Source organism: Ranitomeya variabilis, chromosome 2 (genome assembly GCF_051348905.1).
Source record: "Ranitomeya variabilis isolate aRanVar5 chromosome 2, aRanVar5.hap1, whole genome shotgun sequence".
Lineage (NCBI taxonomy): Eukaryota > Metazoa > Chordata > Amphibia > Anura > Dendrobatidae > Ranitomeya > Ranitomeya variabilis.
In genome coordinates, this window is record NC_135233.1 from 947796629 (window position 1) to 947857576 (window position 60948).

A 60948-nucleotide genomic window follows, 5' to 3' on the forward strand; every position below is an offset into this window, starting at 1 on the left:
ATGTCAGCTGTATGCAGGGTCGACAATAGCGGCAGGCAGCTGCCTAGGGCCCCCGCTCCCCCAGCCAGTGGCGTGCCGCTAATAGCACACACAGCCGCTATAGGGCCCGTGAGTTAGGGGTGCCCACCTGCCGCCAGCGCTGACCCCCCCACTGCTGATTTCAACTATGCTGTTACAGTTCAAGGGAATGAATGACGCTCCCTCTCCCACCATTCCCCTCTGCTTCTGACACTGCACGCACGCGATGACGTCGCTTCATCAAGCACCCACTGTGTGCCGCTGCTGAGACTGGAGCCAAGCCTGGAGCAGCTCAGGGCATCAGGAGAAGTGAGGTTTGTGTTTGTTTTTTTAAATACACTGCACAAAAAAATAAAGGGAACACTTTAACAACAGAATATAACTTCAAGTAAATCAAACTTCTGTGAAATCAAACTGTCTACTTAGGAAGCAACACTGCTTGACATTCAATTTCACATGCTGTTGTGCAAACGGAATAGACAACAGATGAAAATTATTGGCAATTATCAAGACACCCTCAATAAAGGAGTGGTTCTGCAGGTGGGGACCACAGACCACATCACAGTACCAATGCCTTCTGGCTGATGTTTTGGTCACTTTTGAATGTTGGTTGTGCTTTCACACTTGTGGTAGCATGAGACTGACTCTACAACCCACACAAGTGGCTCAGGTAGCGCAGCTCATTCAGGATGGCACATCAATGAGAGCTGTGGCAAGAAGGTTTGCTGTGTCTGTCAGCGTAGTGTCCAGAGGCTGAGGCGCTATCAGGAGACAGGCCAGTACACCAGGAGACGTGGAGGGGGCCGTAGGAGGGCAACAACACAGCAGCAGGACCGCTACCTCAGCCTTTGTGCAAGGAGGAACAGGAGGAGCACTGCCAGAGCCCTGCAAAATAATAATAATAATAATTTTTATTTATATAGCTCCAACATATTCCGCAGCGCTTTACAAATTATAGAGGGGACTTGTACAGACAATAGACATTACAGCATAACAGAAATCACAGTTCAAAACAGATACCAATAGGAATGAGGGTCCTGCTCGCAAGCTTACAAACTATGAGGAAAAGGGGAGACACGAGAGGTGCGTGGTAACAATTGCTTTAGTTATTTGGACCAGCCATAGTGTAAGGCTCGGGTGTTCATGTAAAGCTGCATGAACCAGTTAACTGCCTAAGTATGTAGCAGTACAGACACAGAGTGCTATTAACTGCATAAAGTGTATGAGAACATGATGCGAGGAACCTGATTATGTTTTTTTTTTTTTTTTTTTTTTTTAATGGGCCACACAGGGATGGTTAGGTTAATGCATTGAGGCGGTAGGCCAGTCTGAACAAATGAGTTTTTAGGGCACGCTTAAAACTGGGGATTGGGGATTAATCGTATTAACCTAGGTAATGCATTCCAAAGAATCGGCGCAGCACGTGTAAAGTCTTGGAGACGGGAGTGGGAGGTTCTGATTATTGAGGATGCTAACCTGAGGTCATTAGCAGAGCGGAGGGCACGGGTAGGGTGGTAGACTGAGACCAGAGAGGAGATGTAGGGTGGTGCTGAGCCATGGAGTGCTTTGTGGATGAGGGTAGTAGTTTTGTACTGGATTCTGGAGTGGATGGTGTAAGAGTCATATCGGTCTGGTAGTCGGGGGCAGATATATCTCGCCCAGGTACTTGTCCTACGTGAGTTAGGCCGCTCAGTATCTTCAGGACTGTGCTTAAGGACTGTGTGTTGTTAGCTGGGTGGGAGATGTAGGGTGGTGCTGAGCCATGGAGTGCTTTGTGGATGAGGGTAGTAGTTTTGTACTGGATTCTGGAGTGGATGGTGTAAGAGTCATGTCGGTCTGGTAGTCGGGGGCAGATATATCTCGCCCAGGTACTTGTCCTATGTGAGTTAGGCCGCTCAGTATCTTCAGGATACTGAGGGGTTAATGAGTGCAGGAATAAAGGATGACCAGCTGGGGGTTTCCGTCGTCAGCCTGGGGCACACAGATTGCCTGTCTGTGTGAGACAAATGTGAGTGAGAGCTGTGCTTAAGGACTGTGTGTTGTTAGCTGGGTGGGAGAAGCCCCCCCAGTTGTTAAGATAGCAACGTATTGGTTTAGTTAGTGCCGGACAGGCTAGGATTTATTTTTATGTTTTGTTTTTTCTATGTTACTTTCACTTTAATAAACCTGACCTGAGGTCAGCCAACTCGGAAACCTACTGTCGCCTCAGAATTCAATGCACAAACCACGTGACCTTTGACCCCAGCAAAGGCGATCCCGGAGTGTTTTGTTACATTGTGATGGAGAACGCGGGCAATAACGTGGCACAGGCGACAGTATGGAAGACGTGGTGAAAGCCCTAGTACAGTCCACTGCCGTACAGCAGCAGGCCACTGCCGCACAGCATGAAGCTAATCGCTTGATGGCCGCACAGCTGAAGGAGTTAGTGGACATGACGGGTGCAGACCGCCAGCTTCTCCAACAGGTGGCGCAGCGCTTGGTGAGCATGCCTGAGGTGGACCCGGAAGCAGAGTCCAGAAGGATCCATGTGAGTCGTTACTGGCAAAAGCTGACTGCAGAAGATGACGTCGAGGCATACCTGACAACGTTTGAGCGGACGGCCTTGAGGGAGAAGTGGCCGAAGGCACGTTGGGCCGATTTGATTGCTCTGTTTCTCTCCGGCGAGGCCCAAAAAGCTTACCATGACTTGGACCCGGAAGACGCTCAGGACTTTGAGAAGCTGAAAGCTGAGGTCCTGGCCCAGCTGGTGGTGATGACGGCTGTCCGTGCACAGAGGGTACACCAGTGGACATACCAGCCAGATAAACCGCCGCGGTCTCAGATGTTCGACCTGATCTACTTAACAAAGAAATGGTTGCAACCCGAGGTACTGACAACACCAGAAATAATCCAGCGGATTGTCCTGGACAAATACCTGAGGGTACTACCACCATCGCTGAGAAGGTGGGTAAGCCAAGGAAATCCCACGACCGCGGATCAACTTGTGGAGTTGGTCGAGCGTTATTCCGTGGCAGAAGGACTTCCCGACGAAACCGCTAGCACCCGGTCCGTGCCTCCTCCTCGTGGAACCGGTAAGTCTGTTCCAGGGACTACGGGTGAAGGAAAATCGCCTAAAACTGTGGGGGAGGAACACGGGACTGCTCGCACTCCGAGACCGAGAGTGTTGGACAGTGGACTCAGTAGGGGGCCTGTTAGGTGTTTCCGCTGCCATGAGAAGGGCCATGTTTCTGCGAACTGTCCTGTTACCACTGAACCCATGCAGTGCGACGTTACAGACTCTAAAAAACGCATGTCTTTGGTTACAGGGCTAGTGAATGTGAATGCGGGTCAAAATGATACAGCGAAGGACCTATGTGAATTATCTGTTGACGGGAAGAATGTTGTGGCATTACTAGATTCTGGAAGTGTGGTGACTCTGGTGAGAGCCAGTCTGGTGGCACTTCCATCTGGTCCGTCTGACAAGTTTTCTGTAACGTGTGTGCATGGGGACACTTGCTCGTACCTAACAGCAGTCATATGGATTTCCACTCCCTATGGGTCTGTGCAACACAAAGTGGGACTCGTTCCCGCACTGTTACAGGATATAATCCTGGGCAGGGATTTTCCCCATTTCTGGCAGTTGTGGGAGAATCAGTTGCTCCTTCACGGTAGCTGTGCCCGTGAATCTTCTCCCATGCCCTCGGGAGGTCCCGAGCCCCTAGAGGAGGCCCCACAGGAAGACGTTGCTGGGGAGGTTATTAAATCTAACTTTCAGTTCCCCTTCTCAGTTATGGCGGGGGAAACTGAGGAAACTCAGCGAGAGGCGGAGGCAGACAGCCATCCAGCACCCTGCCTGCCAGATTTGGAAGTCCAGTCGGATGACTTCCACAGCGAGCAAATGAAAGATCCTACCCTGTCTCCGGCTAGGAAAAATGTAAAAATGATAGATGGGGTACCCGTAGAACCTGACACTAGGCTGGCATACCCGTACATGGTACTTGAGAATGATTTGCTCTACCAGGTAGAAAAAAAAGGGGAAGACACTGTACAACGGTTAGTGGTACCAAAACCTTATCAGCGGAAGGTACTCGACCTGGCCCACGGGCATATAATGGGGGGACATCTGGGGGTACAGAAAACCATAGAAAGGATATCACATTGTTTTGTGTGGCCCGGTATACATAATGATGTGCGTAACTATTGTGAGTCCTGTCCAGAGTGCCAAATCTCTGCGCCTAAACCTCGGTTCTGTAGCCCTTTGGTACCCCTCCCTATCATAGAAGTCCCATTTGAGAGGATTGGGATGGATTTGGTTGGGCCCCTTCCCCGGTCCGCACGTGGGCACCAACATATTCTCGTCATTGTGGACTATGCCACTCGTTACCCGGAAGCCATCCCTTTGCGTAACACAGCTACCAAGACGATTGCCAAGGAATTGGTACAAGTGTTTAGTCGGGTGGGAATTCCAAAACAGATACTCACCGACCAGGGGACTCCCTTTATGTCGAGGGTAATGAAGGAGCTCTGCCGACTCTTACAAATAGATCCGTTGCGTACATCTGTCTATCACCCCCAAACAGATGGCCTGGTTGAGCGGTTCAACAAAACCTTAAAAGAGATGCTCCGGAAGGCGATAGACAAAGATGGGAAGAACTGGGATTACTTGTTACCCTATTTGCTGTTTGCCATTAGGGAAGTTCCCCAGTTTTCCACAGGCTTTTCGCCTTTCGAGCTGTTGTACGCCCGTCATCCCCGTGGACTGTTGGACGTCGCAAAAGAGACCTGGAAAGGACAAGTCACTCCCTTTAAAACGGTGATCGACCATGTAACACAAATGCAGGACCGTATTGCCGCTGTGATGCCCATTGTTAAGGACCATATGCTACAGGCCCAGGGAGCCCAGAGGCAAAGTTATGATAGAGGCGCTAAGGTCCGTACATTTGCGTCTGGGGATAGGGTGTTGATCCTGATCCCTACGGTGGATAGTAAATTTCTGGCAAAATGGCAGGGTCCCTTTGAGATCGTAGGTAGAGTTGGTGAAGTGAACTATAAAGTGTACCAGCCTGGTAAGAGAAAACCAGAACAGATTTATCATGTGAATCTGATAAAGCCCTGGAAAGACCGCTCTGTCCTAACGGCGGATCTGCCCCATCCGGTTTGCTCACCTACCGTACCGGAGGTGCAGATTGCCGAGACTCTCTCGGAACGACAAAAATCTGAGGTTAAGCAGATTTTGTTACAGAACCGACAGTTTTTCTCGGAAAAACCTGGCCGGACTAAGCTGGTGAAACATGAGATTGTCACAGAACCTGGAGTCACAGTTCATGCGAAGCCATACCGGATCCCGGAAGTGCGCCGTGAAGCCGTCTCCCGGGAAGTAATGGCAATGGTGGACTTAGGAGTCATTGAGGAGTCGCACAGCGCCTGGTCCAGTCCAATCGTGTTGGTACCTAAGCCGAATGGCTCCATCCCGTTTTGTAATGACTTTAGGAAACTGAATGCGGTTTCTAAATTTGATGCGTACCCTATGCCCCGGGTAGATGAGTTAATCGACCGGCTTGGTAAAGCCCGATACATTACGACCCTGGATCTAACAAAGGGGTACTGGCAGATCCCTCTGGCGGAGGCGGCCAGAGAGAAGACGGCATTTGCTACACCGGAAGGTCTGTTCCAGTATGTCTACATGCCGTTTGGACTTCACGGAGCTCCAGCAACGTTCCAGAGATTGATGGATCGAGTCTTGAGGCCCCACAGGCAGTACGCTTCGGCCTACCTGGATGACATCGTAATTTACAGCATGGACTGGGAAACTCACCTCCGGAAGGTACAGGCAGTGATTGATGACCTACGAGGCGCGGGCTTAACGGCGAACCTCAAGAAATGCCACATCGGACTTGAAGAAGCCCGCTACTTGGGCTACGTGATTGGCAGAGGAGTGGTTAAACCACAGATCGACAAAATACAGGCAATTCAGGGCTGGCTGCAACCAGTGAACAAGAAACAAGTGCAAGCTTTCCTGGGGATTGCCGGCTATTATCATCGGTTCATACCCAATTTTGCAGCCATGGCTACCCCTTTGACGGACCTTACCAAAGGGAAGGGTTCCGTCATGGTAAAATGGACCTCGACTGCTGAAGAGGCCTTCCACAGCCTGAAACGGGCTTTGTGCTCTCAGCCAGTGCTAGTGGCTCCTGATTTCAGCAGCGAGTTTGTGGTGCAAACTGATGCCTCTGATACTGGTGTCGGAGCTGTAGTTTCACAGGTGAGGGACGGAGTGGAACACCCGGTCCTCTACCTCAGCCGGAAACTGAATGTACATGAGCAGAGGTATGCCGTAGTTGAAAAAGAGTGCCTAGCCATTAAATGGGCTCTCGACTCCCTCAAGTATTACCTGGCGGGTAGGAAGTTTAGGCTGGTCACGGACCATGCCCCTCTCAAGTGGATGCACCTCCACAAGGACCGTAATAGTCGGGTAACCCGGTGGTTCCTTGCTCTGCAGGCATACTCTTTTACGGTGGAGCACCGCCCCGGGATGCAGATGGGGAACACTGATGCCCTGTCCCAAGTGCACTGTTTCAGGAGTGCTCTTGCTCGACCCGAGCGGTCTGAGCAAAGGGGGGGGATATGTAAGAGTCATGTCGGTCTGGTAGTCGGGGGCAGATATATCTCGCCCAGGTACTTGTCCTATGTGAGTTAGGCCGCTCAGTATCTTCAGGATACTGAGGGGTTAATAAGTGCAGGAATAAAGGATGACCAGCTGGGGGTTTCCGTCATCAGCCTGGGGCACACAGATTGCCTGTCTGTGTGAGACAAACATGAGTGAGAGCTGTGCTTAAGGACTGTGTGTTGTTAGCTGGGTGGGAGAAGCCCCCCCAGTTGTTAAGATAGCAACGTATTGGTTAAGTTAGTGCCGGACAGGCTAGGATTTATTTTTATGTTTTGTTTTTTCTATGTTACTTTCACTTTAATAAACCTGACCTGAGGTCAGCCAACTCGGAAACCTGCTGTCGCCTCAGAATTCAATGCACAAACCATGTGACCTTTGACCCCAGCAAAGGCGATCCCGGAGTGTTTTGTTACAATGGGTAGCCAGTGTAATGACTGTCACAAGGTAGAGGCATCGGTGTAACGGTTGGTGAGGAATATGATCCTGGCAGCAGCATTCAGGACAGATTCGAGTGGGGAGAGTTTGGTAAGAGGGAGGCCGATTAGTAGAGAGTTACAATAGTCCAGACGAGAATGAATAAGTGAGACAGTAAGAGTTTTTGCAGAGTCGAAAGTAAGAAAAGGGCGAATTCTAGAAATGTTTTTGAGATGCAGATAAGAAGAGCGAGCCAGTGATCGGATGTGGGGGGTGAAAGAAAGCTCAGAATCAAGGATGACCCCAAGGCAGCGGGCATGTTGCTTTGGAGTAATGGTGGAACCACACACGGAGATGGCAATGTCAGGCAAAGGTAGGTTAGTAGAGGGAGAGAACATGAGGAGTTCAGTGTTTGACAGGTTCAGTTTCAGATAGAGGGAGGACATGATGTTAGAGACAGCGGTAAGACAATCACTGGTGTTTTCTAAAAAGGTCGGCGTGATAACAGGAGAAGAGGTGTATAATTGGGTGTCGTCAGCATAGAGATGGTACTGGAAACCAAATCTACTGATTGTTTGTCCAATAGGGGCAGTATACAAAGAGAAGAGGAGGGGGCCTAGGACTGATCCTTGAGGAACCCCAACAGTAAGGGGAAGGTGAGAGGAGGAGGAGGAACCAGCAAAACATACAGTGAAGGATCGGTCAGAGAGATAGGAGGAGAACCAAGAGAGAACGGTATCCTTGAGGCCGATGGAGCGGAGCATAGTAAGGAGGAGCTGATGATCCACAGTGTCGAATGCTGTGGAGAGATCCAAGAGAATTAGCATGGAGTAGATTTAGCTGTTAATAGGTCATTAGAGACTTTAGTGAGGGCAGTTTCTGTAGAGTGTAAAGAGCGGAAGCCAGATTGAAGAGGGTCGAGAAGAGAGTTATCTGAGAGATAGCGGGTAAGACGGGAGTGGACCAGGCGTTCGAGGAGTTTAGAGATGAAGGGAAGATTAGAGACAGGTCTATAATTAGCGGCACAATTTTGGTCGAGGGAGGGTTTTTTAAGTAATGGATGTATGATGGAATGCTTAAATGAGGAGGGAAAAATACCGGAAGTGAGGGAAAGGTTGAATATTTTTGTTAGGTGAGAGGTGACAGCCGGGGAAAGGGACTGGAGGAGATGTGACGGAATGGGGTCACTTGAGCAAGTGGTCGGGCGAGAAGATGCAAGGAGCCTGCTTACTTCTTCTTCTGTAACTGGTTCAAAGTCAGAGAGTAAACTAGATGCAGTGGGGGAGGGAGGACAGTGCATGGTATGAAGAGATTGGGAGATGATTTCCTGTCGAATGTGGTCAATTTTTTCTTTGAAGTAATTGGCCAGATCGTCAGCGCAGAGATCTGTGGTTGGGGCCTGCTCTCTTGGGTTGAGTAGGGACTGGAAAGTGTCAAAGAGACGTTTAGGGTTATTTGACAGCGAGGTGATGAGGGTGTTGAAATAGGTTTGTTTGGAAAGGTGAAGGGCAGAATTGTATGTTTTTAGCATGAACTTATAATGGATGAAATCTTCGTGTAGATTTTCTCCACAGACGTTCGGCGCACCTGGAGCACCGCTGCAGCAAACGTGTTTGCAGCGTGTGCCACGGTTGTCGCCGTCTGTGCCGAGTTGTTCTATGTATAGGAGGTGCCGCTTCATCCAGGGCACTTTGCAGGGTTTCATTGTAATGCTTCAGAGCAGAATCAGGACATGAGATGGAGAAGATTGGGGCCAATGAGGACTGCAAGTTCTTCATAAGTTTCTGGGTGTTAATGGCCTGTATGTTTCTATAAGTGTGGAAAGTGGGGGTGACCTGAGCGGGGTGGCAGTTCTTGATAGAGAATGAAAGAAGGTTGTGGTCAGAGAGCGGGAGAGGGGAGTTTGTGAAATCATCCACTGAGCAAAGCCGGGAGAAGACCAAGTCAAGGGAGTTTCCATCTTCATGTGTTGGAGAGTTAGTATGCTGTGAGAGGCCGAAAGAGGAGGTTAGAGATAAAAGGTGAGAAGCAGATGGGGAGAGGGGAGAAGCAATGGGGATGTTTAAATCACTCATGATAAGGGTGGGGGTGTCACAGGAGAGAAAGTGTGGAAGCCAGGTGGCAAAGTGATCCAGGAACTGATGAGAGGGGCCGGGAGGACGATACACCACCGCCACTCACATGGAGAAGGGGACGTAGAATCTGACAGCATGGACCTCAAAGGAAGGGAATACAAGTGAGGGTACTTGGGGGATAACTTGGAAGGTACATTTGGGTGAAAGGAGCAGACCAACGCCTCCACCTGCTCTGTTGTCTGATCTTGGGGTATGAGAAAAGTGTAGTCCACCATATGAAAGAGCAGCAGCAGTGGTGTCTGACTGCTGGATCCAGGTTTCAGTAAGAGCCAGGAGATTAAGAGAGTTAGAAAGGAAAAAGTCATGAATGAAGGAGAGTTTATTACACACAGAGCGAGAATTCAATTCAATGAATTCAAAAATGACCTTCAACAGGCCACAAATGTGCATGTGTCTGCACAAACGGTTAGAAACCGACTTCATAAGGATGGTCTAAGTGCCCGACGTCTACAGATGGGGGTTGTGCTCACAGCCCAACACCTCGCAAGACGCTTGGCAATTGCCACAGAACACCACGATTGGCAAATTCGCCACTGGCGCCCTGTGCTCTTCACAGATGAAAGCAGGTTCACACTGAGCACTTGACAGATGTGAGAGTCTGGAGACGCCATGGAGAGTGATCTGCTGCCTGCAACATCCTTCAGCATGACCGATTTGGCAGTGGGTCAGTAATGGTGTAGGGTGGCATTTCTTTGGAGGGCCCCACAGCCCTCCATGTGCTCGCCAGAGGTAGCCTGACTGCCATTAGGTACCGAGATGAGATCCTTAGAGCCCTTGTGAGACCATATGCTGGTGCGGTAGGCCCTGGGTTCCTCCTAATGCAGGACAGTGCCAGAACTCATGTGGCTGGAGTGTGTCAGCGGTTCCTGCAAAATGAAGGCTTTGAAGCTATGGACTGGCCCGCCCATTCCCCAGACCTGAATCCGATTGAACACATCTGGGACATTATGTCTCGCACCATCCACCAATGTCACATTGCACCACAGACTGTCCAGAAGTTGGTGAATGCTTTAGTCCAGGTCTGGGAGGAGATCCCTCAGGAGACCATCCGCCACCTCATCAGGAGCATGCCCAGGCATTGTAGGGAGGTGATACAGGCACGTGGAGGCCACACACACTACTGAGCATCATTTCCTTGTCTTGAGGCATTTCCACTGAAGTTGGATCAGCCTGTATCTTCATTTTCCATTTGATTTTGAACATCATTCCAACTCCAGACCTCCGTGGGATATTAGCTGTGATTTACATTGATAGTTTTTAGGTTTTATTGTTCTCAACACATTCCACTATGTAATGAATAAAGATTTACAACTGGAATATTTCATTCAGTGATATCTAGGATGTGGGATTTTAGTGTTCCCTTTATTTTTTTGAGCAGTGTATATCAGTGAGTACTGGACTGTGGGGCCATTCTCGGGGGGACTATATTATATTCTATGAGGGAGGATAGCATCATAATCTTTGATGGGGCTACATTATATTCTATGGGAGGTGGGCTTTATTATATTCTATGGGGAGGTGGGCTGTTATATAGCCTCCCAAAGAATATAATGTAGCCCACCTCCCCATAGAATATAATATACCCCCATAGAATATAATACAGTCCACCTCCCCATAGAAAATAATACAGCCTACCTCCCCATAGAATAGAATATAGCCTCCCACAGAATATAATACAGCCCACCTCCCCATAGAATATAATATAGCCCCCCCTAGAATATATTGCAGGGCACCTCCCCATAGAATATAATATAACCCCCATAGAATATAATACAGCTCACCTCCCCATAAAATACAATGTAGACCCCCATAGAATATAATACAGCCCACCTCCCCATAGAATATAATATGGCCCCCATAGAATATAATATAGCCCACCTCCCCATAGAATATTATGTAGCCCCCCATAGAATATAATACATCCCACCTTCCCATAGAGTATAATATAGCCCCCCATAGACTATATTATATTCTACGGGGAGGTAGGATGTATTATATTCTATGGGGGCTACATTATATTCTATGGGGAAGTGGGCTTTATTACATTCTATGAGGGCTATATTATACTCTATGGGGAGGTGGGCTGTATTATATTCTATGGGGGTCTACATTATATTCTATGGGGAGGTGGGCTGTATTATATTCTATGGGGGCTATATAATATTCTATGGGGAGGTGGGCTGTTATATAGCCTCCCATAGAATATAATGTAGCCCACCTCCCCATAGAATATAATATTTCCCCATAGAATGTAATACAGCCCACCTCCCCATAGAATATAATATAGCCCCCCATAAACTATATTATATTCTACGGGGAGGTAGGATGTATTATGTATGTATTGGAGCAGAACAATATTGTATCATACAATTATTAGGTTCTGTAGAAGGATGTAGATCTGGGGATTTATTATGATGGAATATAGGAATATAGGCTGAACTGGATGGACAAATGTCTTTTTTCGGCCTTACTAACTATGTTACTATGTTACTATGTTTATATTCTATGGGGGCCACATTATATTATATTCTATGGGGAAGTGGGCTGTATTACATTCTATGAGGGCTATATTATACTCTATGGGGAGGTGGGCTGTATTATATTCTATGGGGGTCTACATTATATTCTATGGGGAGGTGGGCTGTATTATATTCTATGGGGGCTATATAATATTCTATGGGGAGGTGGGCTGTTATATAGCCTCCCATAGAATATAATGTAGCCCACCTCCCCATAGAATATAGTATTTCCCCATAGAATGTAATACAGCCTACCTCCCCATAGAAAATAATACAGCTTACCTCCCCATGGAATATAATATAGTCTCCCATAGAATATAATACAGTCCACCTCCCCATAGAATATAATGTAGGCCCCCATAGAATATAATACAGCCCACCTCCCCATAGAGTATAATGTAACTCCCCATAGAATATAATACAGCTCACCTCCCCATAGAATATAATGTAGACTCCATAGAATATAATACAGCCACCTCCCCATAGAATATAATATGGTCCCCCCATAGAATATAATATAGCCCACCTCCCCATAGAATATAATGCAACCCACCTCCCCATAGAATATAATATAGCCCCCCATAGAATATATTATATTCTATGGGGAGGTAGGATGTATTATATTCTATGGGGGGGCTACATTATATTTTATGGGGATATGGGCTGTATTATATTCTATGAGGGCTATATTATACTCTATGGGGAGGTGGGCTGTATTATATTCTATAGGGGTCTACATTATATTCTATGGGGAGGTGGGCTGTATTATATTCTATGGGGGCTATATTATATTTTATGGGGAGGTGGGCTGTATTATATTCTATGGGGGGCTATATTATATTCTATGGGGAGGTGGGCTACATTATATTCTATGGGAAGGTGGGCTGTATTATATTCTATGGGGGATACATTATATTCTATGAGTGAGGATTGCATCGTACTCTATGAGGGAGCTACATTATACTATATGAGAGGGCTACATTGTATTCTATGGGAGGCTTAATTATACTCTATGAGGGGGGCTACATTATATTCTATGGGGGGCTGCATTATACAATATGAGGAGGGCTACATTGTATTCTGTGGAGGGGCTACATTATAATATATAAGGGGTTACATTATATTCTATGGGGGCTGCATTATATTATATGGGAGGCTGCATTATACTCTGGGGGGGCTGAAATTATACTCTATGGGGGGCTGCATTATATTCTATGGGGGTTACATTATATTGTATGATGGGGCTGCATTATACTTTTGAGGGGGCTACATTATACTCTGTGGGGTGGCTGTATTATGCTCTATTGGGTGGCTGCATTATATCGAGGACTATGGAGAATAAATTATACTATATGAAGAACTATGGGGTGCATTATGCTATGGGAAGTGAATTGTACTACATAGATGACTATGGTGGTGCATTATACTATATGGAGCACTATGAGGAGTGTATTATACTATATGGAGGAGTGAGCAGTGTATTTTAATATATGGAGGACTATGAGGAGTGTATTATACTATAGGGAGGGCTATTTGAAGGGTATAATACTATATGGAGGACTGAGGAGTATATTTTAATATATGGAGGACTATGAGGAGTGTACTGTATTATACTATATGGATGACTATGGGAAGTGTATAATACTATATGGAGGACTGAGGAGTGTATTTTAAAATATGGAGGACTATAGGGAGTGTATTATACTATATGGATGACTATGGGCCACATTATATTATATGGTGGACTATGGGGTGTGCATTTTACAATATGAAGGACTGTGGTGCACATTTAATATATGGAGGACTATGTAGTGTGCATTATACAACATGGAGGACTATGATACATAATACAATATGGAGGACTATGGGGTGTGCATTATACCATGTTTATGACTATGTGGTGCATTATACTATGTGGAGGATTATGGGGTGTATTATACTAAAAAAGCAAAATGCTGCCTATTCATCAAGTCATTGGATTGTTTATGTCGGAACAGAAATAATTGTTCTCAGCAGCACATCGCCGGTGTAAACTGTAGATGTGCTGCTGATAACATGATACTGTATGGGGACAGTTTGATTTGATAGTGATTGTTCTGTTCCCCTCATTCCTTCTCAGTTGGTATAAAGAGGCCGGGAAACAAGCAAACAACTTCAATATTGTCGATCACACTCATTTAGTGGCCTGAACTCAGCGCACGTAAATACAACAGAAATGCTTCTGTGTGATGTGCAATATGTTAGCATTTGGGGCCCCATTTTAAACTTTTTCCCAAGGCCCCACTTTGCCTAAAACCGGCCCCGTGAGCAGTTATTGGCATAATGCACTTGACACACTATGTAAACACACAGGCAGCATCTCATCATTCATTTAACAAACTATTTAGTTTATAATATAGATCTGAGGGGAACGTCTCCCCTTGTGGAGAGTGACATGCCAGTGTGAAAAGTCATTTAGGATATGTAATGTTCTTCTGGGATACAAAATATGCCAAATCAAAATCTGAGAAGAAGAGGACTAGCACTCTAGTGCCACCTATTGGTAGTAGGAATCCTAAAAGTCAATATTGACCATTTAACGTCTGGCAGGTAACTCTCACTGAGATCCCCATCAGAGACCCCTCAACCAGCCAAATTATACCTCTTACTTTGCACTTATGAGGGGCATACACCTCCAAACATGGGTCTACAAAGAGAGTATCTCGTTTGGATTTTATCCTGTCATATGGTGAGGCTTGTTAAAGGGTTAATATTGACATTTAGTTTTACTACTTCCAATAGGTGACGATAGAGTTCAAGCCTCTTCCTTTCTGAAGAGACAATTTTGCACTAATATATAGAAGCAGAGGTACATTTCTGAATGAGGGTAATATAATATTTGTATGTAGCGGAACACTGGGCCCCCAGAATCAACGTTACTTTGGCATCCCAATCCAACCAACACTGTATGCTGTAAACATTATTCTTCGGCATTCGGCAACAACAAGAAGAAGAATAACAGAATCCCAAGATAATAATTCAGTGCTGCAGGGTATATGCTTCAGTTGTTTGTGCCCCCTGCTGGCGATAGAAAGATATATAGGAAGAAATAATTTGACATTTATTTCAGTTATTAGCTTTATTATATTCTGCAGCACTTTATATACATCTTTATCACTGTCCATATTGAAGGGCACAATCTAAGTTCCCTATTATTATGTTGGAATGTGGGAGGAAACCCACACAAACACGGGGAGAACATACAAACTCCTTACTGATGTTGTTCTTGGTGGGATTTGAACCAAGGACCCCCCAGCCCTGCTAAGCCACTGAGTGCTAATCACTGAGCCACCATTCTCATAATTCTAATAGATTTCAGAAATATTTTAGTATTGATTATTAAAAGTAGTGTTTAATGTATAAAATAGATATGTTGCAAATTATGACAATCCACGTTTCCTTTAAAATGTTGTGCTTAAGGGTATATATTCACACTTGACCGATTGTTTTGAAGAAGTTTCTGAAAGCCAATTAATTTCAATGGTGCTTGAAGAAATCCATGCACATTGAAAATGGCACAAAATGTCCCAAATTTACTCTTGCCTGTGACAGGCACACATTTATTTTCTGGTTTGAAGGATGAATGCATGAGCTGCCTGATTACCTGATATTACATGCTTTAACCTTGTCTGTTAACGTGGACCAGACTAGAGCATGTTGTGATTTTTTTTACACGTGGATCATTAGGCTACGTTTGCAGCGTCTTACAGTTCCCACAAAGTGGATGGGACTTATAGAGGGTGTCAAAACCACAGCGCACAGCGCGTCAATTTTTCTTGCGGATACACTCATATTTATGTGTGCAATTGCATTAGGTGTTGAAAAAACACACATGCGTTTTAAGTGCATTTCTGCAGCGGAAACGCATCAAAAATGCAACTAAGTATGTAAAAAGTTTTGCCAACGCCAAAACCATTAAGTGCCAAAAACAAAGCAGCTTTATTTAAAGCATGGCAATCCAAAAGGACGCAATAAAAAACACAAGTTACCTAACTTACCCATATATACTCTAGTATAAGCCAACCCGAGTAAAAGCCGAGACCCCTAATTTTGCCACAAAAAAACTGGAAAAACTTATTGACTCGAGTATAAGCCTAGGGTGGCAAATGCAGCAGCTACGGGTAAATTTCAAAAATAAAAATAGATACCAATAAAAGTAGAATTAATTGAGACATTAGTAGGTTGAGTGTTTTTGAATATCCATATTGAATCAGGAGCCCCATATAATGCTCCATACAGTTCATGATGGGCCCCATAAGATGCTCCATACGAAATACGCCCCATATAATGCTCCCTAAAGTTCATGATGGGCCCCATAAGATGCCCCATATAATGCTAATGTGCATAAAAGGTTATGGCCCCATAAGGTGCTCCATAGAATATTATGCCCCATATATTGCTGCACAAAGGATAATGATGGCCCCATAAGATGCCCCATATTAAAATATGCCCCATATAATGCTCCATAAATGTTGATGGCCCCATAAGATGCTAAATAGAATAATATGCCCCATATGCTGCGCCATAAATGTTGATGGCCCCATAAGATGCTCCATAGAATAATATGCAACATATGCTACTGCTATTAAAACAAGCAAACAAAAAGACATACTCACCTCTAGTCGCTGGGGGTCTGGTGCCGGTGTCCTGAGCAGGTAGGGACACCAGCATTCTATGGGGGCCAGATGCGGGAGCCACCGCTAGCTCAGGCCCCCGGCACTTGTGATATTCCCCTGTCCTCGTTCCACCGCAGCACACCGCTGTGTCTTCCGGGTCTCTGCAGTGACTGTTCAGGCAGAGGGCGTGCACTAACCATGTGATCGCACCCTCTGACCTGAACGTTACAGCCAGAGGACGCGAAAGACAAAGGCCGGCGGTGAAACGGGGACAGGTGAATATCGCATGGCTCCCCCATCATTCTCACCCCATCCTGGCGCAGTCCCTGCTTCTCAGATGGTCTCTGGCGCCTGCAGCTCTTCCTGCATTCAGCAGTCACTGGTACCACTCATTAAAGTAATGAATATGCGCTCCACGCCTATGGGAGTTGAGTTGAGCGCAAATTCATTACTTTAATGAGCGGGACCACGTGACCGCTGAACATAGGAAGAGCTGTGGGCGCCGGAGACCACCGGAGAAGCAGGGAAGTGCAGAGACCGTGCTGGGAGGTGAGTATAATGTGACAGCCGCCACTCCTGCCGCTTCTCCTCATCTGCCGACCTTCTGGGACAATGACTCGAGTATAAGCCGAGAGGGGCACTTTTAGCCTAAAAAAATGGGCTGAAAATCTCAGCTTATACTCAAGTATATACGGTAAATAACAGGTGAAGAAATAGTGCCGAAATTCTGCAATATGAAAAATGCACCAAAAGCTCATGGTGGGATGTAACCTCAAGCTAACATAAGGCCACAGTGTTATGGTGTTCATGAAAAATGTTTATTCCAAGGATAAAGGCACATGCATCAGATTTGCTCAAGACTTTTTGCTGCAAATCCGCAACAAAAACTGAATATGGTATATGATGATTTTGCAGCTGATTTTCCCCTATTCATTAACAAGAGTGAAATACACATAAAAATCCACAGAAAGAACTGAGATGCAGCAGATATCAAATTCTGCTTTGTCAATTTTTGCATGGAAAATTTCTGCATCTTGTAGATTAGATTATTAATATTTTCTTTACTTTTATTTTATACTTCAGATTTTCCATCAAAAATCCTTACCGAATATGTACTGTGTGCATTAATCCGTAAAGGAGTTATCCTAGTATGGCACAAAATTCAGCAGTCTATGTGACGACAGACTTGTGCATCCTCACATCGCACACAGCACATCCTGTCAGGGTTCTCTAGTGCAGACTCTGGGAGTGGACAGTCCTCTGACTGCAAGTATGCGATATGCTTACAAGTGGATTGAATAAAGCCACGCACGTCTAGTCGGAATGTGGCAAGGAATATGCATATCACATACTTATGGTCACATTTACTGCCCGATCTCACTGCCGGCACCATAGAATCCTGACAGCTCTCACAGTGCTCGATGTGAGGATTCACAAGTCTGCAGTCACATAGAGTGTCTGCAGATTGCCATGCCAAACCTGAACCATCCCTGTAATGCTTTATTTGATTTTTATTTGATCATTAGGTATTTTGTCAGGGTCAGTCTGTGTGACCAAAACTGACTGTCTTTAACCCTTTATACAAAACCATGTACAGTACAGACCAAAAGTTTGGACACACCTTCTCATTTAAAGATTTTTCTGTATTTTCATGACTATGAGAATTGTACATTCACACTGAAGGCATCAAAACTATGAATTAACACATGTGGAATTATATACTTAACAAAAATGTGTGAAACAAATGAAATTATGTGTTATATTCTAGGTTCTTCAAAATAGCCACCTTTTGCTTTGATGACTGCTTTGCACACTCTTGGCATTCTCTTGATGAGCTTCAAGAGGTAGTCACCGGGAATGGTTTTCACTTCACAGGTGTGCCCTGTCAGGTTTAATAAGTGGGATTTCTTGCCTTATAAATGGGGTTTGGACCATCAGTTGTGTTGTGCAGAAGTCTGGTGGATACACAGCTGATAGTCCTACTGAATAGACTTAGAATTTGTATTATGGCAAGAAAAAAGCAGCTAAGTAAAGAAAAATGAGTGGCCATCATTACTTTAAGAAATGAAGGTCAGTCCGTCCGAAAAATTGGGAAAACATTGAAAGTGTCCCCAAGTGCAGTGGCAAAAACCATCAAGCGCTACAAAGAAACTGGCTCCCATGAGGACCGCCCCAGGAAAGGAAGACCAAGAGTCACCTCTGCTTCTGAGGATAAGTTTATCGGAGTCACCAGCCTCAGAAATCGCAGGTTAACAGCAGCTCAGATTAGAGACCAGGTCAATGCCACACAGAGTTCTAGCAGCAGACACATCTCTACAACAACTGTTAAGAGGAGACTTTGTGCAGCAGGCCTTCATGGTAAAATAGCTGCTAGGAAACCACTGCTAAGGACAGGCAACAAGCAGAAGAGACTTGTTTGGGCTAAAGAACACAAGGAATGGACATTAAACCAGTGGAAATCTGTGCTTTGGTCTGATGAGTCCAAATTTGAGATCTTTTCTTCCAACCACCATGTCTTTGTGCGACGCAGAAAAGGTGAACGGATGGACTCTACATGCCTGGTTCCCACCGTGAAGCATGGAGGAGGTGTGATGGTGTGGGGGTGCTTTACTGGTGACACTGTTGGGGATTTATTCAAAATTGAAGGCATACTGAACCAGCATGGCTACCACAGCATCTTGCAGCAGCATGCTATTCCATCCGGTTTGCGTTTAGTTGGACCATCCTTTATTTTTCAACAGGACAATGACCCCAAACACACCTCCAGGCTGTGTAAGGGCTATTTGACCAAGAAGGAGAGTGATGAGGTGCTACGCCAGATGACCTGGCCCACAGTCACCAGACCTGAACCCAATCGAGATGGTTTGGGGTGAGCTGGACCGCAGAGTGAAGGCAAAAGGGCCAACAAGTGCTAAGCATCTCTGGGAGCTCCTTCAAGATTGTTGGAAGACCATTCCCGGTGACTACCTCTTGAAGCTCATCAAGACAATGCCAAGGGTGTGCAAACCAGTCATCAAAGCAAAAGTTGGCTACTTTGAAGAACCTAGAATATAAGACATACTTTCAGTTGTTTCACACTTTTTTGGTAAGTATATAATTCCACATGTGTTAATTCATAGTTTTGATGCCTTCAGTGTGAATGTACAATTTTCATAGTCATGAAAATACAGAAAAATCTTAAAACGAGAAGGTGTGTCCAAACTTTTGGTCTGTACTGTACATGTAAGTCGGGGGGATACAGTACCTTCTGCATTCCACTGTACATGTACCTGATTTATTTAAACGGTCATTGCACAATTTTGTATGGTGACAGTTTAATTAGGACTACTGTCTCCTACACAGGAGACATTCCCAGTCAGATGTCACAAAGATCGGAGTTGGCTGTCATCTACTACAGGAGGGTGTTAACACTGATCTTGACCTTTAAACCTCCTAGATGCTGCTGTCAATAATAATGTCAGTAGCCAGGTCTGTGGAGTCGGAGTTCATTTTGGTGGAGTCGGAGTTGGAGTCGGTATAAAATGGATCGACTCTGACTCCTAAAATATATAATAAATTGGGTACAGTAGTTCAATGCAGTTTGTGAGAAATATTTTTTCATATGAATTTGGGAAAGTTATGAAATGTCCTATAAATGTCCGTCCTATTCCTGATCTAAGGTCTAGACTTTTAGCTGAAATGAATCTGTGCTGCAGTTTATGTTCATGATAAGTAGTGAGGCTCCTCCTCTACAGATAAGGGGAAAAAAATAAACACACAGGGAAGGAAAGCCTATATTCATCTCAGAATTTCTGGATTGAACAGGAAAGCAAGATTAAAGAAGATAATTACTTCCTAAAGCATATCTAAACTTTCAGCAAACTGTGCATTAATTAATTGTAAGCTCAACGAGATAGTGAAAAAAACCTTTTCTTTATTCACTTGGAAAATATGTTCAGTGGAGGATAAAAACATCAGCAATTACAGAGAATAAAATGCGATATCAACGCGTTTCTGGTGACCAAGCACCCTTATCATGAATAAAGAAAAGGTTTTTTTCACTATCTCGTTGAGCTGGATTCCTCATCATTTTCTTGATTAATCAATAGTCCAGTATATGTTGTCTCTGTATGCTTGATGTTTTAGTGTTTTTCCTCTTCGCTCATGTTTGGAGAAATTAGGTGCCCTGATGACTTATATACACTATACATAGAATATAAGGGGAAAAAATGTTTTATAACATCTCAAATTCAGAAATACAGTAACAGGATCGATGAGGACATATATGTTTGTGTGTGTGTTCTGGAATGTGATTCAGCACAAACATGCTCCCTCCCCTCTTCATAGACTGTGAAGAAATATGATGTGAAGCATTTAGTGAGCTGTACACCGAGACAAGCCTTGACATTGAAAGTTCAGAGTAAAGCTATTTAACAACGCATTTTACAAACTTTATACTTATCATCTGTCCTATTGATGTATGCAAAGATTTTTTTATTTCTATCCCAAATTATACAGTGCATGATTCCCTATTCTTGCAAGAATTACAATATACTTTATTTTTTTCCAGGACAAAATTATTTTGAGAACGAATTTACATAAGTACAAAATGTCTAAGAAGCATCTTATGAAGTCAGCTGTATTTGAGCATTTCACAGTGACTCAAGATAATAAACATTTTGTGTGTCAGTGTATAAGTGACCCAGATGAAAACTAATGCTGTGATGCCAAAATCAGTGCATACTCAGGCAGTGGTAAAAATGCTCCTTCAAGAGCTTCCAATCTAAAAAGACATTTACAACGCTGCCACCCAGAAGTTTACAAAGCTGTGACTGAAAAAGATCTCAGCAGCACCAAGAAACCAGAGACCAGCACTTCCCGCTAGGCAAAGGAGGAGGAAAGAGCGTCTGAAACGTCAGTTACAAGATATTTTGTAAGTGACAAAGTTACTGTAACAATGACAACAGATGTGTTTAAAAGACAGCTCATCGAGCTTGTTGTACCATTATCATTATTTTCACAAACAGCTTTAACAGCTCCTAATGGAGAAATGGATCGCAAACTTGGTGAATCTCTGGAAAGAGAAAGTAATAGAAAATTAGTGATTGAAGAAGCTCTTAACCAAAAGGAAGACTCTCAAGAGACGCTTTGTATTTCTTAAAATGGATGCCTGCACACTTCACAGAGTGAACAATTTTGCTATCAACATTCGATATATTTGTGACAACAAAAAAATTGTTACTAAGACACTGGCAGTAAAAGATACTAAAGCTCATCACAGCAGCTAGTCTCTCCAGACCTTAGTGGAAAAAGTTCTGCAAGATTATGAACTAAAAAAACAGGTTCTTGCTATTGTAACTGATAATGCTTCAAACATAAGTACAATTAATCTGATGAATGAGAATAATGAAGGTGAACAGCAGCTAGAAGAACATTTCACATTCAGTATGTTGGAGATGGAAGGCCACAGTCCTGTTCCCATAACAGAGGAGCAAACAGATATTACTACAGAAGAACAGCAAAATAATTCTTTACAATTAGATGATCTTGTTGAAGCTGCTTCATACTTATTTCCTATTCATCACATGTGCTGTGTTGTGCACACGCTGCAGCTGGCAATAAGAGATAGTCTGCAAGAGGGACATGCTGGAACTTTGATTAGCAAAGTGAAGAAATTGGCTATTGCTGCAAGAACTGCTAAAATGGATTCCATCTTGAAGAGACGTGCTGGAAAAGGGGCAGTTGTGGATCAAGCCACTCAGTGGGGCAGCACCTATTTAATTATTGAGCAAATGCTTGAGCTGAAACCCTTCTTTGTAGATATGGCCAACCCTCAGGTAACACATGAAGGTCAATGGACACAGGTGGCTGAATTGAAGGAATTGCTTCATCACCCATTTACAGTGACTAAAAACTTACAAGCTGAGGATTTAAGTCCTGGCATTTTTATAAATGAGTGGAAGAACTTGTTGTTTTGCCTGTCCCAAAGAGGTTTAATTGCAGATGGCATTGCTGTTTCAATGAAACGGAGAGAGACACTGCTATTAGAAAATAAAATTCTTCTGGCAGCTGTTTTTGTGGACCCGAGTCTTAGTATATTGCTGGATGATCAACAGCTTACTAAAGGAAAAGAAGCTTTGATTGAGGTAGCAGTTAGGATGAGTGGGCTACAGGATGGCCAAGAGAAGAGCATGAAGACTCGGGTCCTGCCAGTGATGCTGCTGCTGTTCCTTCATCCTCATCAGATGAGGAGTTTGATTTCGACAAGTATTTGGACGACATGGAGCAGGCAAAGCCTTACTTCAGGGTAAAAGATTCCACTCCCATAGAAAAGATTGACCATATTTCAGCAACATTTTTCACTAGCTCTCAAAGACGTATAAGACTTCAATCGTTCATCAAAACTGACTGTGCACGAGGCAATTCCTTTATACCCTAAAATTGTTAGAAATGTTGCCCATGTCGTTACTGCTTTGCCACCAACCCAAGTTAGTGTAGAGAGGTTGTTCTTTAGCCTTAAAATAATTAGGTCAGATTTGAGGTCATCTATGAAGGAGCATCTGATGGAGACGATACTATTTCTCAGAACAAATTCATAGACTGCACAAATGCTATTCAGTATGTTTTTGTTGAAAACTGTTTTTTTTTTTCACTTACTGCAGAGTGAATAATACATGGTAAATATGCAAAGTTTGTTTTTGTTCTAAAGTTGTATTCCAATAAATATATTTTATGTTCAATCTAAATGGCTTGATTATTGTATCATAAAAAAGATTAAAAGCCTGATGTTACCATTTTACTACAGTAAATTTGTCACTTAAACATGAGCCATGTATGAGGGAGTCGGAATCGTGGAGTCGGAGTCATGGGAATTTGAAGAGTTGGAGTTGGAGGTTTGGCTTACCGACTCCACAGCCCTGGCAGTGGCATCGAGCTGGTTAACCCCATTGGTATCTTGTGATCGTGGGATCCCAATGGTTACCATGGCAACCCGATGCCACAAAATGGCCTTGGCATCTGCAATTTATGGTGCCCTGTTGAGCCCTGCCACAAGTCACACACAACGTATAAAAAATTGGTCCATCTTTCACGGACGAGAATCGCACAAATGTTTCATGAAGTGATCCGTATGTCATCCGTGTGCAAAGCAAGGATGCAATTTCCTTGCATCAAAGTATCCGTGCGACATCCGTATGTCATCCGTATGGCAAGATTTTCTCACCGGCTTGCAAAATGGACATATAATGGATCTGTGGCCTTAAATATTTGTGAAAACATATACACAGTACATATATATATATATATATATATATATATATATATATATATATATATATATATATATATATATATATATATATACACAGTCATGGCCAAAAGTATTCACACCCCTGCAATTCTGTCAGATAATACTCAGTTTCTTCCTGAAAATGATTGCAAACACAAATTCTTTGGTATTATTATCTTCATTTAATTTGTCTTAAATGAAAAAACACAAAAGAGAATGAAGCAAAAAGCAAAACATTGTTCATTTCACACAAAACTCCAAAAATGGGCCAGACAAAAGTATTGGCACCCTCAGCCTAATACTTGGTTGCACAACCTTTAGCCAAAATAACTGAAACCAACCGTTTCCGGTAACCATCAATGAGTCTCTTACAATGCTCTGCTGGAATTTTAGACCATTCTTCTTTGCCAAATTGCTCCAGGTCCCTGATATTTGAAGGGTGCCTTCTCCAAACTGCCATTTTTAGATCTCTCCACAGGTGTTCTATGGGATTCAGGTCTGGACTCATTGCTGGCCACCTTAGAAGTTTCCAGTGCTTTCTCTCAAACCATTTTGTAGTGCTTTTTGAAGTGTGTTTTGAGTCATTGTCCTGCTGGAAGACCCATGACGTCTGAGGGAGACCCAGCTTTCTCACACTGGGCCCTACATTATGCTGCAAAATTTGTTGGTAGTCTTCAGACTTCATAATGCCATGCACACGGTCAAGCAGTCCAGGGCCTGAGGCAGCAAAGCAACCCCAAAACATCAGGGAACCTCCGCCATGTTTGATTGTAGGGACCGTGTTCTTTTCTTTGAATGCCTCTTTTTTTTCTCCTGTAAACTCTATGTTGATGCCTTTGCCCAAAAAGCTCTACTTTTGTCTCATCTGACCAGAAAACATTCTTCCAAAACGTTTTAGTCTTTTTCAGGTAGGTTTTGGCAAACTCCAGCCTGGCTTTTTTATGTCTCAGGGTAAGAAGTGGGGTCTTCCTGGGTCTCCTACCATACAGTCCCTTTTCATTCAGACGCCGACGGATAGTACGGGTTGACACTGTTGCACCCTCGGACTGCAGGGCAGCTTGAACTTGTTTGGATGTTAGTCGAGGTTCTTTATCCAACATCCGCACAATCTTGTGTTGAAATCTCTTGTCAATTTTTCTTTTCCGTCCACATCTAGGGAGGTTAGCCACGGTGCTATGGGCTTTAAACTTCTTGATGACACTGCGCACGGTAGACACAGGAACATTCAGGTCTTTGGAGATGGACCTGTAGCCTTGAGATTGCTGATGCTTCCTCACAATTTGGTTTCTCAAGTCCTCAGACAGTTCTTTGGTCTTCTTTCTTTTCTACATGCTCAATGTGGTACACACAAGGACACAGGACAGAGGTTGAGTCAACTTTATTCCATGTCAACTGGCTGCAAGTGTGATTTAGTTATTGCCAACACCTGTTAGGTGCCACAGGTAAGTTACAGGTGCTGTTAATTACACAAATTAGAGAAGCATCACATGATTTTTCGAACAGTGCCAATACTTTTGACCACCCCCTTTTTAATGTTTGGTGTGGAATTATATCCAATTTGGCTTTAGGACAATTCTTTTTGTGTTTTTTCATTTAAGACAAATTAAATGAAGATAATAATACCAAAGAATTTGTGTTTGCAATCATTTTCAGGAAGACACTGAGTATTATCTGACAGAATTACAGGGGTGTGAATAATTTTGGCCATGACTGTATATATATATATATAAATACACTCACCGGCCACTTTATTAGGTACACCTGTCCAACTTCTTGTTAACACTTAATTTCTAATCAGCCAATCACATGGCGGCAACTCAGTGCATTTAGGCATGTAGACATGGTCAAGACAATCTCCTGCAGTTCAAACCGAGCATCAGTATGGGGAAGAAAGGTGATTTGAGTGCCTTTGAACGTGGCATGGTTGTTGGTGCCAGAAGGGCTGGTCTGAGTATTTCAGAAACTGCTGATCTACTGGGATTTTCACGCACAACCATCTCTAGGGTTTACAGAGAATGGTCCGAAAAAGAAAAAAAATCCAGTGAGCGGCAGTTCTGTGGGCGGAAATGCCTTGTTGATGACAGAGGTCAGAGGAGAATGGGCAGACTGGTTCGAGCTGATAGAAAGGCAACAGTGACTCAAATCGCCACCCGTTACAACCAAGGTAGGCCTAAGAGCATCTCTGAACGCACAGTGCGTCGAACTTTGAGGCAGATGGGCTACAGCAGCAGAAGACCACACCGGGTACCACTCCTTTCAGCTAAGAACAGGAAACTGAGGCTACAATTTGTACAAGCTCATCGAAATTGGACAGTAGAAGATTGGAAAAACGTTGCTTGGTCTGATGAGTCTCGATTTCTGCTGCGACATTCGGATGGTAGGGTCAGAATTTGGCGTAAACAACATGAAAGCATGGATCCATCCTGCCTTGTATGGAGCATCTTTGGGATGTGCAGCCGACAAATCTGCGGCAACTGTGTGATGCCATCATGTCAATATGGACCAAAATCTCTGAGGAATGCTTCCAGCACCTTGTTGAATCTATGCCACGAAGAATTGAGGCAGTTCTGAAGGCAAAAGGGGGTCCAACCCAACCCGTTACTAGCATGGTGTACCTAATAAAGTGGCCGGTGAGTGTGTGTATATATATATATATATATATATATATATATATATATATATATATATATATACACACACAAACACAGTTAAGTCCCTATATATTTGGTCAGAGACAACATTTTTCTAATTTTGGTTATAGACATTACCACTATTAATTTTAAACAAAACAATTCAGATGCAGTTGAAGTTCAGACTTTCAGCTTTCATTTGAGGGTATCCACATTAAAATTGGATGAAGGGTTTAGGAGTTTCAGCTCCTTAACATGTGCCACCCTGTTTTTAAAGGAACCAAAAGTAATTGGACAGATTAAATAATTTTAAATAAAATGTTCATTTCTAGTACTTGATTGAAAACCCTTTGTTGGCAATGACTGCCTGAAGTCTTGAACTCATGGACATCACCAGACGCTGTGTTTCCTCCTTTTTGATGCTCTGCCAGGCCTTCACTGCAGTGGTTTTCAGTTGCTGTTTGTTTGTGGGCCTTTCTGTCTGAAGTTTAGTCTTTAACAAGTGAAATGCATGCTCAATTGGGTTGAGATCAGGTGACTGACTTGGCCATTCAAGAATATTCCACTTCTTTGCTTTAATAAATTCCTGGGTTGCTTTGGCTTTATGTTTTGGGTCATTGTCCATCTGCAGTATGAAACAACGACCAATCAGTTTGGCTGCATTTGGCTGGATCTGAGCACACAGTATGGCTCTGAATACCTCAGAATTAATTCGGCTGCTTCTGTCCTGTGCCACATCATCAATAAATACTAGTGACCCAGTGCCACTGGCAGCCATGCATGCTCAAGCCATCACACTGCCTCCGCCGTGTTTTACAGATGATGTGGTATGCTTTGGATCATGAGCTGTACCACGCCATCGCCATACTTTTCTCTTTCCATCATTCTGGTAGAGGTTGATCTTGGTTTCATCTGTCCAAAGAATGTTCTTCCAGAACTGTGCTGGCTTTTTTAGATGTTTTTTTAGCAAAGTCCAGTCTAGCCTTTTTATTCTTGATGCTTATGAGTGGCTTGCACCGTGCAGTGAACCCTCTGTATTTACTTTCATGCAGTCTTCTCTTTATGGTAGATTTGGATATTGATACGCCTACCTCCCGGAGAGTGTTGTTCACTTGGTTGGCTGTTGTGAAGGGGTTTCTCTTCACCATGGAGATTATTCTGCGATCATCCACCAATGTTGTCTTCCGTGGGCGCCCAGGTCTTTTTTGCATTGATGAGTTCGCCAGCGCTTTCTTTCTTTCTCAGGATGTACCAAACTGTAGATTTTGCCACTTCTAATATTGTAGCAATTTCTCGGATGGTTTTTTTCTGTTTTCGCAGCTTAAGGATGGCTTGTTTCACCTGCATGGAGAGCTCCTTTGACCGCATGTTTACTTCACAGCAAAACCTTCCAAATGCAAGCACCACACCTCAAATCAACTCCAGGCTTTTTTTCTGCTTAATTGAGAATGACATAACGAAGGGATTGCCCACACCTGTCCATGAAATTGCCTTGGAGTCAATTGTCCAATTACTTTTAGTCCCTTTAAAAACAGGGTGGCACATGTTAAGGAGCTGAAACTCCTAAACCCTTCATCCAATTTTAATGTGGATACCCTCAAATGAAAGCGGAAAGTCTGAACTTCAACTGTATCTGAATTGTTTTGTTTAAAATGTCTATAACCAAAATTAGAAAAATGATGTCTCTGTCAAATAATATATGGACTTAACTGTATATACATGCACATTTGTGGCCAGCTGGAGGTCATTTTTCAGGGCTCTGGCAGTGCTCCTCCTGTTCTTCCTTGCACAAAGGCTGAGGTAGAGGTCCTGTTGCTGGGTTGTTGCCCTCCTACAGTCCCCTCCACATCTCCTGGTGTACTGGCCTGTCTCCTGGTAGCGCCTCCAGCCTCTGGACACTACTCTGACAGACACAGCAAACCTTGCCACAGCTTGCATTGATGAGCCATTCTTTATGACCTGAACTACATGAGCCACTTGTGTGGGTTGTAGAGTCTGTCTCATGCTACCACAAGTGTGAAAGCACAACCAACATTCAAAAGTGACCAAAACATCAGCCAGAAGGCATTGGTACTGAGATGTGGTCTGTGGTCCCCAACCTGCAGAACCACTCCTTTATGGAGGGTGTCTTGATAATTGCCAATAATTTCCATCTTTTGACTATTCCATTTGCACAACAGCATGTGAAATTGAATGTCAAGCAGTGTTGCTTCCTAAGTGGACAGTTTGATTTCACAGAAGCTTGATTTACTTGGGAGTTATATTCTGTTGTTTAAGTGTTCCCTTTATTTTTTTGAGCAGTGTATATATGTCAGGGAGACACATACTGTATATATCTTTATATTTCATACACCGCTAGATAGCAGAATAGCCGGTAATTCAATTGTCGGGTTCTGTAAAATCATTACCGAACCCGACAGGATATGAGACATGGTTTACATACAGTAAACCATTGCATATCTGTTAGATTTTTATATGTCCCTCACTAATAATGTTAGTAGTGTGTGTGTGTGTAAAATTTTTAAGCTGTTAAAGGATTAATTCACGGAAAAAACTGGCGTGGGCTCCCGTGCAATTTTCTCCGGCATAGAGGGAAAGCCAGTGACTGAGGGCAGATATTAATAGCTTAGAGAGGGACCATGGTTATTGCCCCCCCCCCCCCCAGGCTAAAAAAAAAAATCTACCCCCGAAAAGGCACATCCAACACTGAACCTGTTTCACGAAACTTGTCAAGTAGTGATGAGCAAGTGTACTCATTACTCAGGTTTTACCGAGCACGGTCGGGTGACCTTTGAGTATTTGTTAGTGTTCAGAGATTTAGTTTTCATCACGGCAGCTGAATGATTTACAGCTATTAACCAAGCTGAGTACATGTGGGGGTTTCCTGGATGCTAGGTAATCCCCACATGTAATCAAGCTGGCTAATAGCTGTAAATTATGCTGCTGAGGCGATGAAAACTTAATCTCCGAGCAGTCATAAATACTCTGAGACAACCCGAGCATGCTCAGGAAAACCCGAGCAACGAGTACACTCGCTCATCACTATTGTCAAGCAGTTTACTAACTGTAGCATGGGAGATGGGTGGTCTCGTAGGGGGTCTTGCACTGAAATCTGCTGTAATGACCCGGGTACTTTATTCACCAGACATCAACACAATTTCTATCCGCTCCATTTCAATGGCTGTAAACAAAGAGAAACTTGTAAATAACTCATGAAAGAACAAAGGTACGTTAAAACCAAGCACACCCTTGTTTTTCTTGTAAAATTCTCAATAAGTTTGATGTCACATGACCCTCTTCCCATTGGAAAAAAATAAAGTTGGATCCAAAATGGCAGACTGGCAGACTTCAAAATGGCCGCATGGTCACCACCCATCTTGAGAAGTTTTCTCCCTCCCATATACTAACGTGCCACAAACAGGAAGTTGATATCACCAAACATTCCCATTTTATTTAGGTGCATCCATATAAATGTCCCTCCCTGTACTATATGGAGGACTATGGGGGTGCATTATATTATATGGAGGACTATGGCATGTATTATACTTTGGGGAGTGCATTATGCTACATGGAGGACTAATGGAGTGCATTATACTATATGGAGGACTATAGGGAGTACATTATACTATATGGAGGTCTATGGGGTGGATTATAATATATGGAAGGCAATGTGGAGCTCATTATACTATATGGAGGACTATAGGGAGTACATTATACAATAAGGAGGACTATGGGGTGCATTATACTATATGGATGACTATAGGGTGCACTATAATATATGGAGGGCTATAAGGTACATTATACCATATGGGGGACTATGAAGGGTGCATTATTATATATGGAGAACAAAGGGATGCATTATACTATATGAAACAGTATTGGAGGTGTGTGTGTGTAATTATAACTTCTGCTAAGGGGCCCATGATTTCTATGTATGTCCCTGCTCTACAACATCCAATCCATGCTTTTTTTTCACTGAAAAGCATGTTAGGGACGAAAATTGTTGTTTCAATCATGGATGAATTCATTGCAAAGTGTAATTTCCAAAGTTATAGGTTCTTCTCACAAAATTAGAATATCATCAAAAAGTTAATTTATTTGAGTTCTTCAATACAATAAGTGAAACTCATACATTATATAGAGTCATTACAAACAGAGTGATCTGTTTCAGGTGTTTAACAGAAATAATGTTGATGGTTATGGCTTACAGCCAATGGAAACCCAAAAGTCATTATCTCAGTAAATAAGAATACTTTATAACACCAGCTTGAAAAATGATTTTAAAATCTGAAATGTTGGCCTACTGAAATGTATGTTCAGTAATTGCACACAATAATTGGTTGGGGCTCCTTTTGCATAAATTACTGAATCAATTCCGCATATGCTTGGATACGCCACTCTGTGAACAGCCAGCTTCTTTAGCAATGACCTTTTATGGCTTACCCTTAGTGATGAGCGAATATGCTCATTACTCGAGATTTCTTGTGCATGCTTGGGGGTCCTCCGAATATTTTTTAGTGCTTGTATTTAGTTTTTCTTGCCGCAGCTGGGGGGATTCCCTAGCAACCAGGCAACACCCACATGTACTTATGCTGGCTAACAGATGTAAATAATTCAGCTGTGGCAAGAATAACTAAATCTCCGAGCACTAAAAAATATTCGGAGGACCCCCGAGCATGCTCGAGAAATCTCGAGTAACGAGTATATTCGCTCATCACTACTTACCCTCCTTGTGGAGTACGTCAATGACTGCCTTCTGGACATCTGTTAAGTCAGCAGTCTTCCCCATGATGTGGAGCCTACTGAGACATACTGAGGGACCTTTTTAAACGCTTAGGAAGCCTTTGCAGGTGTTTTTTTTTTTTAAATATTCTAATTTACTGAGATAATGACTTTTGGATTTTCATTGGCTGTAAGCCATAATCATCAACATTAACAGAAATAAACACTTCAAATAGATCGCTGTTTGTAATGACTCTATATATGATTTTCACTTTTTGTATTGAAGAACTGAAATAAATTCACTTTTTGAGAACAAACTTTCTGACACAAGCGTCAGATCTGAAAAATAGATATTGGTCATAAAGGCCAAAACTAACTAGGCCCTTAAGGAGTTACCATATATACTCGAATAAAAGCCGAGACCCCTAACTTTGCCACAAAAAACTGGGAAAACTAAATGACTCGAGTATAAGCCTAGGGTGGAAAATGCAGCAGCTAGTGGTAAATTTCAAAAATAAAAATAGGTACCAATAAAAGTAAAATTAACCCCTTCATAACCCAGCCTATTTTGACCTTAATGACCTGGCCGTTTTTCACAATTCTGACCAGTGTCCCTTTTTGAGGTAATAACTCAGGAACGCTTCAACGGATCCTAGCGGTTCTGAGTTTGTTTTTTCGTGACATATTGGGCTTCACGTTAATGGTAAATTTAGGTCAATAAACGCAAAAATTATTTGTGAAAAAAATGGAAATTTAGCTAAAATTTAGAAAATTTCGCAATTTTCAAATTTTGAATTTTTATTCTGTTAAACCAGAGAGTTATGTGACACAAAATAGTTAAGAAATAACATTACCCACATGTCTACTTTACATCAGCACAATTTTGGAACCAACATTTTTTTTTGCTAGAAGTTATAAGGGTTAAAATTTGACCAGTGATTTCTCATTTTACAACGAAATTTACAAAACCATTTTTTTTAGGGACCACCTCACATTTGAAGTCAGTTTGAGGGGTCTATATGGCTGAAAATACCCAAAAGTGACACCATTCTAAAAACTGCACCCCTCAAGGTGCTCAAAACCACATTCAAGAAGTTTGTTAACCCTTCAGGTGCTTCACAGCAGCAGAAGCAACATGGAAGGAAAAAATGAACATTTAACTTCTTAGTCACAAAAATGAAATTTTAGCAACAATTTTTTTTTTTTTCCCAATGGTAAAAAGAGAAACTGGACCCCAAAAGTTATTGGACAATTTGTCCTGAGTACGCCGATACCCCATATGTGGGGGGAACTGTTATGACCCCAATGGCAGAGGGTCTCAGAAATAAATACCAAGTCTGCAAACACAAAAAACCAGCTCATAGGGCAGTGGTAACTGGGCTGACCGTATATCTAATCCTAGCACCACAAATAGCAGCAGCCGGGGAACGTGCCTACGTTGGTTCTAGACGTCTCGCGCCAGCCGGAGAACTAACTAACCCTAGAAGGGAAAAGATAGACCTTTCTTGCCTCCAGAGAAAAGACCCCAAAAGTTGGATACAAGCCCCCAACAAATAATAACGGTGAGGTAAGAAGAAAAAACAAACGTAAGAATGAACTAGGTATTTAGCAAAGAGAGGCCCACTGACTAATAGCAGAAAATAGTAAGATGACTTATACGGTCAGCAAAAACCCTATCAAAAATATCCACGCTGGATATTCAAGAACCCCCGAACCGTCTAACGGCCCGGGGGGAGAATACCAGCCCCCTAGAGCTTCCAGCAAAAACAGAAATCACTTTTAGTACAAGCTGGACAAAAAATAAGAGCAATACAAATAACCAAAAAACAAGGAAGCAGGACTTAGCTTAATTTTGCAAGAACCAGAGCCAGCAGACAGGAGCAAACAGAAAGGACTGATTACAACGATGCCAGGCACCAGACTGAGAATTCAGGAAGTTCATATAGCAACACCCCTGGACTAACGACCCAGGTGGGTGCCAAACTGAGGAAAGACAATCCCAGAGTCATATCACTAGTGACCACAAGAGGGAGCCAAAAAAGTCTAATTCACAACAGGGAACCACTGTTTAGGCGCACGACAGGGCTCGGAAGGGAAGGAGCACCATTTGACTTTTTCAATGAAAAATTGGCTCTAATCTTTAGCGGACACCATGTCGCGTTTGGAGAGCCCCTGTGTGCCTAAACATTGGAGCTCCCCCACGTGACCCCATTTTGGAAAGTAGACCCCCCAAGGAACTTATCTAGATGCATAGTGAGCACTTTGAACCCCCAGGTGCTTCACAAATTGATCCGTAAAAATGAAAAAGTACTTTTCTTTTTTTCACAAAAAATTTATTTTAGCCTCAACTTGTTCATTTCCACATGAGCAACAGGATAAAATGGATCCTAAAATTGATTGGGCAATTTCTCCTGAGTACACCGATACCTCACATGTGGGGGTAAACCACGGTTTGGGCACACGGCAGGGCTCGGAAGGGAAGGAGCGCCATTTGACTTTTTGAATGAAAAATTAGCTCCAATCGTTAGCGGACACCATGTCGCGCTTGGAGAGCCCCTGTGTGCCTAAACATTGGAGCTCCCCCACGTGACCCCATTTTGGAAACTAGACCTCCCGTGGAACTAATCTATATGTGCGGTGACCACTTTAAACCCCCAAGTGCTTCACAGAAGTTTATAACGCAGAGCCGTGAAAATAAAAAATCATTTTTCTTTCCTCAAAAATGATGTTTTAGCAAGCAATTTTTTATTTTCACAAGGGCAACAGGAGAAATTTGACCCAAAAGTTGTTGCCCAGTTTGTTCTGAGTATGCTGGTACCCCATATGTGGGGGTAAACAACTGTTTGGGCACACGTCGGGGCTCGGAAGGGAAGTAGTGACGTTTTGAAATGCAGACTTTATGGAATGGTCTGCGGGCGTCATGTTGCATTTGCAGAGCCCCTGATGTACCTAAACAGTAGAAACCCCCCACAAGTGACCCCATTTTGGAAACTAGACCCCCCCAAGGAACTTATCTAGATATGTGGTGAGCACTTTGAACCCCCAAGTGCTTCACAGAAGTTTACAACGCAGAGCCTTGAAAATAAAAAATCATTTTTCTTTCCTCAAAAATGATGTTTTAGCAAGCAATTTTTTATTTTCGCAAGGGTAACAGGAGAAATTGGACCCCAATAGTTGTTGCCCAGTTTGTCCTGAGTATGCTGGTACCCCATATGTGGGGGTAAACCACTGTTTGGGCGCACGTCGGGGCTCGGAAGGGAGGGAGCACCATTTTACTTTTTGAACGCAAGATTGGCTGGAATCAATGGTGGCGCCATGTTGCGTTTGGAGACCCCTGATGTGCCTAAACAGTGGCAGCCCCTTAATTCTAACTCCAACACTAACCCCAACACACCCCTAACCCTAATCCCAACTCTAGCCATAACCCTAATCACAACCCTAACCCCAACACACCCCTAACCACAACCCTAACCCCAACACACCCCTAACCCTAATCCCAACCCTAACCCAACCCTAACCCCAACACACCCCTAACCACAACTCTAACCCCAACACACCCCTAACCCTAACTATAACCCTAACCACAAGCCTAATCTTAACCCTATTTCCAACCCTAGCCCTAATTAAAACCCTAACTCTAATTCCAACCCTAACAGTAAGGCTATGTGCCCACGTTGCGGATTTGTGTGAGATTTTTCCGCTCCATTTTTGAAAAATCCGCAGGGCAAAGGCACTGCGCTTTACCTGCGGATTTACTGCGGATTTCCAGTGTTTTTTGTGCGGATTTCACCTGCGGATTCCTATTGAGGAACAGGTGTAAAACGCTGCGGAATCCGCACAAAGAATTGACATGCTGCGGAAAATACAATGCAGCGTTTCCGCGCGGTATTTTCCGCACCAATCCGCTGCGGATACGCAGCTAAATCCGCACCGTGTGCACATAGCCTAATTCTAAGGGTATGTGCACACGCCGCAGAAAACGCTGCGGATCCGCAGCTGCGTGTCCGCAGCAGTTTCCCATGAGTTTACAGTTCAATGTAAACCTATGGGAAACAAAAAACGCTGTGCACATGCTGCGGAAAAAACTGCGCGTAAATGCAGCGGTTTACATTCCGCAGCATGTGACTTCTTTCTGCGGATTCCGCAGCGGTTTTACAGCTGCTCCTATAGAAAGCCGCAGTGAAATCCGCAGAAAATCCGCGATAAATCTGCAGCGGTTTTGTACTGCGGATTTATCAAATCTGCTGCGGAAAAATCCGCAAAAGACCAGAATACGTGTGCACATAGCCTTACCCTAACCCTAATTCTAGCCCTAGCCCTAACCCTAGTGGAAAAATAAAAGTAAATATATTTTCTTTATTTATTATTGTCCCTACCTATGGAGGTGATAAAGGGGGGGGGGGTTCATTTACTATTTTTTTTATTTTGATCACTGTGATAGGTTTTATCACAGTGATCAAAATGTACATGAATCGGCGGGCGCACTGCGCATGCCCATGGAACGGACGGACGGACACTGGGAGGCTCGGTAAGTATGAGGGGGGGGAATCGGAGCACAGGGGGGGATCAGAGCATGGGGGGTGGGATCAGAGCATGGGGGGTGGGATCGGAGCACGGGGGGAGCGGACAGGAGGATGGGGGAGCATAAAGGAGGACGGAGGGGAGCGGACCACAGAACGGAGGACTGGTGAGGAAATCGATGGCGGGGGGCAGATCAGGGTTTCCAGCCATGGCAGATGATATTTCAGCATCGGCGATGGCTGGATTGTAATATTTCACCACTTTTCATAGGTGAAATATTACAAATTGCTCTGATTGGCTGTTGAAAGTGCAATAGCCAATCAGAGCGATCGTAGCCACGTGGGGGCAAAGCCACTCCCCCTGTCCCTGCAGATCGGGTGAAATTGGAGTTAACCCTTTCACCCGATCTGCATGGACGCGATCCCTCCATGACGCCACATAGGCGTCACAGGTTGGATTGGCACCGACTTTCATGACGCCTACGTGGAGTCACAGGTCGGGAAGGGGTTAATTGAGATATCAGTAGGTTAAGTGTTTTTGAATATCCATATTGAATCAGAAGCCCCATATAATGCTCCATACAGTTCATGATGGGCCCCATAAGATGCTCCATACAAAATATGCCCCATAAAGTTTATGATGGGCCCCATAAGATGCTCCATATTAAAATATGCCCCATATAATGCTGCACAAAGGTTAATAAGGGCCCCATAAGATTCTCCAGAGATATTTGCCCCATATACTGCTGCACAAATGATGATTATGGCCCCATAAGATGCTCCAGAGATATTTGCCCCATATAATGCTGCATAAAAGTTGATTATTGCCCCATAAGATGCTCCATAGGAAATTTGCCCCATATAATGCTGCATAAAAGTGATTATTGCCCCATTAGATGCTCCATGGAAACATTTGCCTCATATAATGCTGCATAAAAGTTGATTTTTGCCCCACAAGATGCTCCATAGGAAGTTTGCCCCATATAATGCTGCATAAAAGTAGATTATGGGCCCTTAAAATGCAGTTTATGCTGATATTATTTACTGTACAGTATATCTGCTGCTGCAATTTAAAAATAAAAATGACATACTCACCTCTCATTGCTGCCCGCTGCTCCTCAGCGTCCTCCGCAGTAACTGTTCAGGCAGAGGGCGGTGCACACAATAACACGTCATCGCACCCTCTGACCTGAATGTCACAGAGGACGCCTTAGACGGCGCCCGGCGGTGGAACGGGGCCACGTGACTATTGCCGCGTGACTATCCCGTTATACTCACCTGCTCCTGGCGCGGTCCCTGCACAGCCCTGGTTCTCTGGGCGCTGACAGCTTCTTCCAGTGTTGAGCGGTCACTGATATCTATGGGAGTGGAGTCGCATCCATATTCATTACTGTAATGAGCAGTACCACGTGACCACTCACAGGAAGAAGCTGCTGGCGCCCCAAGAACCAGGGACGTGCAGGGACCGCGCAGGAGCAGTTGAGTATGATTAGACAACCGCAGCTCCCCATCCCCTGCCGACCCCTGGGAATGACTCGAGTGTAAGCCGAGAGGGGCAATTTCAGCCTAAAAAAAATGGGCTGAAATTCTCAGCTTATACTCGAGAATATACGGTAATGGCTTTTAATAAGAAAATAAAATTTTAATGAAACCTGATCTTCAAAGATGGGTAAATTTGCAAAGTGTTTTGGGCTGGATTCGGATAATCACAATACTCATGCTCCCTGTAGGTCCTCTGAAGAATACAAAAGTTTAAGAAATTTTTTTTAGAACACTTTCTGATGGGTAACAGACTACCAGATATTAATTTTAGCTAATTTTTTAGCCATATTCACAACAAAAATTGATTTCTTGGAAGTCTCCACGACAGCACCACAGGAGGTTGACTCCATTACCTCCACCACTCAGTGCATTGGAAAATATCCATACCAGCATGAATACTCTATTTACCACCAAGGAAAACAAGATTGGGGGGGATATTAGTGCTGCCGTGGAAGGTTCCCAGAAATTGAGTGACTAGTGGTGAGACATTCTATTTTATCAAATCAACCTCCACAAGAACACCACTGGAGAAACCCCAAATAAACTTTTATATGGAGGATTTTCTTTGCAAAGGCAAGTTCTGCCCCACATCCGGACATATGACGCATGTCAGGTGCAGGTATGGGTTTATTGAGTGGGCTCCAATAGCTACTGCTATCCCTTAAATTCCATATTCTGTCTCTGCCAGCAACATTTAAAATGTAATGTTTCTGGTGTCAACAAGCCACCATGCATTGTGAACATAGGGTGCTGATGGGTTGCCATGGCTGCTATTGTGGCATTCCTGAGATGCCCAGGCACAGGTTAGGCTACATCAGAGAACTTGATCTTTGGTATACATTGCAATAGAGCAATATTGGGCATCATTCATCAGGAAAGGATTTTGCATGAGTGATAAGAAAGATTTTCTTTTCCAGGGAAGAGGTAGATTATTCCCAAATGGATAGAATTAGGTACTAAAGATGTGTGTACTTAAACCCAAGATACCACCTGAATACTTGCCAGTTCATTTTTCCCCCATTCCGAATTAAGAGGTAGGTACATTTCCAGGTTTTTATCGTGCATGTGATTTTAAGAGCTCTTATAATTTTTCTTCTTTCTGGGGCTGGCAGAATAGAAAAATGGAAGCATGTGACACAAAGAAGTAGGATGAGGAGGCAGTCAGTATCCATACCGCTGGAGAACTGCTACCAGGCTCTCATGCAGAACAAGTATGAAGATATACATCAACAAAGTTATTTGCCCACAAAGAACACCCCAGTAAGAAATCAGAAGACTCTTGAAGGGAGAAAAAGAAGCACTGTGGTGAAGAAGAAAAGGAGAGTGGTGGTCATGGGAGATTACCAAGAGGAACAGAAGCCGCTATCTGCCAACCAGACATTACAAGAAGTGTGTTGTTCCAGGTGCCCAAATCAAAGATGTGTCTGATTGGGTATCAAGACTCTTCAGTGCTACAGACGACTACCCATGTCTACTAATACACATAGGAACTAATGACAAAGCAAAAAAGGACCTGGAAACTATGAGGGGATTTTGAAGACCTATGCCAGAGACTGAAGTGTGGATGGACATTGACCAAGAAGATAAAACATGATTGTACAGGTGATCTGGCTACGTTGAAGGATTCGTGAGCAACATCTAGGGTTTCTTGACCATAGAGTGAATTACCTGTATGATGGTCTACTTGCTAGAGATGAATTTCATCTTACGAAAACAGGAAAACATATTTGGTAGACTCCTTGCTACACTTATCAGGAGAACATTAAACTAGAACAAATACGGGATAGGATAAATATGGGATAGGAAATGGCCAGGAAAAAAACATGGAGCTAATGAATTCTTTTGAGAACCCTATTAGAAGAGGAAATAAAGAACAAAAATGAAACTCTGAATGAAAATAGAGGAGCAAGAGAAACCAAATACTAAAATGTGTCTATACAAATGCACAGAGCATGGGAAAAAAACAAGGAAAGAAGAGATGATGTCATAGGCATCACTGACACTTTGTGGAATGATATACATGATTGGAACACAAACATTGAAGGCTACAACTTATTCAATAGAAACGGGATTAACAAGAGGGGTTGAGGTGTTGACTTGTTTGTGAGGAAAACATATCTCCACAGAGATCCAAGCTTCAGACACTGGTAGCTCTATAGAAACCGTTTGGGTAAGAATACAAAGAACAGAAAGGACACTATTGTAGGTGTTTACTATAGGGCACCTGGACAGACTGAAGATCTGGATGAACTCTTTAGATCAGATATCTCTGTTCTCAAAAAAGTACAACAAAGTGATCATGGGAGATTTTAACGATCCAGATATTTTTTCAGAATCTCTCTCAGACAAAAGTAATGTGTCCAGAAAATTCTTATCTTCTCTTGCTGACAACTTCATCTTTCAAAAGGCTTGAAGAGAGAACAAGAAGATCTACAATCTTGGACCTAATTCTTAACAGGGAGGAAATGGTTGAAGTAAAGGTGGCTGGGAATTTAGGTGGCAGCGATCATGCGATCCTCAAATTTTAGATTACAAGAGGAAGAAGACCAGAGAGGGACTCAGACTTTGTTGCACTTCAGAAAGGCAGATTTTAATGGACTCAAAAAGAGGGTAGGAAAGGTCTAATTGCTGGATGTTCTACAGGACAGAAATGTCCAAGGATGGGAGATTTTGCTAAATGAAATTCTCACTGCAATTGGCAACAATCTCGAAAAGGAGCAAGAATTGGAAGCATTTAAAAGGGACTAGAGAAAGGATAAACACACAACTTAAAACACTTGTTAAAAAGGAAAAAAATGTATATTAAATGGAAAAAGGGGGCATATCAAAAGAAGAATATAATGCTGTTTGCAGGGAATGCAGGGCAAGCATAAGAGCTAAAGTCAGTAATGAAGTTATGCTTGCAAGGGAGACCAAAAGCAGTAAAAACAGAAAAAAAATTTGCTTTTGGGGGAATGTCAAAAGCAAAGGAAAAGTCAAAGACGATATAGGATTTTTATAGGATGAAAAGGGTGAAGTGGTCAAAAATGATGCTGAGAAGGCCAAACATTTAAATTCCTATTTTGTATCTGTGTTCTCCAAGAAAGGAATTGTATCATCAATTGATCTTCACAGTGCCATCGAAGGAATAAAAGAATCCACACTATCAATAAACGGAGAGATGGTGAGGGAACACTTTGCTAATTTAGGTGAATTTAAATCTCCTGGTCCAGATGAATTACATCCTAGGGTACTGAAAGAGTTAGAGGAAATTGAAGAACCACTAGCCAGAATCTTTGAAAACTCCTAGTCAACAGGAGAAGTCCCAGAAAATTGGAGAAGGGCAACTGTTGTCCCCATCTTCAAAAACGTTAAGAAGATGGAGCTAGTAAATTACAGGCAAGTGAGCCTTACTTCTATCTTAACGTCTTGGTTAAAGGGACATTCATCATTCTGCTTAATCTGCAGCACTCATCTTTTTCTGATAAGACCCAACAGTTCCTGCTTTACCCCAGCATCATCTGGCAATCACAATTGCTATACTTTTTTTTTTTTTTTACACAAGGCTTGTTCAGTGCTGTATATATGTAATGATCAGAAAGGCAGAGATGATAAAACACCACTTTTACTCTGCAATGACATTCTAAAACTTAATTGCAGAGTTTTGGACTACCTCAACCTTTTTTTCTGTAATGAAGATGCTTAAGTTATTGATATTTCTAGTGTTCTCTTTGGGAAAGAAAGACATCTAAAGGAGTCTAGAATTCCTCAAAAGATCATCCTTGTGGACCTATTTAGGTTTGGCTTCTGTATGTTAGCCATTCATAGGCTTTAGGATCTGATATTTCATCTCTAAGACATACTGATGGGGAATCTAGATTGTGAGCCCCAATGGGGACAGTACCTATAAAGTCTGAAAAGCGCTGTGGATTTAATGGTGTTGTAAGAGTAAAATAAATCTTGTATAAGAGATGGAGCTGCGATCTGTAGCTTGTGCTAGTATGGTATAATGCTGATCTCTGATTTCTATTTATGCCACTATTTCTGCTATAACTTTTACAATTTTTCTTAGTGCTGTTAAAATTCTAAGCTGTAGGATGTTTAATTGGAAATTAAGTCTTCCTTGCTTGCGAGAAATTGCAATCCTCGGGAACTCCCTGTACATCGGATAGAAATTTGATAGTATGCATATTGAAGGTCAATGGTGGCCATAGCAAAGTCCTAGTCTAAGAGAGGAATTGTGGACTTGGTATGAAACCTAAACTTAGTTGAAAATGACCACATCTTCAACTAATTGTAGGTTTCATACCAAATGCAGTGTTTTCAGTATTTATTCTTCTTTAAGTTCCATTGTTTTGTTTCGAAAGGGCTAAGTATAATGTCCTGATTCCTGTTCTGAGACTGGAGCAGTGGAGACAACATTATGCTTTATACCTTACATTATATCGGATACTAACCACTTTTACTCATTGGCTGTTTATGACATTTAGATTTACTGTCAGACCCATGCCTTAACTGTCACAGGAGAGGGCTCACAATCTACAAATTATACCCATTATTTGTTGTGGACCTTCTACCACTTTCACCCTTTTTTCTTGTTTGTTGCTTTACCCCTCAACTTAGTCTTTATTTCAATACCCTTATTTTCACGTCATTTGACTATGTTACTTTCTTACATATTTGTGGGGTATTTTTTTTGTTGAATATTTTTTGATTTATCAAGTTCAAATTAGGCGATTTGTTTCACCTTATTATGCAGACATCATAGACAAACGATTAGGCCGAACCACCATTCCAGCAGAGTAGGACATATGCAGGATGGATAAATAACTTTCCTATGTTCTTTTATGATGGCAGATGTCCAACCTTGGATTTACATCCTTACAATTCACTAGTGGTCCATGATCTTGTTCCAGGCCCTGTATATGTTCCATTACTAATGTAATGTGTTTATATTGGCCTGTTTTAAATGTATTTAATAAAGACCATCTAATTTTTATATTCCCAACTTGTCATCGTTACGGTGGGATGACTACCATGTTTTTCCTCCCTCCTTTTTGATGTAGTACAGGCACAGTATAAGGCTAGGTACACACTGCATCCTCGCCTATTGTATGAACCATAGGCTCAGGAGTTCTACATCAGGCAATGTTAATAGTCTGAAAGGAGGTTATGACATCAGTCTGCCAAATGTACCCATCCGGACGTAAATATGTGGTATTAAGCCTCATGCCAACCATATGAAGCCAACGCAACACACTTTGGACCTCCAGAGACCTTCTGCTAAGAGAACAAAGAAAATATGCATTTACGGTAGTCTAAGAAGCAAAGTTACTCATCCCGTTGCCTCACTGCCATCTTTGTTTGCCTCCATATAAAAAACATTTTCCTAGATTTCAGTCAGAGAAGAAGCGGATGTTCGGGTTCGTCGATACGTTACAGGTTTAGTGGGAATACGCATGTATAACATAAATGGAGTCCACACACATTTTGATGTTTTACTTTAATGGTAGGTTTATTTAACTTAATTTGTATCTTCTGTAAAGAGGACTAGTAGAAAGGCTCAGTTTAAAAACTCTACAGTAACTCGAACAGGACAGCTCCATCCTCCATAGCCACCAATTAATCTCCAATGCCGATAAATGTGTTTATAATTTAGAATAACTTAGCGATCTGCAATATAATCTTATTATACAGAACATCCAGAGAACTACACGCTAACAGTAGCCGAGTATTGGAGTCTTATATTTTTTGCTAGAGCTTCACTTTAAACTATAAAAAAAAGAACAGATTCTTATAAAAATTAGATATCAAAGACAAAAATCTCAGGAAAATGAGAACCTATTCCAGCACTGGAAGTGATGAACAGAAAATAAGGTTTAATGCCAGCATTATGTGACAATATGAAACAATGGCTTGAAAACAAAAAACGTGGTTGGGTCTACACAGAATTTCGTTGCATTGTGGCTGTAAAACTCCATAAGAGGGCAGCACTCAGAAACACCTTGCATGTGGGACTTCAAAAAGGTACAACGAGATGGCAGAGACATCCAGCCTGCACCAACAGGAGCTGTCTTCAGAGCAGGCCTTCATATACACCAGCCTCGCCGACCCCTTCAGAAAAGCCCACGTCATGCCTGAGGGGTTAGAAATAGAGGTTTGTTAGACGCAGGGTGCCGCATTATTAAACCTACACACTGACCGCACAATTTTATGGGAAACTCAAAGTAAACTAAGGCTGTTACTATGGCCCTGGCGTTACTACACAAGCAATACAGTGGGGACAACTTCTGCCAGGCTGCACCAGGGTGGGCACCACATGCCTCAAGTAAACGGGTAGTGTACAGGGAGTTACATCTGAAAAATGTGTTGTAAGCTTCTACGCTTGAGGTTGATAAATGGCAGCGAGCAATTGATGGAGGAGGGAAAGACATTTGGGCCCACCATTAACCTACAATATTTTAAAATCAAAAAATTCCCCTGTAAGCGAGTCTAGCAACAATATTAAACCTATATTACAGCAGACTGACGAAATGTGCGTGTGTAATGTGCATAGTAACGATGACCATGAATTCTCAATGTGAGAAGATAGTCATTGGCGTTCTTGTGATCACGTGCCAACAAGACTCAGCCGGCTTCTCCCAAAAAAATAGTATTGATAAAAGTGCAGGTCTCATTTGGATGCAAACTGCGAACATATGGTGAGGTTCCCACCCACTAGTATTGAGAAAAAAGGAGAATCGGGAGTGTGAATAAACGCATGCTGTCACGATTCGGCAGTCTGCGGTCACACACAATGAGATGCACACAAGCTTATAATACCAAAGCTATAATTCTTGTACAGCATTGCCAACCGTCCAGAAATTCCTGGACAGTCTGGATAAGCAGACATTCTTGTGCCCGGGAAAAAAAAATTATGTAAAATATACAGGGTGGTCCAACAGTAGGTGGACAAAAAAACATTTATTTTGAATTATTATTATAATTTCTTTTTTTTTTTTATTCTGGTAAACCAGAGATCTATGCGACACAAAATAGTAAAAATTTCCCACAAGTCTACTTTACATCAGTACAATTTTGGAAACAATTTTTTTTTTCATTAGGAAGTTAAGGGTTAAACGTTGACCAGCGATCTCATTTTTACAACAAAATTTACAAAACCATTTTTTTTTTTAGGGACCACCTCACATTTGAAGTCAATTTGAGGGTTCTATGTGGCTGAAAATACCCAAAAGTGACACCATTCTAAAAACTGCACCCCTTAAGGTGCTCAAAACCACATTCAAGAAGTTTATTAACCCTTCAGGTGTTTCACAGCAGCAGAAGCAACATGGAAGAAAAAAAATGAACATTTAACTTTTTAGTCACAAAATGATCTTTTAGCAATTTTTTATTATTTTCCCAAGGGTAAAAGGAGAAAGTGGGCAGCAAAAGTTGTTGTCCAGTTTGTCCTGAGTACGCTGATACCCCATATGTGGACTGGACACATGCAAGAGCTCGGAAGAGAAGTAGTTACGTTTTGGAATGCAGACTTAGATGGATTGGTCTGCGGGTGTCACGTTGCATTTGCAGAGCTCCTGATGTACCTAAACAGTAGAACCCCCCCCCCCCCCCCCCCCCACTAGTGACCCCATATTGGAAACTAGACCCCCACAAGAAACTTATCTAGATGTGTGGTGAGAGCTTTGAACCCCAAAAAACATGTTTGATAAATCTCCCCTTTCATAACCCTATTACACATACCGTCCCACTTACTTTTGGACCACCCTGTATAATTGTGACCGAGATTTTTTAGGGACTCTGGTTTCTTGTAATTCTCATTTTACAGTTCACAGCAAATACATTCATATCAATACAGGGGGATACAGACACGTCATTGATAATCTTAACGATTCACTACAGTTTTTCAATATCATAAAAAAGGTTAGCCACCTGTGATTTTAAGCCGTCCAGAAAAAATAAAAATGCAGTTTGGAGAACCCTGTTGTAGGGAGATTTTTCTAAATTAATAATTTGGTTAATCTGGTTAATGAAGCACCACAATCATGTAGGAACCATTGCATCCCAATACTGAGCAGAAAACAGGTTGGGTGACCTCATTAATAGCAGGCCTCGGTGCATTTCTTGTGCCCTGCCCTATTTTTTTGCTAATTATTGGTAGGAAATATTTTACACCCTCATTCTAGATTCTTCATTTACGGCACTAATACTATTTCAGCAGAAGATCAAGGTCACAGACATCCATATACTTACAAAATCAATCCGGTGCTGGAAAATGTGGTTATGAGCGGTGGTGGTTGGGAATCGCATCCATGTGAACATTTAACTTCATCTCATTATCAATAATTTGGACAAGTTGCTGCATTGATGGGATATGGCCAGATTCCAGCTTTGACCACACAGGAACATCTGGAATAAAATACAACAAAATAGAAGACAGGCAAAAAACAAAGTACAATCTACTGGTCAAAAGCCGGGCAGCCAGACTCCATTCCAAAAAAATAACAAGGTCAGCGCTAACCCTAGTGGTGTGGCCACCATAGAAGTCTGTATGCATAAACATGAAACTTACTAAACACCCAAGATAATTAAACTCCTCAGTGACACGGGATGGATGTAGATTTGTATGTTAACCCTGTTTTTAATAATATTGATGTTGGACTGACGAGAGGATCTATCGGGAGTGGTCTACAACTAGTACCTAGTGAAGAACTATAAACTATTTCCATGGAGGTTTGACCTTCATTGAAATAGATAGATAGATAGATAGATAATCTATGTATATCTAATTACCCCATCAACCCTGGATGACTAGTATGTCTATTTCTCTATGGCTTGATAAACGGCCCTGTGCAGCCAAAACCTGATTATTCTGCACTAAAAGTAGAACGTCTGGTGTCCTCGTTCCTGGATTTCTCTGTATTGCTACAACCTTGAGGAGCGTTGCACCAAGTGTGCGCGGGAAAGAGTGGCGCATGGACCTCCTCTATTCCATGATGTAGATTGGATATTAAATCGCCAATCAGTTTTGATCTCTGATCTCCGAGACCCCGGAGAACATGATTCGGGTTGGCTTCTACCGTCCCCAGGTGTTGCGATCGCCGTTATACATGGAATAACGGCAACCGCAAGAGGGAAAAAAAAAAAGTCAGATTTCCCATTTATTTCTCTCTCCTCTGATATAATCTAGCACAGCGGTCCCCAACCTTTTTGACCTTGAGAGCCACGTTCAGCACAGAGAGGGTCGCGAGCCACATTTAGCTCCGAGAGGGGGTCACGAGCAACATCCTGCTTCTGTCCCCCTCAAAGTCGTGTCAATCAAAGCACCCATTACGGGTATAATGATAACCAAAGCTTTTCCACAGAAATCACTTCAAAGCAGTACACTGAGAACCAGAGTTTCCCACAATGTTCCAATTCAGTGTTATCCCAACACACTGTTGCATTAATCTTCAAGAACCTCTTCTAATATGGTACTCTGGAAGATGATACTACCTATCTAAAACATCTCTAAACCCTTAAGACCAGTATATGTGCATCCAGATCTGATCTTCTGTGCTGGGCTACTCAAAAAATTCACCATTTTGAGATGTACTCTTCATACCTGTTTACTAGACCTGGAGCTAATGCACCAAGCTGGCAGACAGTTGCGAGCCACAATTCCTGGGTCCGCAAGCCACATGTGGCTCCCGAGCTACAGGTTGGGGACCCCTGATCTAGCACATCAGAGGAGAGAGAAATGGGCTTAAGGGCAAAATTGGCTGTCACTAAGGGGTTAAGTTATCTAAAAGTGAAGTGTATGTTTAAGTTCAACTACAGAGACGTTACGTGAAAGTCAGCAGCTTATGCACACGACCTGGTGGGAACAATGGAAGTTACAGAGGGTTTCCCCTCTACACAAAACTTACTGTGGTAACATTTGAGATAATCACATTGGCTTTTCAGCCCTCATGATGCAATCGCGGGATGCCAATGGGTTAATATGCAGCCAGTGGCCTATAGAAGGCCCCTGTCAATGTTATCTTGGTAGTCGTGTAAGGGTATGTGCACACGTCAGGATTTCTTGCAGAAATTTTCCTGACAAAAAAAAACGGAAATTTCTGCCAGAAATCCGCATGCGTTTTTTGACGCGTTTTTTTTCCCAGATGCATAGAATTGCTGGAAAAACACAGAAAATCCGCAAAATTAATCAACACACTCATTTTTTTACCGCGATGAGTTTTTTTTCGCGGAAAAAAAACGCATCCATGTGCACAAAACATGCAGAGTGCATTCTAAATGATAAAATGCATAATGCATGCGTTTTTAATGAGTTTTTGTAGCGTTTTTAATGTGAAAAAACCTGAACGTGTGCACATAGCCTAAAGCTCAGCTGTGCTTAGAGGAGACCTTGATTTACACTATATACAGCAAAACTGCAGTATTACAGTGTATATAGTGCAAGTGATCAGACAATCTCAGGTTCAAGCTCACTAATATAAATATTAGGGTCACGTGTAAACGTTCAGTATTGTACATCAGTATTTGTAAGCCAAAACCAGGAGTGGGTGATAAATGCAGAAGTGGTGCATATGTTTCTATTATACTTTTCTCTGATTGTTCCACTCCTGGTTTTGGCTTATGCTACGTTCACATTAGCGTTGTGTGGCGCAGCGTCATGTGCCCCTATATTTAACATGGGGGGGCGCATGGACATGCGTTGTCTTGCGTTTTGTGATGCATGCGTCATTTTGGCGCAACTGTCAGGGCGCAGAGGGCGCTGCATGATGCAGTTTTTTCTGCGCCAAAAATCATGCAAAAAATGAACGCATGCATCACAAAACGCTGCGTTGTGCATGCATTTTGCATGCGTTGCGTCGCCGACGCTGCGTCGCACAACGCAAATGTGAACGTAGCCTTAGAAATACTGAACAAATACTCAAGGTGTGCACGTGGCTTTAGAGTCTCAGAAATCTGACACAAACCTTAACCCCTCCCCTCCCCCAAACATTGTGCTACTCCAGAGCATAATGTTGACAAATGATTTTTACCACACAATGCATACTGTTTAAAAAAAAAAAAAAAAAAAAGTCAGAATTGCATTTTTGCCCCCCACAATTTCATCCAGATTGGCATTCTTTTTCAATTTTTCTTTTACTGTAAGTTGAATGGTGTCATTCAAAACTACAACTCAACCCTGTAACAAACAACAACAACAACAACAAATTATATATATATATATATATATCCATCCATATCCTTCTTGGAAGAACAGGAGGGAAAAAGCAAAACAAAAGTGCAAACAAAAATCGCCTGGTCCGGAAGGGGTTCATGAAGTGTTGAGCGCCAGCTGCAATACACAGGAGCACACTATATGTAATAAGAGGGAGTACAGCTTGGAGCTAGGGGAGGGGGTGATCAGGTCAGAGACATGGTGGGACTGACAACATTTCCTTCCTCCTTCAGTTGAGCAGCTTCCCCATAATTAGTGAGCCTACAAGAATGCAACAATTCCTTAGAGTGAGTGTATAGGGACAAAATGCCACCGAGACCAAAATATCAAACTACACTGAACATCTGCACGGTATTAATTTACCTACTCTAATATTTGAGTATAAACTACTAAAATAAAAAAACTGACTAATCTAAGCAAGGCTACTTTCACACTAGTCCGTCGGTACGGGCCGTCGCAAACCGTCAGCCCAACGGACAGTGTGTTATTGTAGCACAACGGGGGCAGCGGATGCAGTTTTACAACGCATCCGCTGCCCAGTGTGAGTTTCGGGGAGGAGGGGGCGGAGTTTCGGCCATGCATGCGCGGTAGAAAATGGCGGACTCGACGCATAAAAAAACGTCGCAAAAGCAATGCGTCGCTAATGTAAGTCTATGGGGAAAAAACGCATCCTGCAGACAACTTTGCAGGATGTGTTTTTTCTCCTAAACGACACATTGTGACATAGGCAAAACGACGCTAGTGTGTAAGTAGCCTTAGGAAATTCCCATTACCTTACATACTAATATGTGCATCAGACTCATACAATACTAGTGCTGCAGAAACGCACTAAAAATGCATGTAAACCGCATGCAACTGTATCAATCAAGATTTGTCAAAGCCAAATACCAGGAAGAATCACAAAACAGTTTTTTGGGTCACTCATTGTAAAATCTGATTATAAGAGAGTTCACTGGGGGGGGACACAGGAAACCGTGGGTGTAGCTGCTGCCAGTAGGAGGCTAATCAGGGTGGATAAAAATCAATGTTTTTTAAAAAAAATCAAAAAAAAAAATCGGATTTTTTTTAATTTAAATCGGATTTTTTTGATTTAAATCGGATTTTTTTCAATAAACTGCTTTTTGAGGAAAATATTTTACCATCCAAAGGTTCTTCCATCATGAGATAAAGCTGAGTTGTTTAACTCAGTAGAATAAAGGCTGTATATGTGTAACATTCACAATGCCATGCTCTTCCAGAGGTTTCTGTAGGATGCTGACTATCCAACAAGTTTGGGCATGTCAACTGAATGGAAAAAGAAACTAAACCAAAAGTGAAACCAAGCTAGAAGTGTGGAATTAAAGGGGCAGTATGAACAAAATGTGGAGGCTATTAATAGTTTATACAATTAAGACATGCTGCTTTTAAACACCTACCTATTGCCATATAGTAAAACAAAAAAGATTTTTACTTACTTTGGGGTCCCCCCCTCACCCTGGCGTTAGATCGTTGCCCCTAGTTTCGTCCGTGTAACTATGGGCGCACATGCGCACTGCTCTCACTTCTCATTTTAATCGTGATTTATATTAAAAAAAACCTTTTGATTTAAATCAGTGATTAAAATCATGATTTAAATCGATCCGATTTAAATAGAAAAAAATCTTTTGATTTAAATCGGCGTGATTTAAATCAATCCACCCTGAGGCTAACACTGCACAAAACAAAATAGCTCCTCCCCAGCAGCGTCCACCCTACCGACTGGCATGGAACGGTGGAGGACTCCTGGGCAGTAAGGACAGAGAAATTGCTAATGATGCAAAGCTGACAGAGGGGAAGACTGACCAGAATGGAGTCTACATTCACAGGAAAAACAAAGTGCTTGACAAGAGTAGTAGAGGCCGGAGGACGAGAATGCTCTCCTTTAGTATTACGCATGATAGAAGAGAGGCAGGCTCACTAACAAATGCCAGAGGTTAGGGGAGAGTATCAGTCTGCAGAGCAAAGCTTCCCCACATGAGAGCGGAGGTCTCGCAAGTTGATCCTACGGTTCTGTGGTGATGAGGGGTCAGAAGGGCTGGCTGGCAAGGCTCCTGTGATGCAGAGTCTGGATGCCAGAAACTGGCGACCACGAGGAGGAAGAGGCGGGCCTCCCGAGGGAAAAGGGCGAGCAGTGTCCCCTGCCACAGAAGAAGGTGAGGGTGTGTGTCTGCAGCAGGCAGATAGCCCACACGACAAGGAAGTAGTGAGGGGCAGAGCGCCGCGGCTTCTAGACCCCAGCTTCTGCGCGGCTTAGAAGAGAGGCCGGCGCAGGAGAGGGGAGTGTCGCAGATGACAACAAAAAAATAAAACAGGTGAAGAGAAAGCCTAGTGGACGGTACAGAAAAAAAAGGAACCTTCTGAAAAAGGGGAAATAGTTACAGAAAAACACCAAAAACCGAGGTAGATATGGGTCTAAGTGGAAGACCCATGTCCACCTCCTACTGTCACTAAGCTAAACTGATGAACTTAGTGCCAGTCGGTGGGGTGTACCTGCTGGGGAGGAACTATTTTTTTTGTACATAGTGTCAGCAGCATACACCCATGGTTTCCGGTCCCCCAGTGAAGCAACAGAGCAAGCAGGTTTATTTAAAACATGATATATAGATAGATCGATACACACACACAGCCTTAGGTCAGTTTCACGCTTCTAACTATCACAATCAGTGTACTGACCAGCCACCACCCTCCCGACCCAAACACAACAGTCTCAGTCTTGAACGTTGCTTCGGAGTTCAGGAGACACCGCTGGTCCAAACGTTATGCTCCACATATGGACTGAGGGTTGGACATGAGAAACCACCCTTTAGTGGAAAATGTACCAATTCCCAGTTTGTTATGGCTTGTGTCTCCAGCACCATATTAAGGTTTACAATAACTTTGTGGACATAATGACAAAGGGTTAAATAGTTAATTATTCATAGCTTACATAGAAGCAGTGAAAGTCTGCGTGCAAAGGTTAGTCGGCACGGGTACAACCACAGTAGCAGCCACACATTTACTGGTGGGGTGTCACAGGATGGTGTACTGTATGCTCCAGGACCCACAGATGGCGATGCAGCCAGCGCTCATGGGCTACACGGTGCCATATGGAACCTGTCTACATGCAAATCGCTCACAAGTCACAGACTGCAACGTAGAACATTTACCATTCAAAGTGATCTCGAAGGCTCCGGTAGACATACACTGGTTCTCAATCATGTTGCTCAGGAAGAAGACCATCATGCAGGCGTAGACCTAGCAAGAACCCATGAGCAGAGGAAGTGTCAATATCAGAAGAGCAGCAAACATTAAAAGAAAATCTTACGATACTCAACATTTTAGGAAAAAATACAATATAAACTCAGACATTGTGCAGGGATCTGATACAAGTCAGCTTTGTTGCAGTTTGTATTCAAGTGTGTAAAAAAAATAAAAAGTTGCTTTTGACATCAGAACTTCCTTGTATTAACAGTCGAGCTGTTCCCGAGCGTCTCCAAGTCCCATCCTCCTGCAGCGCTGGGTCTCAGAGCAAACACTTGTTCCTTGGGTGCCGGGAACGAGATGATGAAACTGGCAGCAATACATATTGTGTAACAGGCAACATGTGAACATGTGCACAGCAATGCGAAGAAAGCTAGGTTTCCTTCTCAGACAGTTGGCACTCAGCTCTTGTACCAAGAGCCTGCTCCTATCACACAGATCCAAGTTATCTATGAACAATCACTGATACCAGGTCACCAACCTTATTTTCTTGTCCCCACTGCCAAAGCCCTGGAGGTTGCATGCCGAAAAAAGCAAAAGGATCCTTTCCAACAATTATTAGGCCTATTAATACTAGCTTGAAGACTGACAGGAACGATGCAATGTGTCTAAGACAGAGTTAAGGAAAAACAAAAAACATTACAGGACATTTTAACGTACAAATCGGGGCCAAGGAACATATCACGGCTTAAAGTGGTTGTCCCGGGCAAGTTTTCACCAATCTACAGGAAAGGTGAGAACTTTCTGATATCTGTCCTCTGGGACCCCACCTATCCAAGAAACAGGGATCCAAATACACATCCCCTCTCATTGTCTATGGGACTGCCAGAGATAGTAAAGTACAGTGCTCAGCTGAGAAAATGAATATAGTGGTGTATATCAGGACATTTCACTCTTGTTCTTAGGATTGGTGGAGAGTCCTACAGGTCTCATCCCTGGTTAACAGCATGTTAATGCCTTTCCTGTAGCTAGGTGATAACTTTCAGAGTTAGGACAATCGCTTTGAAGGGTTTATCCATAATCAGAAAGTTCTGTTATTTCTCCAGAAACAGTGCCTGTCTTCACCAAAGGAAGCACCCAGTATTGCAGCTCAAAATTATTCACTCATGAGTATGGGCCAAAGACAGCCAGCACTCACATAAAACCACTGTAATAACTATACTAGATATACATGTATATTAGTATTTACTGCATATCTATGTACATGCAACAATTACCCCAAAGAAAAAAATAAAGATGGTGGGAGGGGAAGACATAGAAAGCATTTAAATCTAAAAATCTACAACCCCTGGCAAAAATTTTGCAACCACCAGCCTTGGAGGATGTTCATTCAGTTGTTTAACTTTGTAGAAAAAAAAGCAGATCACAGACATGGCACAAAACTAAAGTCATTTCAAATGTCAACTTTCTGGCTTTAAGAAACACAAAGAAATCAAGAACAAAAAAATGTGGTAATCAGTAATAGTTACTTTTTTTAACCAAGCATAGGGAAAAAATTATGGAGTCACTCAATTCTGAGGAAAAGATTATGGAATCACCCTGTAAATTTTCATACCCAAAAATAACACCTGCATCAAATTAGATCTGCTCGTTAGTCTGCACCTAAAAAGGAGTGATCACACCTTGGAGAGCTGTTGCACCAAGTGGACTGACTTGAATCATGGCTCCAATACGAGAGATGTCAATTGAAACAAAGGAGAGGATTATCAAACTATTAAAAGAGGGTAAATCATCACACAATGTTGCAAAAGATGTTGGTTGTTCACAGTCAGCGGTGTCTAAAATCTGGACCAAATGGAAACATGGGAAGGTTGTTAAAGGCAAACATACTGGTAGACCAAGGAAGACATCAAAGTGTCAAGACCGGAAACTTAAACCAATATGTCTCCAAAACAGGAAATGCACAACAAAACAAATGAGGAACAAATGGGTGGAGTCAACATCTGTGACCGAACTGTAAGAAACTGCCTAAACGAAATGGGATTCACATACAGAAAAGCTAAAAGAAAGGCATCATTAATACCTAAACAGAAAAAAAACAAGGTTACAATGGGCTAAGGAAAAGCAATCGTGGACTGTGGATGACTGGATGAAAGTCATAATCAGTGGTAAATCGCGAATCTGCATTGGGCAAGGTGATGATGCTGGAACTTTTGTTTAGTGCCATTCCAATGAGATTTATAAAGATGACTGCCTGAAGAGAACATGCAAATTTCAACAGTCATTGATGATATAGGGCTGCATGTCAGGTAAAGGCACTGAGGAGATGGCTGTCATTACATCTTCAATAAATGCACAAGTTTATGATATTTTGGACACTTTTCTTATCCCATCAATTGAAAGGATGTTTGGGGATGATGAAATCATTTTTCAAGATGATAATGCATCCTGCCATAGAGCAAAACTGTGAAAACATACCTTGAAAAAAGATACATAAGGTCCAAGGTCGATGTCATGGCCTGCAAATAGTCTGGATCTAAATCCAATTGAAAATCTTTGGAGGAAGTTGAATAAAATGGTCCATGACAAGGCTCCAACCTGCAAAGCTGATCTGGCAACAGCAATCAGAGAAAGCTGGAGCCAGATTGATGAAGAGTACTGTGTGACACTCATTAAGTTAATGCCTCAGAGACTGCAAGCTGTTATAGGAGCCAGAGGTGGTGCAACAAAATACTAGTGATGTGTTGGAGTGTTTTTGGTTTGTTTGTTTTTCATGATTCCATGATTTTTTCCCTCATAATTGAGTGACTACATAATTTTTTCCCTATGCTTGGTTACAAAAAGTAACCATTACTGACTACCACATTTTTGTTCTTGATCTCTTTTAGTGTTTCTTAAAGCCAAAAAGATGCCATTTGAAGTGACTTTAATTTTGTAGAAAAAGCAGATCACAGACATGGCACAAAACTAAACAACTGAATGAACATTCTCCAAGGCCGGTGATTCCATAATTTTTGCCAGGGGTTGTATAATGATGCTGTCCTTCAGTGTAAGAAAATGTGATCACACGGGGATGGAGGAGCTGCAATTACATTCCTGCCCTCGTTTCTGTGATTTTCCAAAATCATCTGAGAACAGACATCAGCTTCTACAGGAAACTTTCTCACGCTAGTATTGATTGCTTGCCCCATGAGCACACAGGTCATCATACAGACGGTGAATATACCATTCTTACCTATACAAGGGGTGGGGAAGATAGTTCTCTCCCTCTATGCGGATGTCTGGGTACCGCTGGCTGATAACCCGCATGTACTCCTCAAACACCCGCCGGTAACCTCAGGAGATGCTGCAGAGGAACAAAATAGAAGGTGTGCACACATGAGTCAATGTAATCCCAACACACAGGAGAGAGAGATAGATAGATAGATAGACTGATAGGGAATCTAGATTGTGAGCCCCATCGGGGACAGCGATGATGAGCTGTGCAAACTGTAAAGCGCTGCGGAATATGTCAGCGCTATATAAAAATAAAGATTATTATCATAGATACCCCATGGATAGAGTGCTAGGACCTTTCCCCTCACATTCAGATGTAACAGTCAGCCTCCATAACCCTATGGGTAGAGTACTAGGACCCCTCCCCATGCACTCAGATGTAATCATGCAGATCCCACCTATGGTGACCACGTGTGCGGTTTCCCGATCAGAGGCAGGTGATGTGCGAGGGTTTCTGTTATGTGCACTGAACCAAATGGAGAACATTACAGTAATGTGTCACCACTTCTCCAAACATTCTCTGGATGTGGTCGCTAGAGGACCCCTAGTGTGGAGACGGGGGGGGGGGGGGGGGTTCAGAGGTGTGATTTTCACCTGGCAAATATTTATGGCATATTCTGTGGAACTTCCTCCATAAATACACTAAAAGCTGGTATTAGCTGGCTGGGTGAGGCATGCAGGTGTTATATGTACATAGAAACATGACCCCACCCCTGCTGTTTATACCCTACAGAACAGGCTTGTTTCCCCAAAAACACACAAGAGCAGACCATCTTCTATGACATTAATTCACCGATGTCAAGAACTTCAGTAGGTGGCGCCGCTGAGCCCCGATGCACAGAACTATTCTCCCCTAGGAAGCATGCTCTGTACATGGAAAGGAAAATGTCTCACAGCATCCATCCATCCATGTGTGTGCGATTGCTTTCTTATAAATGCCCACGATGGGAATACCCCTTCAATTTTGCCCGTCAACCACTTTGGTTTGGATTTGGACAGTTCTGTCATGCTGTGCGCTGCCAGCTCCGAACACATGGCATCTGATGACACCTGCCACCATTTTCTGATCTGTTTGACTGGTGAGGATCCCAGGGGCTGCCTGCCACCAAGCAGTGAATATAGATCCCCCTTGTTGGGGGGGGATAAACTGCCTGTAATGAGAGGAGCACTGGTTTACCATGTAAGAAGTTTGGTAATGGCCTTCGTCACCTAGCAATGATGGGGGATGAGGCTGGTGCCATCCTTCATGCCCTCATCTGCTTGTCAGCAGCACATCACAGACATGTTTACGCCGAGCGGCAATCATCTGGGAAGCGAACCTAAAGCTATACAATACTGTTCCAAAGTTTAGAGTCACTTAGAAATTGGACAGAGGAAGATTGGAAAAAAGTGTTATGGACAGACGAATCCAAGTCTGAGGTGTTTGGATCACACAGAAGAACATTTGTGAGAGGCAGAACAACTGAAAAGATGCTGGAAGAGTGCGTCAGGCCATCTGTCACGCATGGTGGAGGTAATGTGATGTGCTGGGGTTGCTTTGGTGCTGGTAAAGTGGGTGATTTGTGCAAGGTAAAAGGGATTTTGAATAAGGAAGGCTATCACTCCATTTTGCAACGCCATGCCATACCCTGTGGACGTTATAATAGATGAATGTGGATAAAATCCGCGCTGCTGCGACAAATAATGGATCCAGATATAGTTATAAGGTGTTCGGGTGGTTTATTCAACGCGTTTCGAAGCTCATGGCTTCTTCTTCAGGAAGTTTCCACACAGAGATACACCCATGGTTTCCGGTCCCCCAGTGAAGCGACAGAGATGGTATCTCTGTGTGGAAACTTCCTGAAGAAGAAGCCATGAGCTTCGAAACGCGTTGAATAAACCACCCGAACACCTTATAACTATATCTGGATCCATTATTTGTCGCAGCAGCGCGGATTTTATCCACATTCATCTATTATAACGTCTCTAAGAGGTCGCAGCGCCGACCTGTGGATCTGCAGCAGCTGACAAACTACACGCCTTTACTGTGTACCACCAGGTGAGCAGTTCTCTCATAATTGATTAGAAGCAATCCTGAGGATAAGACCCTATTTGCGCTTTTTTTGTCTCCTACTTTTCTATACCCTGTGGACAGCGCATGATTGGAGCCAATTTCATCCTACAACAGGACAATGACCCAAAGCACACCTCCAAATTATGCAAGAACTATTTAGGGAAGAAGCAAGCAGCTGGTATTCTATCTGTAATGGAGTGGCCAGTGCAGTAACCAGATCTCAAACCCATTGAACTGTTGTGGGAGCAGCTTGACCATATGGTACACAAAAAGTGCCCATCAAGCCAAACCAACTTGTGGGAGGGGCTTCTGGAAGCATAGGGTGAAATTTCTCCAGATTACCTCAGCAAACTAAGGGTACTGTCACACTCTGCAACTTTCCAACAATCACGACCAGCGATACCACCTGGCCGTGATCGTTGGAAAGTCGTTGTGTGGTCGCTGGAGAGCTGTCACACAGACAGCTCTCCAGCGACCAACGATGCCGAAGGCCCCGGGTAACCAGGGTAAACATCGGGTTACTAAGCGCAGGGCTGCGCTTAGTAACCCGATGTTTACCGTGGTTACCAGCGTAAAAGTAAAAAAAAAAACAAAAACGTACATACTCACATTCCGGTGTCCGTCAGGTCCCTTGCCGTCTGCTTCCCGCTCTGACTGAGTGCCGCCGTAAAGTGAAAGCAGATCACAGCGGTGACGTCACCGCTGTGCTCTGTACTGCCTTACGGCCGGGAGTCAGTCAGAGCGGGAAGCAGACGGCAAGGGACCTGAAGGACACCGGAATGTGAGTATGTACGTTTTTTTTTTTACTTTTACGCTGGTAACCAGGGTAAACATCGGGTTACTAAGCGCGGCCCTGCGCTTAGTAACCCGATGTTTACCCTGGTTACAAGCGAACGCATCGCTGGATCGCTGTCACACACAACGATCCAGCGATGACAGCGGGAGATCCAGCGACGAAAGAAAGTTCCAAACGATCTGCTACGACGTACGATTCTCAGCAGGGTCCCTGATCGCTGCTGCGTGTCAGACACAGCGATATCGTATGGATATCGCTGGAACGTCACGGATCGTACCGTCGTAGCGACCAAAGTGCCACTGTGTGACAGTACCCTAACTGCTATAATGCCAAAGGTCTGCAATGCTGTAACTGATGCAAAGGGAGCATTCTTTGACGAAAGCAAAGTTTATTATTTCAAATAAAAATCTTTTTTTCGACCTTGTCAATGTCTGGACTAGATTTTAAATTCATTTGGCAACTCATTTGATTAATAAAAAGTATGAGTTTTCATGGAAAAGACAAAATTGTCTGGGGACACTAAACTTTGGAACCATAGTGTACACCCGTTCCTGTATCAGTCGGCCGCCCCCCAAACATTACTAACATAGTCATCACACCAATCACATCCGGGAACAGACAAGAAAGAAAATCCATTCTGCCATTTCTTCACAATCTCCATTTCTGGGAGAGCAGAGAATGGGGCCACTACAGCTTTTAAAGGATCATCACGCACTTTTCCCAAGACCCCTGAAGAGTTAACCCTTTATCACTGCAGACAATTTTGACCTTTAATCTTGTTTTTTAACCCCTTACTGACCGCCAATATGTCTTTTAAGTGACCTGAGATATAAGAGACTATCATCCCCATACAGGTGACAATCCAGCAGCTGTCTGTTCACTATAGCTGACAACTTGCTGCATCAGCCACGATCAGTGTTTGCACCGTCCATATGTTTAACCCCTTAGATGCTGCTGTCAATAATGACTATATCATATAAATGGTTAACAGAGTGTGGGGGCTTCCTATTTATCCCCATTGATACCATGAGATCATTACTGTGTGGTCCTGATGGTTGCCATAGCAATTCATGACCAAATAGCGGCCTTAGAGCCTGCCAGCTATAGTGACCTGTTCAAAGGTTAGCAACATTTAGGTGGTAAAAATACACTTTCATTCTTATCACGCCACTTTGCATTAATTCCTGAAAAATCATCTGAAGGGTTAATCTACTTGACAGCAGTTTTCATATGTCAGGGGTGAAGTTTTTAAAATAGTATCACTTTTGGAAGAGGGACCGGCTCCCCACGAACCCCTCTTCCACACTAGTATGGCCCAGCTTGCCACGCACCTTCTACTGCACTAGGGGGGCCCAGCTCCCCACGCACCCCTCTAATGCACTGGGGGGGCGGCTCCCCACGCACCCCTCTAATGCACTGGAGGGGGGGGCGGCTCCCCACGCACCCCTCTAATGCACTGGGGGGCCGGCTCCCCACGCACCCCTCTAATGCACTGGGGGGCCGGCTCCCCACGCACCCCTCTAATGCACTGGGGGGCCGGCTCCCCACGCACCCCTCTAATGCACTGGAGGGGGGGGCGGCTCCCCACGCACCCCTCTAATGCACTGGGGGGCCGGCTCCCCACGCACCCCTCTAATGCACTGGGGGGCCGGCTCCCCACGCACCCCTCTAATGCACTGGAGGGGGGGGCGGCTCCCCACGCACCCCTCTAATGCACTGGAGGGGGGGGCGGCTCCCCACGCACCCCTCTAATGCACTGGGGGGCCGGCTCCCCACGCACCCCTCTAATGCACTGGGGGGCCGGCTCCCCACGCACCCCTCTAATGCACTGGAGGGGGGGGCGGCTCCCCACGCACCCCTCTAATGCACTGGGGGGCCGGCTCCCCACGCACCCCTCTAATGCACTGGGGGGCCGGCTCCCCACGCACCCCTCTAATGCACTGGGGGGCCGGCTCCCCACGCACCCCTCTAATGCACTGGGGGGCCGGCTCCCCACGCACCCCTCTAATGCACTGGGGGGGGGGCCCGGCTCCCCACGCACCCCTCTAATGCACTGGAGGGGGCGGCTCCCCACGTACCCCTCTAATGCACTGGAGGGGGGGGGGGCCCGGCTCCCCACGCACCCCTCTAATGCACTGGGGGGGCCGGCTCCCCACGCACCCCTCTAATGCACTGGAGGGGGCCGGCTCCCTACTAACCCCTCTCCGACACTAGGGGGGCCCGGCTCGCCACCTGCACCTTTATGCCCTTACAGGCTGCCATAGAGCTTGCCGAGGAGCCCACAGGGGACATCACTCCGGGGTAAGGACAATGGTGGCGGCTGCTGTGATGTGCTGACCCTGGAGCACGGGCCGCTCAGCAGCCTCCCGTAGTCACAGCGCCCTCCCTCGCACACTGAGAGCACTGCAGCACAGGCCTCTCCGTGCAGCCATTACTCAGCGGCGCAGCTCTCCCCGCCGCTCCCGTGCTGGCTCAGGTCGGGGCCGCTTGCTCTCCCCCGGGGACAAGGTGACCCCGCAGGGCGGTGCTGGGAGCAGGCGCTGTGCGCACACCCGCCATGTCTACTCACCAGATCTGGAACTTGAGCAGCGGCCCCGCCGTGTACTGCATCCTCAGCTTCCTGCTCGGGACACCGTTCCCGTCCGCCGAGGCCGCGCTCAGTACAGCAGCCAAGACGCCGCTCACCAGCAGCAGCCACGGTACACACCGAGCAGCCATCCTGGCCTCAGCGAGCGACTGCAGCGAGCGCCGGGTGCTGCCTTCAGTGATGCAATCACGTACACGCTCAGCAGCGTGCCGGGGTGTCAGTGCGATCCGCCATGATTACTGAGGGCAGCGTGCCAGTACTACACCCCAGCAATGGGATACAGACTTTTAAAGGGAATGTGGCACAAAAAAATAAACATTTCCAACTATTACATAACTGTACTGTGTTTTAATATTTAAAAAAAAATGCGATTTTATTGGTATAAGATATGAAAAATAATTTAAAGCGTTTTGATATTTTCTACTATTTAGCACTAGGGGGAGCAGCTGCTGAAATCTGCCATGGCACCTGGTGTGCAACTAGTTGCAAAAAGATAATGATCCAACCTGTTGGTGCCTGCAAAGCGGTGACTTGGCCGGTGTCACCGAGACCTGCTGCCAGTGCGGATTGTGTGGTTGGGCTGCTCACTGCAGCACGCTGAGGTTGGATACCTGAGGTGTATCACGTCCCAGGATTAGATATTCGGCTCTGGGGGCTGTACGATAGTTAATGGGATTAGATACATGGCTCTGGGGGCTGTACGATAGTTAATGGGATTAGATACACGGCTCTGCCGTCTGTATCACACATAATGGGATTAGATGCACTGCTCTATGGTC

The 60948-nt window shown here is 43.7% G+C and overlaps 1 protein-coding gene across 1 annotated transcript; it reads right to left on the reverse strand.

Moving 5' to 3' along the window:
* Nucleotides 1–42535: 42535 nt before the first annotated feature.
* SELENOT (selenoprotein T) lies at nucleotides 42536–60432 on the reverse strand. The gene is made up of 6 exons (XM_077290763.1): nucleotides 60152–60432; nucleotides 54693–54803; nucleotides 51999–52125; nucleotides 51424–51511; nucleotides 45301–45456; nucleotides 42536–43184 (listed from the first exon to the last, which is right to left on the reverse strand). Exons 1-5 carry the CDS (start codon nucleotides 60298–60300, stop codon nucleotides 45329–45331), a joined length of 603 nt encoding a protein of 200 aa, XP_077146878.1. The 5' UTR covers nucleotides 60301–60432; the 3' UTR covers nucleotides 42536–43184; nucleotides 45301–45328.
* Between the last annotated feature and the right edge of the window lie 516 nt (nucleotides 60433–60948).